Genomic DNA, 72089 nt, shown 5'->3' on the forward strand with positions numbered 1-72089 from the left:
CGTTAATGATTCTAATAAAACTACATCAGAGTCGCGCAGATGTCCTTTTGTCCTTCTTCTGACATTTGTGGCAACCAAACTTATCTAGTGCTTTAGAACATCTAGCTTGTTGTGATTGTCACCTTGTTGGTTGAACACGTCTCCTTGCCTAACGTTCTATCGCCAAGCTCTACTTCTTTTTGCCTAGTATCCTGCGATAAGATATATAAAATGCGATAAAATAGGGATAAAGTTCTTTTGTAGTTTGCAATACACAAGTTAATCAATTATTCTACTTTTTTCGCGCTTTCTTCCAATTTTATTTGATAAGGCTTCATTCTTTTACATAAAAGGTTACTATAACTTGTATTTCTACAAGTTATCAGTAGGAAGTTAAATGATCGTATGGAAAGTTAGTCGATAGTGTGTAAAAAGAAAACGTTCGTTTGAAGTTAGAAAGCTAAATGATCGTATAAGAGTGTAAATGATCGTATAGAAAGGTAGGCAATTGCGTAAGAAGGTAAATGATCGTGTAGAAAGCTAAATGTTCATGTAAGAGGTTGAACAATCGTATAGAAAGCTAAACGATCATGTAGAAGGTTGTATGGCAAACAATCGTGATAACATTTCTTGCACAACCAAACTTAGTTATAATTATTTCCTAGGCATCTTATTCCCATGCATTATATTCCCAAGCATAATTTATTCCTATCAATGTTATTCTCATTTCTATTCTTTCAATCCAAACAACCCCTAAGAGTGGTGGCCACTTTGTCTAGTTCTTTGACCTACTTTTCTTTTCCTTCCATCTTATTCATAATTTTTGTACTGAGGTTTTAGTATAAATTTTTTTTCAAACGTTTGCTTTAGCAATTGGAAATTCCATCGAATATTATTAGTATGAAAAGTAACTTGATAGTCCACTTGCTATTACATTATCTTATCATTCTTTTTCTATGTTTGTTAGGGCTATATTAACTATTCTTTTCTATAAGCCAAAGTTGTCAAATATTAACTACCACTACAGAGGATATATTGTTGGTTAAATTGTCAATAAGGCCTATGTTGTTTTATTAATAAAGTTAGAATTTAGTTTTATTAAGTGAAAGAGATGTTCTTTTCTTCTGATTGTTTGATCAATCTCCTTTTAATAATCTCAACAAGACTTTTCCAACTAATTTACCTTATTTCTCACTAGATTTTCAATTATGGATAAATCATGGATGCACAACAGTAGATTATCCAAAGATTATGAGTTGTGTGTGGTAAGCTTCCCAGGTTGTTCATAACCTTGGTTGGGTCAAAATATTGTTGTACCCCCAAGACTACATCTTGTTCCTTAAGTTCCACTGATCCACCATTGAATAATTGGTTTAAGATCCAACCTATAAACTGAATCCCTCTCGGGCCAATGAAAAGGTGGGGCCCTTGTTCAAGATTTGGATTCAGTCTTTAAATGAACAAACTATCTACTAACCCTAAAGCAGGTAGGAGTGAATTTCGTCTTGCATCTTATGTCCATAGTCAACGGTGTTATAACTTAAAAGTGATTATTTCATGGTTTCAGCCTTGTGTAAACTATTTACATAGGATTTCCTCAATGAACGATTCGGGATCACATCGTTTGTACTAACTACAGACCGTTTGGGCTAATACTCAAACTTGATCCATGTTTATGTCTCTACATAAAATTCAAACTTACATTAGATAGCTTCAAGACTTTAGTTTATTGGATTCAAGATTATAGTATTCTATTTTCACTAATAAGTCCTCAATAACCATGTTATTGAATAGAATATAATTTTAAACTACAAACTATGTTTTAGGACATAAATTTTAACAACACGATTGGGTAGTTCGTTTTAAACAATGGAAAAAGGGTTTCAAATCTAAATGATCGCGTTGACCATGCTAACGATCGTGTTGACTTGATAAGCAATTGTGCAGATCATATCCACACAATTATGTTGATCATGCTAAATGAAGGTGTTGACTCAGTAAGCGATCGTTTAGATCATGCAAAGTGATACTTAAACGATCTTCATATTCTTGAATGTGTGGAAGATGAAGTTCAATATTTATTTATTTTAAAATGATCTTGAATATTCTTGAGATTTAAACAAAAGAATAAATCATTTAAAAATAGAAGAAAGAAGATCTTGAAGAAGAGCTGAAAAAGTTTGGAAGAGAAGATGAATAAATTGCAAAGAAGAAGAAGATAGAGTAGTGAGGAATCGTCCGCAATATCAAGAGCAAATCTAAAATTTACGAAAATATTTTATCGATTTCATGGACTTTTTTATTTTGTTACACAGGTCGGAAATATTGTATTTTGTTGAATTTATGAAAATTAACTTATATTTAAACTTATTCGAGTTCAATTAGAGGTTGTATAAAGGGTTCTAATGACTTCAATCTTTCTATTTTTTATTTTTTTAAAAAAAATATAACAGATGAGTAAAAAATATTAACGAATGTGTAAAGTCGATGCTTAAAGCTGTCAATAAAAACATATAATAACAAACAATAATATACTTTTGTTTACATTTCAAAAACGTGAATAAACAAGGAGAATTGTAAAAAATGGGAAATTTGACAAAATATTTATAAAATATAACAAAATTTAATGATAGACATTGATAGACATTGATATGCTTCTATTAGTCATGTTGATTGAAAATAATAGAAGCCTATCAATATCTATAATTGATAGAATCAAAAAATTTGCTATATGGTTTAAATATTTTTGTTTACTTTACTATATTAAAAATGTCCCAATAAACAAAGTATTGTTGATGATTTTAAAAAATAGTTGACGATAAAAATCGATTCATTTCACGTTCACATTTAAAAAGTATTAACAAATATATTTTTATTGATGGGTTTTTTCATATAGTTCACAAGACAAAAATATACCAACATACTATTTGTTGATGGTCACGCTTTCTTGGTAGAAATTTTATGGACGTCTTTTTGCCCATCAACTTAGGTCTTCTTCTTTTTTTTTTTTTTTACATTTTTTTGGCCATCAATAAATGTCAAGTTGTAGTTATTTTTAATTTGAGTCCAAAAGTTTTATTTCCAAATCGATTGAATTTGAAATAAAAAAAACAATAAAACAGACTATATTTAGTTTTAATCCCATTCGAAGTTTTTCATTAAATTTTCACATCATTATCAGGAAATTAACAAAAATGGGATACATTTTAGGGTGTTAGCGATTACTTTTTAAAAAGAAGAGTTTTAGGACAAATTTGATGTGAAATGGCATAACTACCTTCATAAAAAAAACCCTAAATTCATGCTTCTCATTCTTTCCCTCCAATTTCATGCTCTTATTCTTCCCTCCCCACTATTTTTCTTTGGCAGGTGGTAAACGAATGGCTTGGAGTCTTGGACGTCAACTCAACGAACGAACTGATTGTGATCGACAGTCGTAAACACGAGCAACTTCATTATCCGCATGATCCCATCTTCTATTTGACGTTCTCTCTATCTCTTTTGTTTTGCCACAACATCTTCGAACAAAAGGTGAAGTGAATCAGACAAAGGTTGCACAATGTCGTAAGGGAGTTCCAACAGTGTGGCAAGACGACTTTTGTTTGGTTACTGAACTTCTTAGTAGGTGATAAGTTTTTAGTTGGTGCAAAATTCTTGTTTATTGATTTTTGTCCATTATTGTATAGATCTAGATTTTGTGTGAAAATTTGTGAGAATCAATTCTTTCAATTTAACCATTCCATCATTGTTTAAATCTAGAAGCATTTTTTTGTAAACAAAAGTTCTTTAAGAGTTAGATTATCTCATTTAGATATTTCTATCATTTGCCGAATTACTGAATGGAAACTATACACGCTTAGCACAAAATAAATATTGATTGCTTACAACAGTAAATTGCAATCTTAATGGTGATTTTCAATTCATTTGCATAATTTTCTTCCATTAGAAACTTTAAATCTTGTGTTTAATTGATTGAGGTTGACATTCTTTGAGAATTTGTTGCCATGACTTGCTTGATCATTTCTTTTTTGCCTTTGATTATGGCTGATTTGGGTGTTGTTGTTTCTGCTTTTTTACTGCTCTTTGTTGACTGATTTGATTGTTGTTGTTGAGGTACTCTATCTAATTTATTCAACAATAAATTAATTGTCTTGTAATTTGAAGGCCTATTGATTTTCACATTGGAAATCTCACAATAATTTAAGGATGACTTATGTTCAAATATTTGTTTGTTATATAATGAAGTATGAAAAAAATATAGTGATTTTTTGTTCAACTCTAAACTAATTATATTCTCGTTTTAGGAGAGATAAAGTGATTTTACACAAACATACCCTTCCTCACGCATACTTAGCAACAACGATGAAAAGTGCTTCCATCAAATGATGGTGACATGCTCGGATGGTGGATAGCAGCAACAATGGAGACTTGGATGGTAGTGGGAAACATTTTTCTTTACAAATTAGAAAATTTTCTCAAACTTCAACCATTGTAGCGAATTGTTCTTTGTTGATATTTTTGGAAATTGCTCTTTATGTAAAACTATTCTTTCATTTCTACTATTTTTTTTCTCCAGTGTTTTAAGTTTTTTAATTAAATTTTCTAATTTTTAAATTGATCTTGGTTGCCAAATTTTGGTACGAGTATACTAAGAAAGAAAAGTTGTTATACATCTTTTACAATAAAATGTTTATTGATTTTTGTTGTCTTTTAAAGTATTATTTACTGAGTTTTGGTTGCTTGCGAGATAAAATTTTGCAACTAAAAACTTGTTACAACACATTTCAAACCACTATAAAATATTTCTAAAACACCTAAAACACACACTAAATTTACCTTGGGTTATATACTTCAGTTTTTGCCGCCAGCTTTTGCCTCTCTCTCATGCATCGTCAAGTAATGGTGAGGTTGTTGATTTTTGAAACGCATAGTGAAAGTTTGGAATGTGTGACATAAAACATAAGTACCTAAAAAGCTTCCTAAACATGCAGAAAAGCACTCCAAAGGCCTTAAATGAGGGTGGAAATTTGATTTTGGAAGCCATGGTGAAAGTTTCAAATGTGCAAGATGTGAGAGATAAATTTAAATATAAGTATTTAAAAGGCTTTATAAACATGCATAAAAGCACTTCAAAGAACTTAAGAGAGGTAGAAAGTTGATTTAAAAATGCATAGTGAAATTTTAGAATGTGCGAGATGTGTGCAAGATAAAACATAATTACCTAAAAGGCTTCTTAAACATGAGTAAAAGCATTCCAAATGACTAAAGAGAGGTAAAATTTTGATATTGAAACACATGGTGAAAGTTTGTAATGTGCGAGATGAAAAATAAGTATCTAAAAGGCTTTCTAAAACATCATAAAATTAGCATAAATTACCTAAAACAAGTGTAAAATTGATTTGGAGTTGATATTTCAAGTTTTGAAATTGCGAGATAAAAAGCATTATCTAAAAAATTTCATAAAACATGAGTAAAATCACAGTAGACATTTGTAACTTAATCGGACAAAAAATACCAATAATATATATTAAAAGTAAAACACAAGAATCTGGAAAAAAAATGTATTTTTGACACACAACCCACAAGACTTAAACCTTAGTTGTAGGGGGAATCACATATCCATTCATACATCCCACCAACCAATTCGACAAACAAAAAATTGTAAAATAATTACGAATAATATTGTATATAACGTATTTAAATCAATTGAGGCTTCTGGTGAAATTGTTGGTACACAATCCATAAGAACCAGCTTTAGTTCCGGTGAATTGTTATTCTAGTCCAAGTCGCCCAATAATGAATCTTATTGTTGCTACCCAAGTCACTACCACTTCATCTGATGGATTGCCTCTACTCGTTGGTTACGAGTTTTTGCCACATCCAAACGGTCTATAGTGTATGAATAAGGTTGGGTGTCTTATTCCGAGAACACTATGGATGTGGCTCACTCTGTAGTTAGTACAAACGATGTGATGCTGAATTATTCATGTAGAGACATAGGATCGTCACTTTTAAGTTATAACACCGTTGACTATTCATGTAGAGACATAGGATCGTCACTTTTAAGTTATAACACCCTTGACTATATAAATTGACTATTTCGTTTATGATGACCTAGGTAACTTAATCTTAATCCTCAACTAACTATGAACTTCTGTTCAAATGGTATTATCATTTGATCTGCATAAGTGTGGACAGCAACGACGCTGGCTCTATAAACCTCCCAGTTCAAGGATAAGATTGGGTGGATGGCTAAGGACATAGAGTGTAAGACGAAATTCACTCCTGCCCGCATAGGGTTAGTAGATAGGTTATTCCTTTAAGGGCTGAATCCAAGTCTTAAACAAGGGGTCTCACCCTCTCATTTGGTCGAGAGGGATTCGATTTATAGGTTGAATCTTAAACTAAGTGTTCAATAATACATCGGTGGGACTTAAGAGACAAGATGTAGTCTTGGGATAAAACAGTATTTTAACCAAGCCGAGGTTACAAACAACCTGTGAAGGATTAACTTACTGATCATGGTTATATCAGATGGACACAAATATATCTATAATAAGGGGAGTGCAACTATGAGACTTTAGAGGAATGACCCGTTAGTTAACGAATGTTGATTAGCTCATTCTAAAAGGGTTTAGCCAGTTAATCTCGAATCTTTGGAGCCCATGATCTACAGGTCTATTAGGTTCCCCTACTAGCTCATATGGAATTAATTTAGAATAATATGTTGGAATAATTCGAATTGTTCAAATTAGATATAGAGAGAGAAATCGACGAATATATGAGATATAGGTGTCGGTTATAAAGCTTTATGTTTAAATGTTATTTAAATATTAAACGTTGACTTTTGACGTTGAAAAGTGAAACTTTGACCAGTTTTATACTCAAATGTGATTTAAATTTTGAAAAAATGAATGTGGATTCATGCTTAAGAGGCCAAAATCAGTCAAGACGGATAAAATGGTAAAGAGTTAAAATGTTGACTTTGACTTAATTGGTCAAATGACCATATTGCCCTTGGATTAAAGTTAGTGGGAAAATCCAACATTTTGTTGGATAATTCCACTAACACTTAGTGGGACAAATGTTTACATAAAATGTAAACACATAGCCCTTTAAAATTAAAAGGAGAATAAGGTGTTGTTTTTTGGTGAAGTTTTTTCCTGCATTTTGCATGTAATGGTTATATAAAAGTATGTCTTGAAAATTCTTTTGAGACATTCGATAATTTTTAGAAATTATTCAAATGTTCTCACATCTCTTACTTTACCAAATTGTTGGTTCCTTGCTCCTTTTTCCACCTCTCTCTCATATTTTTTTCACTTAACGGGTCCCACAACCCGATTCTAAGTCCGAAGAATAGCGGGTCAGCACTAGTAGTGGTTCCAGTCCGTGTTTGTGAGGAGATATCGAGGATGGGAAGGCTTCAAAGATATGTATTTCTCTTAACCCTAATTTGTAGAATTAAGCATGTTAATCACTAAATAGTTTAGTTGCATTTAGAGTAAATTTCGATATGTACTTCGCTACATATGTCTCGATTTTTCATCATGTGGTATCAGAGCATGCTAAATTTACTCATTTTCATATGGTGGGTATGAATATTTGATAAATTATGATTTGAACTAAAATGGATATATTATGGTTTTGGCCCTATATTAGGTTTAAATTTGTAATAATTATAGTAATTAGCTTGGTTTGCGACTTATTTTATTGCAAAGGGTCGTCTATTTCTTTATTAGAATCATTAGAGTTGAAATGAGGCTATAATTGCTTCAACCGAGAAGAGAAAAGTTAAAAATTTGAAGAAATTGGAAGACAGGCCTGAAATAAAGCATTAAACCCGATTTTTTATATGAAACCTGGCTGGCGACCCGTCATGTGTCCCTTACGGGGGTTATGTACTTGCTCGACAACCTCTTTACACTCCAACCTCTACCTAGTTCTCGTGCAAGCTAGGCCTAAGCCTCGCGCAGTCCAACTTCCATTTTCAACCAGTTTGCGCTAGCGCGCCCACTACGACCTAACTTTGATTTGGTTCATGATCTGATTTTCTCCAGCGCTACCTCGCGTCCGACTCCTTGCTCCTCCTGATCTGGCCCAGCCCAGACTGCTGTTGACCCACACGCAGCCTAATGGTTTTTATTGGTTTGGGTCGGTTCAAGGGTTTTTGGGTCGGTTCAGTGTAGTTTTAATGGTTTTTCAGGCGATTCGAGTTGTTCGAGAGCGGTTTATGTACTCCACCAAATTATTATTGTATTAATTTAGTTTTTAGCTTAATTTATGAGCCAAAACCAGTCCATTTTAGGGTGTTTTAATTAATTATACATTTGATGTATGTTTTAGTTAATGTTAAATTGTATGTGCATATAGCATGACATATAGATTTAAAATCCCACCATATGTTAACATGTTCATGCATTGAAAGTATGTTATAATGGTTATAATGTATGGTGTACACGTTAATTAATTAATATGGAAATGAATTAATATGATTAATTAATTGTTTAACTAATTAAGTTAATTTTGATTAAATATGATTTAATAAAATTAATAAAATTAATAAAATTAATTAACTAATGAATTATTGATTTATTTAATTTAATTAAATATGATTTAATTAATTAAATAAATAAACTATACTGGTTAATTTGTTTATATGATGGTTATACATTGTTAGATGTATGTTATAGGTTTGTCTAAAGAAGTGTTATAAAATGAATTAGACATTTAAAATCTATAACAAAGATCAGTTGCATGCTCACCTAGATTAAACATATCAACCAAATTTCATAGAATTAGGAAAAAATCTTGTAAAACTTGTTACAAGGGGCTCACCTTATTCGATCTTGTCAACAAGTCAAATAAGATAACAAAGTTGGAGGTTCTTAAGTTGACAGTTTATGGAACACCTGCTACCTGGAAATCGTAATCAGTTCATGAGCCTAGTTAACCTAGTTTTATGAGCATGTGTGAGAGATTTGAGGTAATAGAACTGATTATCACCTAGACATCACATGTTAAAATCTGATGTAATGGTTATGCTAGATGTTTCACCTAAACTTAGGATATGTTTAAGTTAGCCTAAATATGATCCTATTTTTTCTAAGTACCGTTTAAAACCATCTTAGAAGAATTCAGCTAGAGAAAGCAGCGTACTTTTAGCCTCAGCGTCCCTAAAAGTTCAAACCGTGAGGTCTATGCAGGACTTTGATTCGTGCATAGGAGCAAACTCCCTTCGAAGAGTATTTGCATGGAACAATATCAAGGTGAATAGGAGAATAGTTCATAGTAATTGGGTGAGGCCACTAGAACAAATCTGGCCTTTAATGTCGGTTGGAAAAAATGAAAAAAGAGCTTTAATGTCGTTTTTGAAAATGCGGATGTTTAATGTCGGTTTTAAGCCGACATTAAAGCTGGAGCTTTAATGTCGGTTTAAAACCGACATTAAACATCCTTGTGTTGAAAAGCGACATTAAAGCTCCTTTTTAATTTTAATTTTAAATTTTTATTTTATAAAAAATGACTCTCTCTCTCTTACTTTACTCTTTCTCAATCACCCACACGATTTCATCCTTCCAATTTCTTCTTCACACTCCTCATTCTCATCTAACAATCTTCCCTTTCTTCTCCGAAGAGTCGCTGGCACCACCACCACCATCGTCCCTCGTGCCCAGCTCGTGCCCGCCACCACCGCCGTCACTCCTCACATTCTTCAAACACTGATGTTGCTTTGGGGTTTTTTGCTTTGGGGTTGTCGACGAAAAGAATGGTAAGTTTGAATTGGGAATTTTGAACTTCTGTTCTTTATTATATTTCTATGTCCTCATCATTTTGAACTTCTGTTCTTTATTATATTCACAACTGTGATTGTACTACTTCTCAGGTTTGTTTTTGCACAAATCCAGTTTGGCTTGTGAAAACAAGAATGCAGCTTCAGAGTCCTCTTCATCAAGCTCAACCTTATTCTGGGCTATATGGTCTGCCTTCTATCTTTCATTAAATTAATAATAATGTGTTCTTTGGTTTGTTTACGAAGTACTGGCCTTTCATCGTTTTCTGGATATTCTCTAATCATTGGATCTTGTCCCTCAGGTTTTGCAAACGTTCATTGCTCCGTGAGTCACTTGATGATTCATTGATAGACAAAATACCTGGTCGGCAAACTGATCGGAAGACACTTCTTGGGGAATTGAATTGGATTTTCACAGCTGTCACTGATACAATTGCATGGAATGTTCATCCACATGGTAGCTTTCAGATTTACTCAACAAATGCCGTCCTTTTTCTTTCTCATCATAGCTAATATGTTTTCTTGGTGCAGATCTATTTCAAAGGTTGTTCAGACAGGATTTGTTAGTTGCCAGTCTGTTCAGAAATTTTTTGCTTGCTGAGTGGATTATGCGGTCTGCAAATTGTTCTCCAATTTCACATCCAATGTTACCTCCAACCCATCAGCATCACATGTGGTAGAGTTTGAGAAACGTTGATTATTAGGTCTGTTAATGTTCAATTGGTTCATTGACTGACCCATCTGTGGTTCTGCTTCTTTCAGGGATGCATGGGACATGGCTGCCGAAATTTGTCTTTCTCAACTTCCAGCATTGGTTGAAGACCCCAACTTGGAGTTTCAGGTCAGTTTTTCTTCACATGTGTTTTTATTGTATCAAAGGTCAGATCTTGGTATGTGAAAGTGTCTTTACCATAAAGGCAACGAGCCTAATTTTATTTACAAGTGAAAGTTATAGAGGGATATCCATTATATTTTATATTACATGCAAGGTCAGGCTCTCTAATTGAACTCACAAAATGCTACCCCTATGTTAGTTAATTATATAGGAGGGCCTGTAGATGCTAAATGATACATCAATATTATTACCTAACATGAATTCAAAATGAAACATGACAATTTGCTAATTCAAACATTTCCCTCTGATGTTCTGCCTTTCTGTGGAATACTTTATTATTTCTTTCTAAGTGCTCTTCGGTATTTATTTGTTAGCATTTAGAAATCATTTTAAGCTCCTTAGATATTAACCTTAAAAGGGTGGTCATGTAGCAACTTAAGTAAATTTCCATCCAAAATGAAACCCACAAGAATTTCAATATTTTCCTGGGCATTTTGCTTCCTTTCTTAGACCAACATGGTTATTTTCTGTCAGCCTTAATTAATAACTCTTGGAGCCCATCAATTTTAATGCTACAGCCTTGTTGACCAAATCTCCCTTCCACTACCTTAATCAAAGTTTAGAAAAGCCGATAAACTAAGCCAGTTAAGTATTCTTAAATGGGATAAAGAAATGGATCCAAAATAGGACTGGTGTTTTCAACACCCAAGGGGTATTATATAAAATTATTGTCACATTTTTTAAATATTTGTCATCAATTCCAAAAGTTTATTGTTTAAAGTTATCCTTCAAATATTTAATTAAAAATTTGTTTTTTGTAATGTTCTAGCCAAGTCCATTTTTCACCGAGCAGCTGACAGCTTTTGAGGTATGGCTTGATCATGGATCCAAAAACAAGAAACCTCCAGAATCGACATGTGTAATATTCTTTCTCATGTTAGCTTTTTCGGGGACACTAATGCCGCCATCATTATTGTGTGGAGAGATGTTTGTAGAGCCAAATCATTGTTTTTCCCGCCCCTTTTCTTTTCTTTCCATTTTGCTCTTGCTTTACTTATTTAGATCCATTCTCAATGTATGCTATGTCTATTGATTTCATCCGTCTCCATAGAGTAACCTCGTTTTCCATAGGGTGAACGTTTTTCTTTCTTTTTAATTTTTTGTGTATAATTACAGCAGAGTGACCTTTGTCATAGGTTTTACTCAGCCAAGGACATCGATTCAGGGCGCTGGTTCTTCTTGGTAGATTTCTTGATATGGGACCTTGGGCTGTTGATCTGGTAGCCTTACATGAGACTTTGCAAATTATGACTGTGCCATTTATTCCTTCTTCTTTTTCATATTTTCCATCTCAGTGGCAATTGCTGTTGGTGGCTGATAGAATAAATTCATTTGTTAGGCCTTGTCCGTTGGAATATTCCCGTATGTTCTAAAGCTTCTGCAGACAACAACGCCGGAGCTGCGACAAATTATGGTTTTTATATGGACAATGATTCTGGCCTTAGATAAGGTATATAATATAATTAGGTTATTCTTTTGCAACTGTGGCTTTGAACAATGACTGGTTTTTGATGGGAGAACTTGCTTTGTTTTCCAAGTTAGTTTTATTGATTTGTCTTGGAGCTCCTTGGTCAAGGAGTTTTGAGCTTATTTTCGTTTTTGGGTGCCATACTGCAAGCATATTTGCAATTGCGGTTGTTTTTTTTTTTAGGGTACTCTAATCGTAGCTTCCATCTGTGATTTTGTATGTAGTTTTTCGACTCTTTCCTTTGAATGTGTCATGAAGAGAGTTTTGTTTCCTGTGAATGGTCTCTATTTTCTTTTTTATTTTATTGGTTCTCATATCTAAGCTTGTTATGTTTTTGTTTTAGGTTTAGGTTTTGAGATTATTAGCTCTAGTGTTGGATGCCTTATCTTATGAACTAAATGATTGGTATAATGATACAGTCTCTGTATATATTTAAAGAGCTCTTACGTTCATCCCTTTGCAGTCTGCTTCTCATGTCCATGGGGGTCTTCTTGCAGCTGGTTTCTTTGATGGTTCTGTCAAGCTTTATGATGCTCGCATTCCTGAATTGTAAGCATATGTACCTTTTCTCCCTCTTGATGCTTTTATTTGAATAAAGCTCTTGGTTAAGCTTCTCATGACCCGCTTTGCAGATTACTTATTAGTTATCTCCCCCCCCCCCCCCCCGCCCCCAATTTTTTTAGAGACAATAAAGAACTCCGAGGACTTCTGGTTTTTTACCATTCACCGGGAAACTGAAATAGAAAATATAAGAAATCTTATGAAATCAAATGGTTTGTTCTGATAATTTTACTTGTTTTGCATTTCTTGCATATTTGCCTTCAACCCTTCTCTGAACTTGTAGGCTTGTCTGCACAATGCGCCCACATGTGCAAAAAGTAGAAAAGGTTGTGGGGATTGGCTTTCAACCCGGACTTGATTCGTCGAAGGTGATAAAACTTCTTGGCTGTGATCAATGTATTTTCAGTATCCTATTAAAATGTATTTGTTAATTCTGCTTATCGTTTTCTTCTTCAGATTGTCAGTGCCTCTCAGGCTGGTGATATTCAATTTCTGGATATCAGAAATCAGAGGGATCGGTATCTAACCATCGATGCTCACAGAGGTTCACTTACAGCACTAGCCGTTCATAGACATGCTCCTATCTTAGCTAGCGGTTCAGCCAAACAGTTAATTAAGGTCTTCAGCCTAGATGGCGATCAACTAGGCACCATTAGATACCATCAACAAGCGTGTTTTCATTGTTGGTGGAATCAGACTTGAATAATATGGGATTTATGTGCTTTAAGATATGAATGGGATTTATTGTTGCTTTAAGATATGAATGGGATTTATGTGCAAGTGCTAATAGCATTTTCATTGTTGGTGGAATCAGACTTGAATAATATGGTTTCCTACGTAATGTGACTTGTAGTTTCAAGTTTGTAGTTAATTTCACTTGTTGGATTCAATGTTGGTTTATAAAAAATGGACAATAATACAACAATTAAATAAATATAAATTTCTAAAAATGGACAAAAACAAGCCTTTGATGTCGGTTTTAAACTGACATTATTGGCCTCTTTAATGTTGGTTTTAAACCGACATTAAAGCCAAACCGACATTAAAGGGCTTCAATAACACTATCAAAGATGTCGGTTGAAAACCGACATTAAAGGCCTTTAATGTCGTTTTTAAACCGACATTAAAGAGGCCTTTAATGTCGTTTTTAAACCGACATTAAAGCCCAACCGACATTAAAGGCCTTTAATAACGCTCGCAAAGATGTCGGTTGCCAAGTGACATTAAAGGCCTTTAATGTCGGTTTTAAACCGACATTAAAGGCCAAAATTCTTGTAGTGGGCATATGTGACAACACATTCTATGGTCTCTTCCTTTGGGTCGCATCGTGAGATTTCTATAATGCGCTTGCTTATCTCCCCTGGAGCGACGTTCCCTTCGGAGGGCTGTATTATAGGATTTGGAACACCACGAACTCCTTATATGGATAGGGTCCCTTTGATTGGTTTTCATATTGACTTTCCACTTTCGAGAGCATAAGATTCCTATCTCTAAGATCTGAAAATGGAGGGTTACACTTACAAGAGTTACTAAGTTGTTAGTATATTCTCGACCGAAATAGTGGTAACTAAGTGCTAAGCAAATGTGAGATATTAAATAGTTAATATTTGGTCAAGATTATCTTGGTTCAAAGGAGAAGTAATCGACTACTCTTCGATAGAGGTTATTCTAAACCTTTGAAATATTGTTGCAAAACATAATAATGATGGGTACATTATTAATATTTGCTAAACTAATCGGTTCTTAAAGGATTATAGTTTTTCACTAAATTGAATATGTTTTATTTTTCAGCATGAATAGTTCAATAGTAGAACTCTTAAGGTGATAAATATATGACTTGGAAATCAAACTTAAATACAATACTAGTCGTAGTAGGTTTGTCTTAACTGAGGAACTTCCTCAAGCCCCTACCTCAAATGCTAACCAAAATGTTCGGGTAACATATGATCTATAAGTTAAGGCCTATGAAAAGGCTTGTGTCTATATTCTTGCCAACATTAACAGTGGTGGATCTAGGAAATATATTGACAGGGGGCTAAAAGAAAAGTATGAAAATAAACTACATAGGTAGGATTTGAACTTGAAGTAACCATTAAACTAATGATAAATATTAATAATTAAATAGTTTCTTTATATATATTATATAAAGACAATAAAGTTTGGGGGGGCTCGAGCCCCCCTCGGCCTAAGCTAAATCCGCCGGTGTCAACATATATGATGTTTTCGCAAAAAAAAACATGAATCCATAGCCACGACTAAAGAGATTATGGATTCATAGAGGGAAATGTTTGGTCAGCCTCCATTGTCCCTCAAACCCGAAGCTATTAAGCACATTTACACCAAGCGAATAAAGGAAGTGACTTTTGTTAGAGAACATGTCCTGGACATGGTGATGCACTTCAATATCGTTGAAGTAAATGGGAGATCTGAAGTTGTTTAGATAGATATTTCATACTTAAAAATATTTTTTATGCTTTTTAATAGTTGAGGAATTTAATATTTATTTCTTGTATTTCAGAACAAATGTACTGAATAGATTTTGAAATGAAGTATTCATTTTTTTTCAGATTTGTTTTGCTATACTTATTGAACAACTTATATAAGTTAAGACTAATTATAGTAGAATTGCATATTATATAAGATATGAAATTTCAACATTTGTTTATGATGGAAAAAACATCATCAGAGAAACATGCAGCAGAAGACAAGGATCATGTTTTACTCTATATGCATTTAAACGATTTAGAAATTAACATGTTGTAACTAAACGATAGACCTAAACGAAGAATATAGAAGGTAAACGATGAGCTTACTTTTGTAGTTCTCAATTTCTTCTTCGTTCCAAAACTTCTTCTCTGCTTGAAGATCACGAGCAAAGGACAACCACTATGTTGACCTACTAATCTCAGGACTAAGAACCGAGTTGTGGGACTCGTTTTTATGAATGATATTTTAGAGAGATAGAAGGACGAAGGTGTATCGTTTAGAGGTTTTTCATGAGATTTTCATGATCATCTTCGCATTCTGTAAATGGAAGTTTATATAGAAAATCACATGCAAAATACATGCAATTTTCTTTTACGTAATCTCAACACCTAATTAATCCATTAACCCTTAATAGAATTAGTGGCTTATAAGTTCATTACAAGCTACCACATTTTCCACTAACATTTAGTAATAAATATATTAGTCAAAGGACAATTTGGTCATTTGACCAATTAATGTCAAAGTCAACTTACTTTTCTTAGTCAAAAGTCAACTTTTTGACTTTTTGCTATTTTATCCATCTTGACTAATTCCAACCTCCCGAGTATGAATCTACATTCATTTTTCTAAAATTCAAATCATATTTGAATATAAATCCGATCAAAGTTTTGTTTTTCAAAGTCAAAAGTCAACATGTTGACTTTTACAACTTTAACCGTTTCAAAACTTTTCAAGCTTCTAAATATGAATCCATATTCATTATTTAAATCATATTTAAACATAAAGCTTAAAGTTTATATTTACCGACTTATATCATATGCACTTGTCGGTTTCTCTCTCTTTACCTAATTCGAACAATTCAAGTTATTCCAACATATTGTTCTTAGTTGAATCCATATGAGCTAGTAGGGGAACCTAATGGAACTATAGATCATGGGTTCCAACAATTCGAGATTAACTGTCTAAACTCTTTTAGACTAAGCTTAATCAACATTCGTTAACTAAAGAGTCATTCCACTAAAGACTCTTAGTTGCACTCCCCTCATTATAGATATATTTATGTCTACCTGATATAACATGATGAGTAAGTTCATCCTTCATAGGTTGTTCGTAATCTTGGTTGGATCAAAATACTGTTTTTCTCCCGAGATTACATCTTGCTCCTTAAGACCCACTAATCCATTATTGAACAATTGGTTAAGGTCCAACCTTTAAACCTGAATCCTTCTCGGACTAATGAGAAGGTGGGGCCCCTTGTTCAATACTTGGATTCAGTCCTTAAGGGAACAACCTATTTACTATCCCAGAAGTGGGTAGGAGTGAATTTCGTCTTGCACCCTATGTCCCTAGCTATCCACTCGGTCTTTCCTTAAAATGGGAGGCTTATTGGACCAGGGATGATGAGCTGCCCTCACCTATGCAGATCTAAGGGTACTACCGAAGGAACAGAAGTTCATAGTTAGATCAGGATTAAGATCAAGTTACCTAGGTCATTAAAATTAAAATAGTCAGTTTATAGTTTATGGCGTTATAACTAAAAGTGACTATTTCGTTGTTCCAGTCTTATGCAAACCATTTACGTTAGATGCTCTCACTCCTATGTCTCTACATGAACGATTCAGGATTACATCGTTTGTACTAACTACGGAGCAGGGCGCATCCATAGTGTTTTTCCATAATAAGGTGTCCAACCTTATTCATACACTATAGACTATTTGGGCTATTAACTCGAACTTAATTCTTGTTTATGTCTCTACATAAAGTTCAAGTGTATTGACAAACGTAGTAAAATAGCTTCAGGACCTTAATTTATTGGTTTTAAGATTATAGCATTCAATAATAAATTTTATTGAATCAAATAACAAAGTACGAGTTTTAGGACATAAATTTCAATAGTTTATGTAGTAAAAAATCTAGATTTATGAAAAATTGATTGTTAGAAAATGGTAGATATCATATATATTGTGAGTGTGCCTTAGTATCACTAGCATCTTTCAAGGTATTCAAATAATGTTTATGTAATTCTAACAGACTTAAATTGCAAGTCATTGCTATGTTACCCCTATAGATAAAGAAATGTTGTATGCGAAAAAATACCATACTTGTATACAAAAGTTCCCATAGAATAAATACACTGTAAGATATCTATGGTTGCGCATATCACATAAAAGCAATATCGTCACTAAATTTGATTACATAAGTCATCAAATTTTGATTATGGAAACCAATAAACATGACTATACAAAGTTGAATTTAGGTACCACCAAACATCACTATCATAACTCGAATTTGTAAAAGATCAATTAACATATCTTTAAAGAGTGAACTTTGAGAGTGCCTAAGTATTCACTAACATCTTCCAAAGTATACAAAATAACGTGTATTAAAACATATTTAAATTGTAAGTCATTTCGAAGGTGCCACTATATAAAGTTTATGTCTATATACTGGTTGGGCTATATACTAAAACATATTAAAACATATTTTTCATACTCTATATACTGGTTGGGTTATATACTAAAACTTGATCTACGTTTATGTCTCTACATAAAGTTTAGGCTTACACTAGATAGGTTCCAGATTTTATTTTATTGGTTTTAAGATTATAATATTTTATTTTCACTAATAAGTCCTCAATAACCACTTTAATATCTTTCATTTTGAACCAGAACATATAGAATTAAAAGACTTAAAAAGATATGTTTAATTTTAAATATTTCATGCAATGTGTAAACGAAATCTCTTACCTCTAGGTAAGCTGGGATGATGAACAAAATTTTAGACAGTGAAGGGCAGTTGTTGACAGGGAAGGGCCGTCACGGAGGACATTTTCAGAGGGGATTTTCGGCAGTGAACGTCGATGGGATTTTCGACGAGAGAACGTTGAACAACAGGAAAGGCCTAAGGTGTTTTGACGACGGTAAAGGCCACTAGTTCACAGTGGTGAAGGTTGAACAACGATGAAGGCTGAATGACATTGAAGGCTGGTGTTTTGATGTTGAACAATTGAGGGTGAAGGCTGAATGGCAGTGACAACTGATGGAGAACGATTGAAATGGTCCACGAGAAACGATTTTTTATGGGAAAATTTTTGAAGGCATCCACGATCGAAGAAGATGAAAAGATTTTCGGAGTGATTTTAGGATTTTGAATTTTTTGGGTTTTCTTTTGGAGCAACTAGGTAAAAGGTTTGATTTGGGATTATTTTGGGAGTTTTAATTATGAGGTAATTCTCGTTTTTTCGGTTATTGTATTTTAGAAGGTGTTATTTGCACTAGTGTAGGGGCGTTTAAGTCCTATTTTTAGAAATTTATTATTTCGTTTTTTAGTTTTTACCATTTTTAAAATTAAAATAAATTTTTGCAAACTTAGAAATTTTGCTTATCTAGTTGGCCCTTATATTTTGAGGAATGGGCTTTAAAGCCCAAATCCAGTTAAATCCAAGCCCAGAAAATACAAGATGTGGGAAATGGGATCCATTTGAAATGTGTTCGTAAAGCTGGATGATATGATGACAAGAGATCCTTCTTGTCTAGGGACGAATTTTCCAACATCCCACACCGTCCTCAGCCTCAGATCTACTTCATTCTATTCTATTTCCTGTTCCTGCACCTCTAAGCTTCGTTAATGGCGAAACTGGAGTCGCTTGACGGGGTAGCCAAAGATAACAATGTGTCTACAAAGAAGCAGAAGAGAAATCATGGGTCTACTTCATTTTTCGTCTTCGTGGACTACCTTTTCCTATTCATCTTTTTTGGGTTCCTCTGCTTCATCCTCTTCAAGATGTTCGGTGTCTGAGATTCCCCAAATACACAGAGTTTCACATTCCATTTTGAAGATTAGGTTTTAATTTTCTTTCTTTCGATTTTACTTTATCATGCCCATGTGATTCTTGATACACGTATGGTGGGGTGGGGGTGCAATTGTTTGTGGGCTACTTATGTTTATGATATTTGGGAGCTCAGCGTTGCATTTTGATTGAAAACCAAACCCCAATACCCATCCTTCTAGTGTTAATTTTCCAACCCTTCAAAACTTTGGGAGGACGAAATTATTTCTTTGACCTGTTTCACTCCAATTCTGTTAACGTTTTTTCCGAATGTTATCTTTTTGGGGTTCCCCAAATGTTGACCTCCAGTGTCTTACCCTGCTGTTCGTTCCCATCAAAGTAGCTGTAAATTTATTGCTGCAATCTTAATTGACTTCTTTACGATTCTTAAATTCAACATGATAGCCAAATGCAGGAAATTCAGTTCCGTTGAAAGTACAGATTTGATTCTTACACTTACAAGGAGGAATGATCTAGATTAGGCTGTATCATTTTCTCTTTGTAAGTGCTTGATTTTCTTTTCTTTCTTGATCTAGTTTGGTTCTCTGAATTCCCTTGTTTCAATTGTACCTGTTTTTTTACACGATTAATTAACATCATCATAAAGATTCACGTTTGGTGAATAATTGCATTAAAGTATTGAATTAGACTTTGTCCCCCTAGTGGTCCGAAAGACTATCAATTTTATCAGGATGTCAATTTTCACGTGTTTCTTGATCTTGATTGTTCTAAATGCACCGGATGGGATAATCATTAAACAAATACCTTGATCTAGTCCATGTTTCATATATATTATGCCATACATTTGCTGAGAAATAGGCATCAACATTGTTTTCTCAACTAGATTGATTCTACTTTTAGCGAAAAAGAACATTTTAAATTTGGAATAAGCTCTTTTTATTAAATGAAGCATTAATTATCATACAACTGCAGGTTCATTACTAGACCTCTGCCCCATTAGGACACTAACTCATCAAAGCCAGCTACTTATTTCTCCCTAGATACTTGTATATTCGTAATTCCGTAAAATCGGACTGGATAGAAGAACCATTCAAGTGGCAGATGAACACTGCCGACTTGTTCTGATGATTATTGCTAGATGAACTCAAGGATAGGATGTTTCTTTAACACCACCAATATTGGCAGGGATTGGCACCTCATATCCAGGATTTGGAATGAAATTATCATCCCCACCTGGAATATATTGACGTTTTGGAGCTGGGTTACTGCCATATGAACTCGAATGCCCTCCTCCATGGCTGCCTTTGTCGTATGGTGACAATGTGATGCGTCCAATGCCAGGAATTAGCACACTGACCCTATCATATCCAATCAGCCATTAAGGCTGTTTCTTATCATCATCACTGCTCGACCTTTCAGGAAAATCACGTGCTGCAACTGCTTCTCCAGTCATTGCGAGGATCACAAGGAAGATAGGGAACAGAGAAGGTGTGATTCTGTGAGCCATTTATCTGATATTGTGAGTAATGCCAGAGAAGTTTTGTTTGGTGATGAAGAAACAAGAAGAATAGAGGTGTTCTTATAGATACGAGGAAGATGAACTGAGAAGGAGAGTGGTAGATGAAGTTTTGGCGGTGAGTTAAAACGAGATAGTTGCTCCATTTATTGGATTTAGAATGGTAGGTTGAAAAATATAACTGGTAAAGTATGAACGGATGGAGAGAACAAATGGAAGAAAGGGTTGGAATCTTTTCATATGAACAATAACTTGAAGTAATGAAACAAGGTGTCTGGCATTCCTTGTAAACACTTAAAACCAGGCTACAAAGAGTTTGGTAACTCCTCAACAGCTATTACGGCTTATAAATGTAATGAGACGTTTCGTCAGAATGTTAAAAACATGAAGCAACTTTCTGTTAATGGATGAAGGATAAGTCCCTGTAAAACAGACAGTTCACTATATCGAAGTGTAATTAAAACAGTATTGAGGATAAACAAAATTGTTCAAAATATAGCAAGCTATACTTCAAAAATGAGTTTTATTTTGAACATTTTAATCTTGAAATTTAATTCTACTTCAATATAATCATTTTTAGCAATGGAAAATGACGCATTTATCCACTATTCCTTACTCTCGTAAGAAATCAAACGAGTAATACTCTCCTCGGTCGGCCAAACAAAGTCAAGCTGTTCTTTTGGATGCTCCTATAAACCAAGTATTACACACGAGTTATGCTCATCAGATTAGTGATAATTTCACCTCAACCCACCTTTGATTGAGCTACTCGTAATGGAAAATAAAAAGAAGTGAAAGATGAGAGAAATAGATGAAGTGATTGTCATTGTTCCTGTGCTCAATTGCAATGCAATTATCGTCAGACAAGGAGGAATTCTCCTAGTTAACCAAGTACAAATCAAGTAAGAGGTAGTCTCGGTAATCTTGGTAGTGATCGATATCAAACACAAGAATTCAATAAGTAGCAAATTTTCCGTAATGATTTATCTTTACGCATTCCAAGGATTTAGTTAAAAAACATATGATGAGATAAGATTGAATGTTTAAAATCGTAAACCATAAACTAAACAAGGTCGACAAGAGATCCGGTGAGGAGCAATATATGATACCAAAGCAAAGAATGAAGATAAGTCTGGTGTAACCAAATAAAGAGGAGGGAGTTTACATGAGTAATCCTTTTTTTAACTTAAAAAGTACATGTTCATGCACATAATCTTAAAGACTCCACTTTTTGGTGATTCGTATTTATACTCTTTCACCGATTTGTTCGTGACTCCGAAACGCCTTTCATCCTCTCATCCTCTCCCCGAAACGATTTGTTCGTGTTCCATTATTTTGCCCTAATCTCCCCGAAACGCCTCTCACCCTCTCTATTTTGCGTTTCGTTGATCGGTTGCGACGAACGCCCGTGACCTCCGAAACGCTTCTCATCCTCTCTATTTTCCGTTTCGTTGATCGGTTGTCACGAACGTGCGTGACCTCCGAAACGCTTCTCATCCTCTCTCCATTTTTTCATACCATTTCTTCCATCGAACAACCCTTGCTGCTCCCCACTCTTGTCGATCGTATAACCAGTTTACTGCACTTTTTTTTAACCGAACGGATATATTGTCATTGATTCTACACTAAATCGAGGAAAGGAACTCGAGTAGGGGCATGGGAGCATGGCAGGGGTTATCGATGTGCACCAAAGGTATGACTTGCCTATGATGAGAATTGTAATGGTGGTTCTGATTTGATTTCTTCATGTTTCTTCTTATTTTCAGTCGATTATGCATTCCTTTGTTCTTCATATTGCCAGTGATGAGTTCAATTATATATTAATGATTCTGATCATTTTTTTTAAATCTTCGTTTGTCAACTTCTTTAACCATCATCCGTCTTTGTTGTTGATGTTCATATGTGATCAATTGTGGATTTCTTTGTTGTTGATCTTCGTGATCAATTGTGTTCTTGATGTTCAAATGTGATCAATTGTGGAACATCCCTCTTTGTTCTTCATATTCGTTTCTAAACTTGTTTAATGATCATGACTCTCTGTTCTTGACATCCCATATGTGATCGAATTTTCTTTTTGCTTCCTCTGTGATCATTTATGTTGGAACTCTGGATTTCTTTTACAACTTGTTAAATTTCAATTGTTCATAACATTTGTTTACTCTAATTGCCACTTTAGCCACTGTTTTCAATACTTTACAATTGAATCATTTTTAATCTAACTATTTAAACCACACTTGTTTGTTTTTACAATTGCCACGTCTGCTATGTTCTTCAAATTTCCCCTACTTATTTGTTTTTTACAAAACAAATCTAGTTGTTGTAGTTTGATTTCTCCCTATGGCCTCTTTTTGTTGTTGTAGTCTGTTTTCTCCTTATGGTTTTTTTCCCTTTGCGCACTGTGTTCTCACACTCCCGACAGTTTTCTGAACATGTTGATCTCTATTTTATGTCTCTCATTGGTTGCTTGTGTTTTACATGTGATGTTATCGAGTCCACCGCACTAAATTCTACCGCAAATGCGTTCTCTTGAACGTCTTTGAGGGAATTTATTAACTATGAGGCAACTTCCTTTCCCATACATTATGTACTAACACATTTATTTTTTGGTACGGTTCCATGGATTTGTAAGCTTTCGTTTCTTTTTAAGGTATGTTTCATATGCGTTTTTTCGTTTATTTTTTACAAAACATAATCTTTACGGCCACGCATATGTAATGAAAATGTCGTTTCTTGTGTAAATCTTCAGGTTGTCGCATTCGTAAACGAATTCATTTATGAAATTGATGTATATGTCGTGTAGTTAATTATTTTTGTAATGAATTCTTTTCTTTCTTTATTATTCATTTATGTTTCTTGTATCAAACGCTTCGCATTATAGGTTATAAATCGTACTTTTCTTAGTATGTTAAGTGATAGTATTCTTTATTCATTTCTTTCCATACTATATTTGCCACTGCCCGTATGTATGAATAGCATATTCATTACTTAGCTACTGTTTTGAAATTAACTACTATCACATGTGCCTATTACGACTAAAAACGTAATAACGTAACAAATTTAAAATTACATCAAACTTAATTAACATTATTATTTAAGAAAAATTGATTGTATATGTAGATGAATAATAATAACACAGTGAGCTATAGATAAGAAAATTGACATTATTATTTCAACAAATATTATTGAGACATTGATGTATGTAACTTGGGTGGTATTAAGTAAATGATAGTTTGGGTTGTATTAAGTAACCTACCAAGGACCAACGTTAAAATATATTATTTTCTTTTTTACAAATAATTTGAGTGATATTAAGTAATGTTAAATGCTAATAAAATTCAAATAAAATTTTGGAACTAACTTTATTTTATGTAATATGTAGTGGGTTAGAAAATTACTACCACCCCTAGTTAATTTACAAACAAATATTTAAAAACATATTTTACAAACTCCCCCATTTACTTTAAACACAAATTCCATTTATAAACATTTTACAAAGTAGCCAAATTAATTTACAAACAAATTTATATTTATAAACATTTTTTACAAACTCCCTTCGTTACTTTAAACATATTTTACAACATGCACTGGTTAATTATAAACATATTTTACAACATGTACTGGTAAATTTATAAACAAATGTTCAAATGCAACATATTGCCAACATTACGCTAATAGCATTTGAATGTAACGCGTTCTTAGGATTCTTTTTGAACAGGTCGTAAATCTAGTATTTGTAATGGACGAACACGAATTTGTGTCGCTTCTTTTTTACAATATTTCTAAATTGCGTACACGTGGAAATAATTTGTTAAAATGCACTAATGAACTTACGAATTTACGAATTAATTTTGGCCGACATAACGTAAGAGAAGAAACAAAATTATTAAATGGGACTCAATATAACTATTTTATAAAACAAATATTTTGTTACTCACATGTACGTAAAAAAATATATTTCAAAACGTATATACAGAAATATGTTTAAGTTATTCTAATTACATAATTGAATATTGATCGTTAAAAAAAATTAAATGATATATTTTTTATTGTTATATTAACATTCTTTATTTAAAAAAAAATCATAAATCCAATTAACGTAATCTTTGCCGCAAACAAGTTTTATAATAATACTACACTCATAACTCTTCCTCCAAACACAATTTATAATAATACAACAATAATAATTCTTCCCCCAAATACATATTATAATAATACAACAATAATAATTCTTCCCCCAAACACATATTATAATAATACTACTATAATAATATTTTTCCCAAACACATATTATTATAACACTACTATAATAATCTCTTTCCCAAATAGATACTATCATAACACTATATTTCATATTTCTTTCCCCAAACACATATTATAATAACACTACCAATAATAGCTCTTCCTCCAAACACATATTATCGTAACACTATAATCCTTTTTCCCACAACTTTTTCTCTCCCAAACACATCCTAAGAGAAAAGAAGCGGAAAATAGAGAACATGTGGCAGAAAAAGAATTGGTTTAAAGGAAAAAGAGAAAAAATTTGATGCAAGGACAAATTGTACTATTCACACCCCAATTTGTCCTAACATAACCGTTCAAAAACCTATAATTTTATTTAAAATCGGTTGTAATTCCACGTAATTGTTCTAGTAGTCACGATTTCGGAATTGATGGGCAAACAAAAGTACATTTGAAAAAAAATAATTAAATGAACCAAATCATGACAAAAAAAAAAAAAAAAAAAAGAAAAGAAAAATTCCGATTCTTTATAAAATAAAAATAAAAAGAATTTTCAATCCCATATTTATTAAAGCGGTGGTGTGTGCCACAAACACACAATCAGCAACCGGAGCCCTCCAAGGCTGAATCAGTGTATTTATTAAAGAAATAAACTACAAGTTTAGGATTTTGGTTTTTGCCGCCTTACTTGTGTTTTCAAGGGAAATTGGAGACGATGGAACCCAAAAAAGTGGGCATAATCGGAGCTGGAATAAGCGGTCTAGCGGCCTGCAAATTTGTTCTATCCAAAGGATTGATTCCGGTTGTGTTGGAGGCCAGAGGTGAGATTGGCGGCGTGTGGACAAAGACGCTGCAGACGACGGTGCTGCAAACCCCAAAAGAGATGTTTCAATTCTCCGATTTCCCTTGGCCGAAATCGGTAACCGAAGAATTTCCGAGGTATGATCAAGTGCTAGATTACCTTAGTTCTTATGCCCAACATTTCGGATTGTTGAAGCACATCAGATTCAACACTAGAGTTGTTAGTATCCAATACGAAGGTTGCTCTGATGAGGAGATTGGAGGTTGGAATCTTTGGGGTGGCTCCGGAGACGCGTTCGGCGAAGGGCGGAAATGGAGGCTCAACGTCGTTGATGCTCGGACTGATGTTCCGGTCGAGGTGATTTTATCAATACCTTTTTCACCGCCTCCACACATATAATTAAAAGCATATCCCTCTCCGTTTGCTTCCCTTCATTCACTCATGCAAAAAAAAAAAAAAAAAAAAAAAAATTAAAATTAAAATTTCAGAAAGAAGAAGATAGAAAAAAGAAAGGCAAATTAATTAGAAAACGGGTTTTTTTAAGACTAACGAAAAGAAAAACAAAAACAAAACACGTTAAGCGTCGTGACGAAAAAGATGACGAACAACCACACCTCTTTTTTCTACTCTCTCATTTTTTACAGTTCCTCTTAAGTTTTTCCCTGAAGGAACAAAACTATTTATCAGCGAGAGCTCATATGCTTCATTATTAAATAAATTTATATTTTGATATACTAAATTAATTAATAGTTTTACCTCATGATTTAGTGGTTAGAAGAGCCAATTGCTTTTTCAATCATAATCATCTGATCAAATTGATCTTATGAACTTTGTCTTTATCATTGCATTTTTCATCTCTCTTTTTTTGAGTTGGATCTAGAATATACTTTTAACTATTATTATATATTTCAGTAATAATATAAGAAGAAGATATTTGAAATTTAAAAAAGAGGAATAGTAATAATAACTTGCTGCATAAAATCTGTGGTGGTAATTGTAAGTTGATCCATTGGGCTAATGTTGTTTGCATGTGCCTTTTGTTTCTTTTCTATTAATTATTGAATCTTTCTTTGAAAGAAGTTCAAATATTAATAAAATATGTAGAGATATGTTCGGTTGTTTTGAAAGAAATAATTTTACCAGAAATTCTAATGGGAACTTTTTTGGTCCAAGAGGGTTTCACAATCTAAGAAAATAAAATTTAAGATATAAATTTTGATTTATTAAACCCAGATTTATGAATTTTTATTAGATTTTTTTTTCTTTTTGTGAAGTTTTATGAACGTATATGCATTTTTTGAAACAAATAAGAAAGTTCACAACTCCATGTTATCTTACTTCTAAATGTTTCACTTGAATTAATTTTTAATTTAGAATATTAAATTTCATGGATGTGCAGTCTCAATCATAGAAGGGTAGTAATTTTAAGTTTGTTTTGCTTAACAAAATTTCTCGTCTCTCCAATAAGAGATATTAGATAAAATGAATCTTAGTGCTAAATCTCTAATTAAAGTTTATAAATTTTACAAACAAAAGACTTATCTTAGTGCTAAAATTTGGTAATCAAACTTAACACTATAAAGGATTATTTTTAATATTGAGATGGTTAAAATCAATTTTTTTTCTTTTTAAGAATGGTGTTTGGAATGAATTAAAATTGATATTAACAAAGTATAAAATCATTTAAAATTGATTTTGGACTAGTATGTTTAGAATATTGTTGGTTATCTAGAGGTAAAATATTAAATTATTGATAAAAACCAATAATTATAGTATTCCTTTAATTTTATTTCAGTGATAGACATTCACCCTACGTAACCTGTTAACCAGCTAGGTATCATAGATATTAAATAATTATTTTCCAAACAGAAAATACAATTAATAACTGAATGAATCAAACCTAAAATTAACTTTTGGAACCCAACCTAATACCTAAAATCAATTATAAACATAAATTTAATTGTTTAAAAATCATTATTCTAACTATTATTTTAAAATGCACTCTTAGTACCATCAACCTCGACAGTTATCTACAGCCGACACAATTAGTGACCACTCCATGACCACCCCATTGGTCATACTCTGATCTTAAATGTAAATTTGGAACTTATTATTTCATTACCTCTAATAGTTGATCATTCAAATCAAATTTTATGTTTTATTTTGATTAAGATATCAATTTCAGTTTGTGCGGTAATAGATTCTTGAAAAATTCCAAACTCTGCGATTTCAATTTGGAAAGTATCACGTGAGAATTGCAATGGTTTTAATTAAGGTTGTAAATTAAGATTTTTGGAAGTCATCAATGTAACAATTCTTATACGTACTTGGACTTCTTCAGGTGCTGAATAATTGATGCATATAAACAATTAGTTGATAACAGTTTATGTGAGTTTAATCGATAAAATTATATGCTTATCCAAATGAAATATTATAGGTAATTTAAATTGTTACACTCAGTAAAGGATGTTATATTTCCTTATAATTTAAAAGGGATAACAAAATTTAGAATTTGAAAATATAGCGGTGAATTTCGTAGAAAAAAAAAAGTCTAGGATGTTCGGGATAAGTAAGATTGTAATAACTACCTTTTGTTAAGATAATTACTATTCAAAAATTCCAAATTAGCTCTAGTATACACTATTTAGAAGCCTCCCTTTTCTATATCCATCCATAGTTTTTACTTATAAATATTCATCCTCTTTTTATTGTTTGTTATAGTATTTGGTATTTATTTATTAAACTAAAATAGTTTAATCTCAAACACATACTATTATAATCTAACTAAAAACAATCTACATCTAAGTCTAAACTATTATAATCTAACTATAATAATCTAGAATTATACCTAAATAATTGCTCTCTTAAAAGTGAAGATTGATCTAATATCTGCCGGCAAAAAGTTTAAAGTATAATTTAAGTTGGTATAAAGCATGAATCATCTATCAGCCAACAAATGTTGGAGTCCCTACTCCCACCTATTGTTGAAGGTATGGAAGTGCCCTTTTGTGGAATTAAAAGCTATACATTTCACAAGTGACACACAATGACATGGCAGGAGTTTGGAGAGTTCGTGGTGGACTTCGTAGTACTTTGTATTGGCAAATTCAGTGATGTTCCAAATATCCCTGAATTCCCTCCAAATGGAGGTCCCGAAGCTTTCAAAGCCGGAAAAGTTCTTCACTCTCTAGAGTTTTCTGCCATGGATTTCGACGATGCTTCAAACCTCATCAAGAACAAGCAGGTCACTGTCGTTGGTTTCCAAAAATCTGGTATTGACCTCGCCATGCAATGCGCCAATGCCAATGGTAATTTTGCCTTTAAAATTTCTCGATTATTATTCCACTTTCTATAATCTCTCATTTTGATCTTCATTTCTCCATTTTATTTGCAGGCCCGAACAAACCTTGCACGGTTCTCTACAGAACCAAGCATTGGAGCATAACTGATTATTATCCGTGGGGGATCGCTCTAGCTTTTCTCTACATGAATCGGTTCTCTGAGCTTCTTATTCACAAGCCTGGCGAGGGTTTCCTTCTCTATCTCCTCGCCCTCCTTCTCTCCCCAATCGTAATTATCACCTCTCTCTCTCAATTTTTTTTTCTTTATTTCTATTTATTTTGAAGTTTCTTGGTTTTGTTTTTCACAGAGGTGGTTATTCTCAAAGATTGTGGAAACCTACATGATGAAGAAGCTAGGATTGGCCAAATACGGAATGGTCCCAACCCAAAGCTTTCTTCAAGATGTTAGCTCTTGTTTATTTGCGATAATGCCCGAAAACTTTTACGACAAAGTGGAGGAAGGAAGCATCATTTTAAAGCAATCACAGAGTTTCAGCTTTTGTGAAGAGGGTATCATGATCGAAGGAGAAACAAAACCGATACGCTCAGATTTGGTCATTTTGGCTACAGGATTCAGAGGTGATCAAAAGCTGAAAGAAATCTTTGCTTCCTCTACATTTCGAGATTACATGACGTTTCATGATTCAGCAGCTCCCATGTATAGGTTAGTGCTTCCTCAACTATTGAATTGCAGTGGAAAATGTCTCAAATTTTTTAGTTTAAAGCTCAAGTTTTGTTTGTAGAAACTAGACTAGATTGTAGAACTATTATCAGAAGAGAACATAAAAAGGTTTGCCTAAAATTCAACTCCATGCGCATAAGTAAATTTGTTATGAAAACAGAGGCCAAGTTGAATCCATCCCCTTGTGATTGTAGTCCAACCTGTAATATCTACAATCAATTGAAGTCGAATTTTATCAGTCAAACAAGGGAAATGGACCGAACTATGTTTAGTGCATTGAAAATGGTGAATTGATCCTTTTAAAATACAAAATTTCCCTTTTATCTTATCATCATTATCATCAATCAGATTTGATTTTGAGAAAGCTTTGTGGTGACTCGTTACACGCTCACAGATGCCAATTCATTACACGCTCACACTCTTAATCGCAGTGTACTTTCCTTCTTCGCCCTCCTGCTATATTGCAATACAATTGGAGGACCAACATTACACTCCTCCAAAATCACCTTATTCTGAGAGTGGAATTTAGGAAATTGTTGTTTGAAGTCATCATAGTTCTCCCAAGTTGCTTCTTGTGGTGGTAGGCCTTTCCAACTGATTAACACCTCCCAATCTCATGTTGAAGGATTCTTCCGGCATCTAGACACTTTTTCTGGTACTACCATCGATTCATGGTTTTCATTCACTAAAGGACTCAATGGTGGATCTTGATAAACACTTTTTGAGTTGGGATACATAGAACATTGGGTGAATGGATGTTGTAGATGGAAATCCCAATTTGTAAGCAACAAAAGGCTTACTCTTTCAAGCACCTTGTAAGGTCCAAAAAATTTTGGTGATAACTTTTCATTTCTTCTCTTCCTCAATGAGATTTGACGATAGGGGCTTAATCTTCATAAATACAAGTTCTCCCGGCCACTTGGAACTCAACATGTCTTCTCTTCATGTATGCATACTTCTTCATCTTTTCTTGGGCAGTTCTAAGGTTTTCCTTCGAAGCTCTCAAAGCCACATCTCTTTCCTTTAACTGTTGGTCACATGTAGAATAAGGCATCTCCATGTCACCATAATATATCAATGGAGGTGGTAACCGTCTATAAATTGCTTGGAATGGGGTTGTCCCAATTGACCTCTAGTATATAGTGTTACCAGTATTCGGCCCAATAGAGTCAATTTACCCTTTCCTTCGGCTTCTTCCCACAAACTTACCTAAAATATACTTTAACTCCTCGGTTCACCATTTCAATTTGAACATGAGATTATAAGTGATATGTCAAGCTTCTACTTAGCGTGGTTCCAACTAGACGAAACATTTCCCTCCAAAAATTGCTAAGGAACACTTTATTTCGATCTGAAACTAAAGACCTTGGGTGTCCATGCAATCTCACTATCTCTTTTAACAAAAAATTCAACAACAAATTTGATAGTATGTGGATGTTTCAAGGCTAAGAAGTGAGCATATATTGACTTAACATGTCTACCACTACTAGAATTACATCGAATACTACACCCTTTGGCAAACCATCAATGAAGTCCATAGTTACATCGCTCCATTTTGCATCTGGTATTTCTAAGGGCATTAGTAACCCAGCTGGTGATAAAGCCAATGACTTATTGCATAGGAAAATTGTAATGTCCCAGGCCTAGGATCAAGATTAGAATTCAGAATTCGGATCCCCAACATTCCTCTACATCCCCGATGACCTAGCAACATCATCCTTACTTGTCTTAAAGGCTTATTAGAGTGAAAGTTTTTCCCACAAACCAACACGAGTTCTTTTAGCATGGTTTGTCCTTACTCACATGCATCCTAGGAAAATTTTCAAGAGATCACCCAATATGGGATTGCTCCAAGCTATGCATGCTTAAATTCATGAGAGCTCCAATGATCGAGCCACTGAAAAAGGAAGGTGTACCTTGTTGGTATAAGTTGTAAGTTTTAATTCTTTTAAGTCTTTATTAACCTTACTGTCATATCCTCAGGATCCCTCTCATTCAGATGTGATACTGGTTCATTCATGTCCCCCTCCTAAATTCAGGGCGTTACACAATACAAGCATTCTTCACAATACTTCTGCACATCACTCTTCATTCCTTCCCAATACAATTCTCCCGTCAACAACACAGAAGCCTTTGATATCACCAGTTTTCCTTACCTTAGCATGCCCTAATCCATAGAGAACCTAGGGACTCCTTCCTCATTCTTTTCTAGTATAACAGTAATCTCCTTCATCCATTCATCTTCTTCAATCTCTTTCTTGATTACAGACACATCTAATAAGGTTGGTGTAGATATATGATTGAGGTGGACAAATGGTGGTACTCTTGATAGAGCATTGGTAGCTTTATTCTCAAGCCCTGGGTAGTAGACCACCTAAAATGTATAGCTTAGCAGCTTGGCAATGCATCTCTGGTGCTGAGGTTGTATCACCCTTAGTTCCTAACAAAAATTTCAATGAGCATTGATCCGTTTTGACCACAAACTTCCTTCCTAACAAATAGGGCCTCCACCTCTGAACTGCTAACACTACGACCATTAATTCCCTTTCATATACTAGTTTTGCTTGATCCCTCATGGTTAATGTATGGCTAAAGAAAGATATTGGTATGTTGGCTTGTGCTTCTATGTTATATCTTGAAGCATCGGTTTCAATCTCAAAGGGCAGATTGAAATCTGATAATGTCAAAGTGGGCAAAGTCATCATCATTGTCTTCAACTTCTTAAAAGCCTTTTGTACTTCATCAGACCATTCATAGGCTCCTGATTTCAACAATTGAGTTAATGGTGCAGCTACATTTCCATAATTTTGTATAAACCTTCTACAATACCCTATAAGGCCTAAGAATCCCCTAACTTCAAGCACGTTGGTTGGGAGTGGCCATTTTTTATTAGCTTTAATCTTTTCTTAATCTACCTCCACACCTTTTGCAGAGATGATACGATCGGGGTATTCTATCCTCGCTCGGGCAGAACTACTTTTTATTTATTGGCATACAACCCATGCTCTCTCATAATTTCTAGGACCAATTCTAGATGTTGTAGGTGCTCGTACAGACTCTTGCTATAGATTAGGATATCATTGGAGAATACCCACAAATCTTCTCAAGTATGGTTTAAAAATGGTGTTCATTAAGGATTGAAATATAGACGGGGCATTAGTTAACCCAACAAGCATAACTAAGAACTTATAGTGACCTTTATAAGTCATAAATGTTGTTTCTCCATGTCTTTTGTACTCATTCAAATCTAATGCTAATCAACCCTTAGATCAATCTTTGAAAACATATTAGCTTCATTCAACTCATCAAACACCTCTTCAATGGCTGGGATAAAGAATTTGTTAGGTATGGCGACATTATTTAAGGCTCGATAGTCTACACAAAATCTCCAACTACCATCCTTCTTTTTTACTAACGAAACTAGGCTTGAATAAGAGTTGTGTTACTTGGACAAATTATCCCTGAGGCAAACATCCCATCAACTAACTTCTCTATTTCTTCTTTTTCCAGATAGGCATATCTTTATGGCTTTACTGTAACTTTCTTAAGGTGTATATAATGTTTAATGTTTCCCTTTTGGGGCAGTTTCTCTAGCCAATCAAACATATCCTTGAATTTTACTAACACTGGTGGAATGGATTTCCTTACTGTGGGTAATTCTTCAACTCCATTTAGCTCGACTAATGACATACCCACTTCCATGGCATCACATTCAATTAAGAAGCCATGATCAAATGACGTCCATGATTTCATCATGCTTTTCAAGCTCACCCAAGCCTTAGTCGAGCTAGGATCTCCGCTTATACTACCTTACGACCATCATGGAGGAAAGTCATGGTGAAATTTCTCCAATCTACCTCAGTTGCCTCAAGTGAGTGTGGCTATGGGATCCCCAATTTCACGTCCACACCTCCTAACTTCAATGGCAGGAAGCTGCCAATTACCTTCCAATCTCCTATTCATAGCTCCAGTTTATTGCAAATTTCCTTCCCTTTAATGGTAGTTCCTAATCCGAGGATTACTCCCGAATTACTCCATAATTCGATGTCTCTACCATTAGTAGATTCAATAAAGGCACCAGCCTTTCAAATATGAAATTATGTGTTGCCCCACAATCTATTAGGACTATCATCGCCTCCTCACAAATCATTCCTTTCACCTTCATCGTGTCTGAGTTGGTTAATCCAGCTACTAAGTTTCAGGATAACTCGGATTTGTTTCCCCTCTCTCTACTTCTAATGCCTTCATCTCAGTTTCTTTTAGGATTATCTCTACTTCCTCCCCATTCTCTTGAACTACCAAAACTTGTAACTCCTTCTGTCCTTTAACTTTGCAATGGTGACTTGTCTAATACTTTTCCTCACAACAAAAAAAAAAGTCCCCTCTCCCTTCGAGCTTGGAATTCAACATCTGATAGCCTTTTCAATGGTCCTTTGCACCAAGGTTATAGCTCGCATTGGAAAAGTTCAAGTTTACTCAACATACTCAAACTTGATTCATGTTTATGTCTGTACATAAAATTCAAATTTACTCAAGCTAGCTTTGGAACCTTAGTTCATTGGATCCAAGATTATAACATTCAATTTCACTAGTAATTTCCCAATAACATTTTTATTGGATAGAACATAATTACAAACTACGAGTTTTATGATATAAATTTCAACACTCATATGTTTCAACAAGTTAAAAAGCCATAAGAAATTAATTTAGAACTCCATGAAACAGAAGAAAATGTCCCATGGCTAAAGAAAACTATATACTAATGACACTTCCTCCATAATCTTGAAATAAAGGGTAAAAGAGTTGGTTTAAGTTGAGAAAAGGGCTTATTGTCAAACGAAGAAATTGAAGAAAATTATTGTGAAGCCACTTAGAAGCTCGACAAGGAATTCCAGGATGAGCGACGAGTCGTCAGGTGATGGCGATAAGAGAAGTTAGCATCAAATGACATCTTGGAAATGGTAGGAGGGAAAAGTTGCATGAGGAAGAGGTTTTCACAGGAAAGGTCTCAAAAATTTGTGAAATTTTTTGAAAATCTAGGGTCTTTTAATGAGAACTCCCAACGCTTAATGAAGTGCATTGGGAGTTAACTTCCAACTCCCTACACCTTATTTAAAAGTGTCGGGAGATACCTCCCAACTCCTAACGGAATAATAATCCGTATGGAGGTATCCTTAGCTCCTGACACCTTCATGGTGTCGAAAATTACCCTCATTTTTTTTCTTTAATTTTAGGTATCTAACTTCTAACACCTAGTAACTTATGTCACCTAGTACATGACATCGGGAGTTGTTGCTTATTTCTGTCGTTGTCCATAATTTTTTGGTAGAGACAATATCTCCTGACACCTAATCTCTCGACGACTCTTTTATCCATTGAGATCATATCCTCTTTTTCTTGTAGTGATTCTTCAATAAAGGAAAAATATCGAATAATATAATTCAGTTGCATATTTTCAAATAAAGAAAATATTTGGTCAAAAATGGATGTTAAGATTTTTTAGACAAGTGTGGAAACCACAAACGTAAAAACATATAAAATCAACGCTTCAAATCTCCCAACACATTTCATTTTGTCCACTAGTTCCTAATATCGAGTAACTTCACCCACTCATGTAGTCTCATGAGACAACAGAATTCTTAGTGTATTAAATAAGATTTAGGTTGTCTCCATGCCTTAAACTCAAATTTCATTTCCTCTAAACTTTTTATTATTTATATATTTTTGGTTGACACCACTAGGTTTTCGAATTAGCCCAAAAGATTCCAATTAATATTTCAACACCCATATTACGTGCGGGCTCAAAACTTTGTAGAAGACCCTCATAATTAAAAATCAATATTAATTAAATGGTAATGACATTTAGGTGTTTGAGCATACGATCTAACTAAAAAAAAGACAAGAACCTCTTGCTCTCAATACGGTGTTAAATCACCCTTGAATCTAAATGATTGCTCGCTATCTTTTTGACAATAAATTTTCTTTAGTTTCTTTCAGAAAGAACTATATTTCGAAATTATATCAATCCAAATTTTTAGGGATTTTGTTGATCCCAAAGTGGTCGTCTTTTTTTCTCTAGATTTTTTTTTTAAAATGATATTTTAATTTCTTCATCAAAAAGTATTCTCAAGATCTTTGACCAAAATCTTTAAAGACTGAATCTACAAATCTTTTTTAAACGATAAATCTTTGAAGATTGCTTTTCCAATTTTCTGTTGAAGTTTGTTAAACTCTACCTATAAATAGAAGTTTTCACTCTCTTTCAAGATTTTTGAAGAAGGAAACTGTAGTAGAATCTTGATTGGGATGTAAGCCTTTACTTTCAACCAAAAAAAAAAAAAAAAACTTCATGAAGACTATATTAGCTCAGCAAGATCGATCCAAGAAGTATGGATATAAGAGATTAGAAGAAGAGTTTGATAATTCGATGTTTCAGTTATCTAGATCAGGGGAGTCTGATATCTTCGAAATGTTCAAATATAAAAGTTGGGGAAGCCTAATATTTAGTAAATGAGAATTATTAAAGAGTATTAATTTAGAAGAAGGGTCATCTAAATTAATATAGTGCTATATATAAAATTTTACAATACTGTACTCATTTCAATTTTGATTAATAATTCTCTTTATGAGAGCTTAAAGCTCTCAAGAAGTAGGTGATATTCAACCAAATTGGATTATCAAAGTTATAGTGTTCATTTTACTTCCTATCTCATTAGTTAAGAATTTAACCAATAATTAAAATAACATCTTAAAATTAGAATAATCTATTCTACTTTTTCACTCCTAATAATTTTCTAAAAAAAAAATATTGTATTTCAATAGTATGTACATATTCCATTGTGTTTACATTAAATTTTCGTGCACTAATATTTATGGATTGCACATTGGTCTTAGTGTTCATTTTTCTTCGTATTCCCTAGTTAACAGTCTAATCTTTAAGTAAAATATCAACTTAAAAGTACTTTTTCACTCCTAATAATTTATTTGAAAAAGTTATTGTATTCCGATAGTATGTACTATATTCCTTGTGTTTACATTAAATTTGCCTATAGTAACCACATTGGTCTTAGTATTTCTCATCATATTTTAAAAGTCATTGTTTTGGTACACAACCAGTAGAGGTAGTACGAAAGCTTTTCTATACTAGCGTGGAATAGGATTTTTTTTCGATTTTATTATTTGAATCTCTAACACTTAGGAAATTAAACCAACAAAAAAATCATAACTTTATTGCAATTTGATGAAAATTTATAACATAGCAATAGTTATTTGAGAATACTTTATCTCTCTCCCAGTTCCTGACATGAATAACCACACCCAAATAATCTATAACTCATGTTCTGATTGACCCTAAACGTTGGCAATACTACCAATCCTTTGCTTCTTCATTTAGTGAAAACAGAAAGGATCTCAAGTTGAATTGTTTTTCAGTTATGTCGTGGGGTCTCATACAGCTACAAACTATGTAAAAGTCCTTCAGGTGTTTGTTGTGATCCTTTTTTGAACTAAAATGGAGTAGTGGTCTCCGAATAGACAATACACAACGGTTGTTGTGTCATGTCAGGCTCAGCTAACTACTTCAGAGTACATTCGAGGCCTTCCTCCATATCTGCCTTGTGTTATAACTGCTCGATCTCCTCTTCTTTATGTTGGTTAATGTCCTCTTCTTTTTGGTGAAGGTATAAAAGCCCTAGCAGCGAAAGAATTTAAACAAAATCATTAACTCAAATCAATTGGGAATTTAAAGATACCATTGTTGGAACAAATGGTTATTGTTCGTGTTTCTTCATGACGGATGTATCATGAATGGATGCATCATTTCATGAAAAACCGATAACTATTTATGTTTCTTCATGAATGGATGCATCATGAGTGGATACATCGTTTCATGAAAAGTAATATAGAAAAAAGAACACGACTTTTCGAATGGCCACGAATAAGTTTATAAATAGGTCATTTTCTATTTGGTTGAAAAAAAAGAGAAATTTTGATTATCATTTGTCTTCTTCCAAAAACTATTTTCTCTCTATTATCCACAATCTTCACGTTCGGTAGATCCACAAAGTTTTGTTCGCTGATCTTTTAGACGGGGTGCTACTCTCAGAAGAAAGGTAATTTGTTCTATCCTGGGAGACAATTACTTTAAAAACTCAAGCACTAGGGTGAGTAAATTTGTCTTAAGGAGACAACGTGAATTCGTTGGGGTCAGATCTATATAGATATATGTTTTCCTGTTTTGTTGTATTGATAATTTTATACAATCTTAAGACAAATTTAGTATATCTTCTTTAGTTCGAATTTCAATCAAAACAGGTATTTTTTTTATTTTTCTTCACAGTGGTCTTGTATGTGTTGATAATGGTTAAATGACTTTCTTCCTCATTCGTAGTGTTTTTTTATTAGAAATTCTTCTAATTTTTTTCATAGTTATTTTCCATCCTTCACACAACAAAACACTTATGTATTTTTTTTTAACGATACATCTCTTTTATATTATTTTCTTTTGTTTAGATTTTGTTTATTTATTTTTAAATATCTTAGTTTGTTTAATTCATAAATACATATCATAGTTTGTTATATATATATATATATATATATATATATATATATATTGTTTAGATTTGTTTCTTTTTAAATTTAAAAATCATAGTAGCATATTAACTTAAGTGTTTTTAATTTGTTTCATTTTTAATTCAAATATCACAGTAACATATTAACTTGAGTGAGTTTTACTTTTTTTTCTTTGCATTAGTTTGTATGTGAGAGATTTGCTTTAATTACTTGTTTAAAATTTTCTTGCTTTGAAAGATATGACTTCAACAAACTTTAATTCAGTTCCTGTAACTGGTGTTGCTCATGAGGAGAAACCTGAAAATTTTGGTGGTGTTGATTTTAAACGTTGGCAACAAAAAATGTTGTTCTATCTCACCACTTTAAATTTGGCAAAGTTTCTCACAGAGGATGCTCCCATTTTATCTGAGGGAGAAACTGACAAATAAAAGCAACTTTGCAATAAATGCATGGAAACATGCAGAATATCTTTGCAAGAATTACATTCTGAATGGATTGGACAACACGCTATACAATGTGTATAGTAGTGTTGATTCAGCAAAAATCTCTGGACTTCATTAGAGAAAAAGTACAAAACTGAAGTTGCTGGTGCAAAGAAATTTATCGTTGGAAAATTTCTGGATTACAAAAGGGTGGATTCCAAAACTGTAATCAGTCAGGTTGAGGAAATTAAGGTAACCCTAGATGATATACATGCTGAGAATATGACTTTGAGTGAGTCTTTTCAGGTAGCATCAATAATTAGAAAATTGCCACCCTCATGGAAGGACTTCAAAGATTATCTCAAGCATAGACGCAAAGAGATAAAGCTTGAGGAACTTGTAGTTCGACTTGGGATTGAACAGAATAATAGAAAGACATAAAAGTGTACTATAGATAGTATAATAGATCCCAAGGCCAACATTGTGGAAAATAGATCACAAAGTAACAAGAAAAGGAAATTTTCTGGTGAAGGTTCAAATAAAAAACCGCGATTCACGAAAAAGTTCAATAGCAAGTGCTTCAACTGCAACAAAATGGGACATCAATCTAAGGATCGTCGTAAGCCAAAGAACTTTCAGAAAAAACATACTCAAGCTCATATCACAGAAGTTGATGAAGTATCAGATGGTGTTGCAGATATTGACCTTTGTACAATCATTTCAGAGTGCAACATAATGGCCAATTCCAAGTAATGGTGGGTAGGCACTGTTGCTACTCGTCATATTTGTGCCAACAAGAATTTGTTCACTTTATATGTGTCAGTCTCTAATTGAGAACAATTATTTATAGGTAACTCCTCTACGTCAAAGGTCGAGGAACAAGGAAAAGTAATTCTTAAGATGACCTCTGGGAAGGAACTCACTCTCAACAATGTGTTTCATGTTCCTGACATTCGCAAGAACTTAATTTCTGGTTCATTAATTAGTATGAATGGCTTTAAGTTGGTCTTTGTATCTGATAGATTTGTACTTTCCAAGAATGAGATGTACATTGGAAAAGGTTATCTGAGTGATGGTCTGTTTAAATTAAATGTACTCAGAGTTGTACACAAAAGTATTAATAATAATAAAGTATCTACTTTTGCTTATATTGTTGAGTCATTTGTTTGGCATGGCAGACTAGGACATGTCAACTTCAATTCTTTGCATAGGCTGATTAATATGAACTTGATTCCAAAATTCACCTTTGATACAAGTCATAGATGTGAAGTATGTGTGGAACCAAAAATGACCAAAACACCTTTTTATTCCACTGAGAGAATGACCAAACCTTTAGAGTTAATTCACAGTGATATTTGTGACTTGGAATTTGTGCAAACTAGAGGTGGGAAAAAGTATTTTATTACTTTTATAGATGATTGCACAAGATATTGTTATGTTTATCTGCTGAAAAGCAAAGATGAGGCAGTTGAAGTGTTTAAGCTTTATAAAGAAGAGGTTGAAAATCAACTTAGCACAAAAATTAAGGCAATAAGAAGTGATCGAGGTGGTGAATATGATCTTCCTTTTGAACAATTTTGTTCAGAACATGGCATTATTCACCAAACTACTACTCCCTACTCACCTCAATCCAATGAAATTGCTGAATGAAAAAACCAAGCACTTAAGGAAATGATGAATGCAATGCTTATAAGTTCAGGTTTACCCCAAAATTTGTGGGGAGAAGCTTTGTTGACAGCTAACTACTTATTAAACAAGATACCTCATAAGAAGTCACAAAATTTTCCTTATAAAAAATGGAAAGGAAGAAAACCTTTATACAAATTCTTAAAAGTGTGGGGGTGCCTAGCAAAGGTTGTAGTGCCTAAACCCAAAATGGTTAAAATAGGACCAAAAATTGTTGATTGCATATTTATTGGTTATGCTATCAATAGTTGTGCATATCGATTCCTAGTTCATCAATCAGATATCTTAGATATACATGTTAATACTATCATGGAATCAAGGAATGCAACATTCTTTGAGAATATTTTTCCACACAAAAGTTTTTGTGAAGCAAGGTTACAAAAACGTTCTTTTGATGCTATAACGAGTGAATCTCAAAATGGATCAAATAATGAGTTAAACAAGGATGAGGACCTTAGAAAAAGTAAAAGGATGAGAATTTCAAAATCATTTGGGCCTGATTTTTTAATTTGTTAGAAAATGAACCTCAAACATTTAAACATGTCATGTCCTCTCCTGAAGCTCCATATTGGAAAGAGGCTGTGAATAGTGAAATTGAGTCCATTATGCATAATCGTACTTGGGAGCTAGTTGATCTTCCATTAGGAAGTAAACCACTTGGTTGTAAATGGATTTTCAAATGAAAGATGAAGACCGTTGGGTCAATAGATAAATATAAGGTAAGACTTGTTGCCAAAGGTTATAAGCAATAAGACGGACTTTACTATTTTGATACATACTCACCAGTTACTAGAATTACTTCCATTCGCATGCTCACAGCAATATCAGCTTTGCATGGATTTGAGATACATCAGATGGATGTTAAAACATCATTTTTAAATGGTGAGTTAGATGAAGAGATCTACAAGCAACAACCTGAAGGGTTTGTTTCCCCCAGTCAAGAAAAGAAAGTTTGTAAATTAATTAGATCTCTTTATGGACTAAAACAAGCACCAAAACAATGGCATGAAAAATTTGACAGAGTAATGATGGCTAATGGATTTAAAATCAATGAATGTGACAAATGTGTATATGTCAAAAGCAATCAGAATGACCATGTCATTGTGTGCCTGTATGTTGATGATATGCTAATTATAGGTAGCAATATCAACATTATTAAGACTACCAAACAAATGTTGGCCAATAAATTTGAGATGAAAGACATGGGTGTCGCAGATGTTATTCTAGGTATTAAAATTTCTAGAACCCCACAAGGATTAATGCTGTCTCAATCACATTATGTTGATACAATATTGAAGAAATATAAAAAACATGACATTGTGAATTCAAAGGCCCCAATTGATGCTAGTCTCCATGTAGGTAAAAATAATGGAGATAATATAGCACAATTAGAATACTCTCGCATCATCGGTAGTTTAATGTACATTATGAGTTGTACACATCCTGATATAGCGTATGTTGTAAGCAAGTTAAGTCGCTATACAAGTAATCTAGGTCAAGATCATTGGGAAGTTATTTTGAGAATTTTAGGATACTTAAAGCATACTAAAAATTATGGATTACACTATACTTGTTATCTTGCTGTACTTAAAGGTTATAGTGATGCTAACTGGATATCAAGCACTAAAGACTCCAAATCCACAAGTGGTTACATTTTTACCCTTGGCAGTGGGGCTGTATCTTGGAAATCTTCCAAACAAACATGTATAGCACGATCTATAATGGAATCTGAATTTATTGCTCTAGACAAGGTTGTGGAAGAAGTAGAATGGCTTCGTAATTTTTTAGAAGATATTCGCAATTGGTCTAAACCGGTGCCTGCAATATGTATACATAGTGATAGCTAGACAGCTATTGGAAGGACACGAAATATTATGTATAATGGTAAGTCTTGACATATAAGACGAAGACATAATACAATCAGGCAACTACTCTCTAGTGGAATTATCACAATTGACCTCGGTCAAAAGATAATATTGCAGATCCACTTACTAAAGGCCTAACTAGAGAGTTGGTTGAAAGTTCATAAAAAAGAATGGGATTAAAGCCAATAATATGAAGTTACTTAGAGAGGCAACCCAACCTAGTTGATTGGAGATCCCAAGATCTAGGTTCAATGGGAAAACTGATCTCTAGATAACAAAATAAGCACTGCATTAACATCTTTTACCCATTCTACGAATAATGAAGTAGTGCTAGTATGAGTTTAGGGTAAGCATCATGCTTTTAATGATTTCTTGAGTGATATTTACTAATAAAAAGAGCATATACGATGTTTTGTACAGGAATCACCTATGTGAGTCTGAAGAGACCCCTTCTAGGAGAATTTTAAGGCGAATTCTCTAAAACACCCATAAGACCAGGCGGTGTTCAAGGCCAAAACGAACACAATCATGAGAACAAACTTTGTTATAATGAGAAGTTGTGTGATATCTATTGTTTTAGTTTACTCTATAACGGTTTACAGTTCAAGGCATCATGTCCATTGATTAACCAAGTAAACTCGATTGATGTTCATTAGGGAAAGTTCAAATTTTATACTACCTATCCTCATGCAAGTTCTCCATTAGAAAATACCGAACACTTATTTTCTTTCATTTGTCAACTTACCATTTATGGGGGGGATTGTTGGAATAAATGGTTATTGTTCGTGTGTTTCTTCATGAACGGATGTATCATGAATGGATGCATCACTTCATGAAAAACCGATAACTATTTATGTTTCTTCATGAATGGATGCATCATGAGTGGATGCATTGCTTCATGAAAATTGATATAGAAAAAAAGACACGACTTTTCGAATGACCACGAATAAGTCTATAAATAAGTCATTTTCTATTTGGTTAAAAAAAGGGAATAATTTTGATTATCATTTGTCTTCTTCCAAAAAATATTTTCTCTCCATTATCCACGATCTTCACGTTCAGTAGATCCACAAAGTTTTGTTCGCTGATCTTCTAGATGGGGTGCTACTCTTAGAAGAAAGGTAATTTGTTCTATCCTGAGAGACAATTACTCTAAAAATTCAAGCTCTAGGGTGAGTAAATTTTTCTTAAGGAGACAACGTGAATTCGTTAGGCTTAGATCTATATACATATATGTTTTCCTGTTTTGTTGTATTGATAATTTTATACAACCATTACATTGGGATAACAGTTATAGAAACAAAGGCTACGCATGTTTTCTATATAGTATAGAAATTGCATAAAAGTGTAAAGGACACGTCAACTATGTATTTGCTAAAACACTACATTTGGGTACCACCACTTGAAGACTTCCCTATTCTTTGAGAATAATTTTTCTTTTGTTGGATTTGTGAGAACTAAAATAGGAGTGGAAAGTTTTCAGAAAGGATTTTTCTAGGGAGTATGAAAGTTTCAGAAGCATCACTCCTCTCTATCGTACCTTTCCTCCCATTTTGTTCAAACTGAAGAAGAGGGAAGTTAAAGAGAATATGGAAAACATGGAAAACCTTCCTTATTAATTTAATAAATATAATTGATAACAATATTAAAATAGATAAATAATTAAAGTATCAAATAATTAATTAAATTAATAATCAATCAAATCATATTTAATTAATATTTCATTTAAATCATATTTAAATGAAACTCTTCCCGACGCTCTATTTTTGGAAGATGTCAAAGGATCTCCCGACGCTATATTTTGTGCGTCTGAAAATCCTCTTCCGACTCATTTTCCCCGACGCAGATTCATTCGTTGGAAAAGGAGTTCCCAACGCTTTTTTATATATCTTCTGACGCCTTTGTGTGTCGGGAGACCTCCATTTTCTTGTAGTGGTACTAAGTTTAAACAATTTTATACCCTTTTACCTAGTTTAAACGATCTCGTAGCAAGACTAAACGATCTGATCTTATACAACGAAGAAAGGAAAAAGAAGATGAGAAATGAAAAAGAAGAAAGATATTATGGAAAAAGAAATGGAGAAATTGGTAAATATTTATATAAATAACCATAATTTTGTAAAATTAATAAGAAGTAATAGTACGAATAAATTAATAATATGAAGAGTTGATGAATAAAAAGCAAAAAAGAAGAAAAAAAAAGTGAAAAATAGTCAACATTATTCAAAGACAAACCTAGAATTTATGAAAATATCATTGACTTTTTTATTTCGTTACACGAACCGCAAATATTTTGATGTTTTGTTATATTTATAAAAATTATCCTATAATTAAAATTAAACTATTAATTAATTTTTAAATTAATTAATTGTTTATATTTAATTTAATCCAAATTTGAATCAAATTCAAATACAAATTTTTGTTTTAACTTATAGTTTTGATGTGTATCTAATTCGCATTAACCTTTAAACTCATTCAAATATTTTATTCCCTTATAAATTAAGTTTGAATCATATATAAATTAAATTTATATAATTAAATATAAAATTATAATATAATGTATCATCATACATTATATCAATTACTAAAATATATTTGAACATTTCAAATTACGACCTATGTATATAAACATCATTACCCTTTACAAGCTAGGAAACAGACCTAATGAACCTATAAATCAGAAGCTACAACGATATGAGATTAATTGACTAAACTCATTAACAACATTAGTCAATATTCGTTAGATGTGTGTACAGTCTACTAAAGATTCACAACTGAATTCTTTTCACTGTGTAGATATATTTTCTATGTCCGCGGATATAAACCAATAAGAGTATGTTAGTCTTTTACAAATGTTTATAACACCAGCTGGGTCAAAATACCGTTTTACCTTTAAGTTACTTCTAGTCCTATACCAGTGCTCTTCTAATGAACAACCTATTTATTATCCAACCAACAAACAGAAACCCCTCTTGTGTCGTAGAGAGAGTAGAGCCCTTTGTTCAAGTTCCAGAGACACCATCTAAGGGAACACTCATCTACTTACCCTATCGGGAATGAGTGAATTCAATCTTGTGTGATTATTTCCCAACTTGCCACTTGGTCTTGTTCACAAAATGATAAGTATATTGAGTCAACAATCTGACCACTCTCACCCGTACAAATCGAAGGACAATCCCTCGCGAACAAGAGTTCATAATCTATGTAGGGTTAAGATTAAGTTACCAAGGTCATCCTAATGAAATAGAAACCTAACTAGGTAACAGAGTTACATTTAATGGTTACTATTTTGTGGTCCAGACTCATGCAAACTCATTACATAAGCTACACTCACTCGTATGTTACCTAAAAGAACGCGTTGGATCATTGTGTTTGTATCAAATACAAAGTAAGTCGTATTCATAGTGTTACCACAATAAGGTACCTAACATTATCCCTACACTATAAACCTTTTAAGTTGTATCTCGAACATTGATCCATGTATGTCTCTACATACTATTCAAGACTCATCAAACAACTTAGAATGTTAGTTTATGTAATTTAGATTATTAAGGCAAAACTAATAATATAATCAATAACACTTTATTGAAATTATTATAACACTTTATATTAATAATGGTCAACTTATTACATTTACTATCTACAAGTTTTAGGACATAAAATCTAACACTTGGTTCATCGGAGTCTTGTGGTCCTTCTCTATCCTTTCTCTCATTTCTTTTTTGATTAGCCGCTCCTCCCTATCTATATCTGCAAAATTTGAAGCCTATAACTTTTAAGGGAACGGATCATACACAAAAGAGAACTCCCACAAACTAACCGAATTCAAGCATTCGCTAGAATGTTGCTAGGTTCCCCGACCACAACGAGACGCCAATTTGATCGTACCATTTTGGTGTTGCTCCCAAAAGACTAACAATAAAAAAATTGTAACCTCTCCAATGAGGACTTTCCTACACTACAACGTAGTATGAATTGCAAAACTGGGCTGTCTCCACGTAGAATCTAAGAATCTTAGCTAACAATAGAAGTTCAATGGTCACAAGAGGGTTTTTGATGTTGTTATGATTGCAAACAAAAGTAAATAACATGAATATAAACAAGGATTTTAAAGTGGTTAAATTTAACGAAGCCTAGCTTATGAATTAGAAATTCAATCATCTACTTGGTTGCTATAAAACACAAAGAAACCGTTTCTTGGCTCCTTTACTTAGATGCCCAAAGCTAAACGCCCCACTGCATTAATCAATTTCTTCATCAGTCTATATGTTCAACTAATAAGATTTAAGCGTCCATATTTTATGCATTAATTAAGCATAGGTAATCTTGTCAAGGCAATTAGCCATTTAGAAAGCCTTTTAACTACTACTTGATTAAGTTCTTGATTTAGGCAAGTCATGCAATGTTATAAGGGAGTTGTTCTAAACAACTTGTGATTAATGAAAAACAAGCATTTCACAACCGTTCTATGAGATTTACACACTAGAGTATGTATTCACAAGCAATCAAAGAAAAGCACAATGGTTGACTAATCTAACATTTTTTCGGAAGCATAGAAGTTGATATTGATCAATAACGAATAAAATATATAGCAACAGCTAGAACTTTGATCAAGTCTCACAACCAATAAAAGATGAGTTTCAATCCTATCTTAAGCAAAAGGTAACTTACCTAGCCTCACAATGTGGCAAGATGAGTCTTCAATCCTATCTTAAGCAAGAAGAAACTTACCAAGCCACTCACAATATGGCAAGATGAGTCAAAAGTAATGACGTTAGGTGTTGAGGGGAGTGAAGAAAATACATAGAGAATAAGGTTGGAGGCTCCAAAATTAGTCTTAAAAACTGACCTAAAATTGGGCGAAATTCGCATTTATATCGATCGGAGCGTAGTTGGTTTGTGGTCATGCACTTGCTTGATGCTATTCCCAAAGTCAGCTGCACACCTTTCCTTAATTTTGATGCAACTCCTTCGTTTGAGTTCCAATTCGAACGATTTCAATTGTGCTAGCTTCATAGACTTCGATTCTATCTTTCTGATGAATAGTACCTACGAAATAACATATCCAAGCATATTTATCTCAAATTAAGCTAAGGAAACTAACACCTTTTATGGTGCTAACAATGGATAAATGGACATGATATCATTAGTATTTCTATTTATATTGCTTTCTACTGTAGATTTTGAGCGTTTTATGGTCATCCAAACACAAAAGTGAATTTTCCTTATCAACTACGGAAGCATAATACACTATGTGATTGTTATATGAGTTTATGTATTGAGTATGGAAAGTGTCACAAATTTATTGCAACAAGTCTTAACATTACTTTTACCAACAATCGAGCTTATAATTGTAGAACCTAGCATATTATGTATAGCATAGAAGTTCCATTTTCTTCCATGAGTAATGAATGAGGAACGGAAATTGAAAAATCACATTTGTCAAGTTAATTCTCACATGTTCAAGAAGCTACGTTTAATAAATTTATTATTCGACCTTCAGTTTTGTTATCTTATAATTCTCCCTATAAAGACACTGATCCCTAGTGACATTTTATATGTTTTAATGCTTTCCCATTTGGCTAGACACACCATTCATCCTAGAATCCCACAGTTAGCTGTGATTGGATATTCGGAAAGCGTTTCAAATTTGTACACCTCGGAGATACGGTGCCGATGGCTGGCAGAATTTCTAGATGGCACATTCAAGCTACCGAGTATCAAGGAGATGGAGAAGGACATAGCCAACTGGGAGAAGTGCCTGAGGCTTTACTCGGGCCCTTTCTACAAGCGAGCTAGCATTGCCGTTTTGCATATTTGGTATAATGATCAACTCTGCAAGGACATGGGTTGGAACCCCAAGAGAAAGAAGGGATTCCTTGCTGACTTGTTTTTACCTTATGGTCCTTCAGACTATGCCACCGCTTGAAAAGTGAGGAAAAAGAAGTGGGGTGAAAAAGAATAATAAGAAAAAAATCTGCCTATTTCCTATCATACCTAATAAAAGTGGCATTGCCGAGCTGTTTTCCTTTTTCTTTCCGCTTACTAATCAGTGTGACTAATTAATAAATGAAACATATGTTAATTTTTTTTCAATTTCTAGTTTTGTCCATGGAATAAAGTTTTTCAAGACACGATTGTATTTTAGTTTCTTTCAGATCGGTAAAATTTTTTAAATAGTATTATGTTGTTTGTGTTCTTAGATGGAAATACGGAAATCGGAGAATATAATATCAAAATAAATAAAATATGTTGTATAAATAAAATAAGATAAATAAAAAATTAGGAAATTAGAAAATAAGATTATCAAGAATTTTTACAAAACTCCATAATGGGAGTTATTTAATCAAATATGGGAGAGTTGTTTAAATTCATTAAAGAACTTTATTTATAGATAAAATGACAAGTAGGTTGACATTAATAATATGTCATATTGAGATACATTGACAACAAATGAGGTAGTTATAAATTTTGTTATGACTGCTTGGTATGTTTTAGACATATTTGTACAATATTTTCGTAAGTCTAACGTTTCAACATAAATAAAATAAAAGATAAATTGTAAATACGTTCTAAATTATGGAACTTTATGTGATAATGGTCTTTTAGACTTAAAAAAAAATTGTTATAATTATTGAACCTCGAGCATTAATAATTATAGAAATTAGAATCATAAATAATGAAAATTGAAATTAAAAATTAAATAATCAATATAATTTATACAATTGCGTGAGTTAGATAAATTTTAAAATCTGAATAAGTTTAAGGGAAATTTTCTTAAATATAACAAACTACTAAAATAATTATGGTTTGTGTAAGGAAATTTATAGAATTAGTCATTTTTGAAATATTTCAAATTTACCTTTACATTTTTCTTCTTCTCTGCGATTTTTTTATCGTCTTTTTCAACTTTTCTGTGTTAGCTGTGATTTCTTTCCATCTTTCTTTTTTTTCTCTTCTTTTTTACGTCGTTTAGATTTGAGTAATCAAATCTGATTTCTTTTTATCGTCTTTGTTGTTTTTCTCTTTTTTTGTTTCACTGCATGTCTTTTTTTTTTTCCTTTGCTGTGTGTGCATCGTATTTCTTATTTTTACTTTGTTTATATTAGGGTAACCAAATCTAAAAGATGATGTATAAAAAATTTTGAAAAAAAATCGTTTAGTTATTTAGATTAGAGTAACCAAATTTAAAATAATTGTGTATAAAGAATCTTAAAAAAATAGTTTAACCAAACCTAAACGAATTTTGAAAAACATAATAGTGTACCCAAATCTAAATGATCGTATAGCCAAATCTAAACAATAATGTAACCGAATCTAAACGATCGTATAACCTAATTAATTATAACCAAACTAAACGATAAAATTGAAAAAAGAAATCTAAACGATCGTATACGAAATAACAACCAAATCTACCAAATATATTACGCGTCTTACCAAATATATTACGTCTATTGTTGACAGGGCATTTTTGGTATTTTTCATGGCAGACCTATAAGTTTTTTTCGTTTTTAGCATTGTTATATACAGTATAAATATTTTGTCACTTTATTATTATTTTTTGAATGATCCCTAAGTTTAAGCATTTAGTTTTAAATTTTGAAGTTTAAGCCTATAATTATAATTATGGTTGTAAAGAAGGAAAAAATAAACATTATAAAGTATATATTAAACTTAGTCCGCGAGTGTCGGCAGCACAGCCAACCAGCCCATCCTCTTTTCCTTTATTCATCGTTGGAGGACATTTCCGCCTTTTAACATTCATCATAGCAATAAAAAGCAAAGAAAAATAAATAAAATAGGGTTTGAAAAGTAGTGGGGGAGGGCTCGGTAGTTCTGTATTCTAATGGACGATACGTGTTTTTAGCCGACAGCTGGATTGAAAACAATGGATGCATTAATGTCATATTTTTAGGAAAATTGTAATGCCTATTTTTTTTTTATTTTCATAAATATAACAAATCAATATTCTGTATAATAAAATAAAAAAATTTATGAAAGTGATCAATTTTTTAAATATTTTAGATTTGTTCTTCTTTTTCATCATCTTTCTTCTCTTCCTCTTCTGCGATTTTTTTTCTTTCGTCTTACTTCTCAATCCTCTTATTTTCTTCGAATTGTTATTTGGTTAAAGATCGTCTATAAATATAAAAGATTCTTTTTTTTTTCAAACTGTTATTTGGTTATTCAAGATCGTGTATACAAAAATAGCTAAATCTAAACGATCGTGTACCAAAGAATCTTAAAAAAAAATAGTTAAATATAAACAATCATATACCAAAAGAATCTTGAAAAAATTGTTTAGTCAAATCTAAACCATCATGTAGCCAAATCTAAAATAATCTTAAAAAAATTATTTATATTTGACTATCAAAATCTAAATGATCAAATCTAAACAATCGTGTACCAAATCTAAACGATCATGTAACCAAATTAAATGATTGTGTACAATGAATCTTGAAAAAAATCGTTTAGATATCAAATCCAAACGATCTTAAAAAAATTGCAAATATGGCAAAATCTATCGGTGATAGACTCTTATGGTTTATCAATGATAGACCAACATTTGCTACATTAATAGATTTTGACAGATTTTGCTATATTTGCAATTTTTTAAAAATGTTGCTATATACTTAATTATTTTGAATATAATTGCTACATTTACAACTATCCGTATTTTCAATTTTGCAAATATGACAGAATTCTCACTTTTTAAAAGATTTTTCATCTTAAATTTGTTCTTATTTTCAAACTACCTTTCGATAATATATAATGTATTTCTTATAACAACCTAACTTTTTAAGCTACACTGAAGTCATTATTTTAAAATAAATAATAATTTTTCATTTACTTGAGAAGGTGAAAAACTAATTATTTATTACATAATTTCAAAGTAAATATTCAGGACTCAAATTTGGCAAAAAAAAAAAAGTAAAAATACTATGAAAAATATTATGAAAACACAATCCTAGTCCAAACTTTATCTAAATTTTAAAGAAAATAAAAATAAATAGACATCAAGTACAAAATAAAGTATCTAACAATCAAATCATGAAAATGTATAAAGAAAAAGTGGAAGCAAAAAACTACAGAGTCCTTATGTGGCATATCACGGCCCTTTCTGTCGCTCGTCAACTTTCCATTTTCTTTATCTTTACCGAAAACGTTAAACATCAGAAAAGAGTAAGTATAAAAACCCAGTAAGGAACCTACTAATGGTCTCGCTAGGTAAACTGTTAACATCTCATTAGAAGGTACCCTCCATTGTAGCAGTCTTGTCATCCCGAAGAAACACACACAATCTAGTGATCCCGTAGGAACACTCATCAGTTTGGTGATTCCGTAGGAGTATACATCAGACTAGGCAGTCTGGTGATCCTATAGGACCACACATGAATCATGACAAGTGGAACGTCTTGTCGAACACAAATAATATAACAATGAAAGGTTGTGATCTCGAGAGACAACGTATAGCAAGTACACATCCTAATAACCAAAACTAACAATCACCAATAGTTCAAAAAACATGTAACAATCAACATAAACATGGCATGAAACATTAGTCATAACAGTTCAATAAGCATATAATCTAAACATGCATAAATTTCACATAAGATCACCCAACAACTACTATAACTCATCTATGTATTTTAGCTATCGTCAAAGCATAATCCATCAACACATGCATGCCCTTAAATATTCAATAGCTAGCATCCAAATTTTTCCAATTTAACTTATCGAACAGTTGAGCTGGTTGAAACCAATTCCACCTTGATGGAAAAGTTCCACCGATTGATCCTTCCAAATTCACCAATAAAACCTTTAAGAAAAACTCCCAATTAGATCCCAAAATAAATGTATTTTTGAACCAAATATTAAATTAGATGGGTATATTCAAAGCCCACATTAAAAACCCAATCAAACACACGAAAATAGTGATCGAAAATGGATGAAAAATAACTCAGCACGCGGAGGGGAAGAGGCTGGTGCGCGAGTGAGGTTGGAAGAAAGGTAGATCGACTAGGCGCTAGGACAGAAAGTGCACAAGATGGCTTTGAGTCAGGCGTCGATTGGGATTGGAACGTAAAATGGAAAAGGCATGGCTTGGAACAAAAACTCTTCGACTCATTGCAGGCCAAGCGGTGTTCAAACAGAGAAGATGGCTAAAATGATGCGTCTTGGCATAAAGAAAGGGGACCAACTCAGCTCAAGAAAGGCATTAAGACAGTGACTCTGCAGCGACTAGGGCAACAAAGAAGAAGATGAAATTATTTTATTTCATGCACTTCACGACACCTATTTATAAAAATAACAACAACAATAATAATATTTAATATTATTATTAGAAAAATGATTGAAAATGACAAAATTACCGAAAATATTTACAAAATATAGCAAAATATCAGATTCTATCAACGATAGATACTAATAAAAGTCTATCAATGTCTAGTCTATTAAATGAACTAATAGACATTGATTGAAGTCTGACGATGTTTATTATTGATAAAATTTAGAAGATTGCTATATTTTGTAAATATTTTGATTGATTACGCTATATTTTAAAATGCCCTTATTATTATTATCTTTTTCTTTTCTTTTTTGAAACAACTAAACTTCCAATCTCTTCTCATTCCTCTGTTAAGCCCAATCAAATCAATCTCTCTCTTCGTTAGTTATATATTCCCACCAATAATTATATTTCAAAAAATATAATTATTTTTACTTTTCTTTCATATTAGTTATATGTATATATATATACATATGATAGAAATCGAGAGATGTGCAGCGGAAAAAGATCGAAAAATATATTGTAATTGCATATAAACAACTTTAGAGATTAGCATGCCTATGAAGTCCTAATTAAACTAAATTAGGGCTAAACGGAACCGTACCTTTGTAGCTTCTTGATTCCTTGATAATCTCCTCACGAACTCAAACTGGGATCACCACTAGCATTTTCCCGTTATTCTCTAAACTTAGAATCGGGTTGTTGGACCCGAAATGTGGAAGAATTATAGAGAGATGTGGAATGGGAGGGAATTAGGTTAAGATTTAGGATAGGAGAAAATAATTTTGCTATTTTGCAAAAATAAAATTACCATTACTGGAACTTATTGGACTAGGTGTCTACATCTCATGTAGCCACTTATACTATATACCACTAATGGCATGTTTAGGGAAAAAGTTATAAAGGGGAGGGGGGGTTATGTAACTCAATCTTCGTTTGAGGAAAGAGTTATCATAACCCTAGTTTTACCACCTAAACTCCCCCCAACCCTTCTTCGACCCCTCCTCAACCCTTCCTCAACTCTTCCTAATTAGTTTTGTTAATTTTAATCTTTTTATTTTAAAAACAAAGCTTATTTTTAGGTTAATTTTCATAAACAAACCACTAAAGTATTTACGGTTCGTGTGACAAAGTCCATAAAGTTAGTCATTTTTTAAATATTCTAGGTTTGCCCCTTCCATCTTTCTTCTTCTCTTTGCTGCGATTTCTTTCTATCATCTTTCTTTTTTTCCTCTTCGTTTTCTTCCGCTGCAATTTCTTTCCATCATCTTTCTTCTTTTCCTCTACTTTTTTTTTCACTACGATTTATTTCCATCGTTTTTCTTCTTTTCCTTTTTTTTTACTACGATTTCTTACCATCGTCTTTCTTCCTTTTCTCTTCTTTTTTTACGTCGTTTAAATTTAAGTAACCAAATCTAAACGATCGTGTACAAGGAATAGCAAAATCTAAAAGATTGTGTACAAAGAATCTTGAAAAAAATTCATTTATATTGGAGTAGCCAAATGTAAATGATCGTGTCAAAAAAAATAAACAATCGTGTAGACAAATATAAACGATAGTGTACCAAAATAATTAAAAAAAAAATCGTTTAGCCAAATCTAAAGGATTATGTACCAAAAAAATCTTGAAAAAATTCGTTCAGCCAAATCTAAATGATCGTGTACCAAATTTTGAAAAAAAAATCGTTTAGATTTGGCTACCCAAATATAAACGATCAAATCTAAAAAATCATGTAACCAAATTTAAATGATCGTGTAACCAAATTAAACGATAGAATTGAAAAAGTAAATCATTTAGATTTGGATAGCCAAATTTAAACGACTAAATCTAAATGATCATGTACCAAACAATAGCCAAATCTAAATGATCGTGTGCCAAATATATTATGTGCATTGTTGATGGCGTAGTTGACGAGACATTTTTTGTATTTTTCATTGTGGGCTTGTGAACTTTTTTCATTTTCGAAATTTTTTTATACAGTGTAAATATTTTGCCACTTTGTTATATTTTTTAAAAGACCCATTGTTTTTATGTTATGAATTTGGTACAATTACATTATTAAAATTTTAATTTATTCCTTAACTCTTGAATTAGGTAATTTATTATGATTACACAATTAAATTTTTAATTTAATTACCTTCAATCAATTCTATGTTCAAATTCATCTATATCTATACTATATATAAAAGAATGAAAGAGGAGAAATTTCTTAGCCCCATGTTACCCTTTTATTATAACTTTCTTTTTGTCTTATTTTAGTGGCAATTTTATTATCACGTAGCTTTAATGTTTATGATCATTTTTACATTCAACAAGGTAGAAGTTACATTTCCTTAATTTTTCATCTTCTTATTATAACTTTTCTCAAAATTTTAAAATTTTCTCTCCAATTAATTATGTCATTTAAATTTATCCAAATTCATTCACATTCCTCTCTATCCTTTAATCTTCTATCTCCTAACTATTCACATTCTCTTATCTCATATGAACTCTTTTGTATCTCTTTCAATCTTTCAAATTCTTTCCTTTTCAAATCTTTGGGTATAAATATCTCATTTTTTTTTCACTCAAGTTCACAAATCACAACAAAATGCTAGGGGTGAAGAAGAAAAGCAAATCAAACAAAATACTAGGGGTGAAGAAGAGAAACAAATCAAACAAAATGCTAGGGGTTAAGAAGAAAAATAGGTCAAATTATGCTTTTTTATTCTCTTATGTTTTTTTTTATTTTCTCTATCTTTTATATAAAAGTATGCTTGTGTATATTCCTTCATTTATATGTTTTTTTTAATACACAACAAAAGTCGGAGAAACTTGAACAACCAACTTCGTGGTTGACATGTCTACGCTCTTTATGTTTAAATCAATATTGAGAATCCTTTTTAATGTAACCATAAGAATCTTGCTCATGTTTTTTCTTCATTTAATTTTTTTTATTAAAGCTATTATAACTTTTGAGATAATATATTATGATATTGCTAAATTTATTATTCAATTTTCACTAATGTGAATATAAAAAGGATATAAATATGAAAATATTGAAATGCATTTTCTAATTTTATAAAGTTAAGTTGAAACTATAAATTTTTTCGTGTATGATTTTCACGTGCATCGCACGCATTGTTTACTAGTATCAATATATTTGTGAAATGAAAATTTTGATATCAATCTCAACCTCATTGTATTTTGTTAATTAGCTTAAATATCTGAGGAATGTCAAATCAATAAAAAAAATGGTAAAATTTTAACAAACTAACATAAATTGATTACAACAATTACCAAACTATAAGAACTATTTGATTAAATTAAAAATTAGTGGGGTTGTAATTTCAACAAATCTATTATTTAGAGATGGTTTGTCTATATTTCCACTTTCATAATTTTATTTTGGTTATTAAATTAAGCTTGTGTAAATTAATGAGTCTTTTAAAAAATATAACAAACAGACAAAATATTTACTATATAGAACAATTTCGAAATCGAAAAAAGCCCACAGTTCCACAATAAAAAATACCAAAAATGTCTCGTTAACCACACCGTCAACAACATGCGTAATATATTGGGTACATGATCGTTTAGATTTGGCTATTATTTGGTACACGATCGTTTAAATTTGATTGTTTAGATTTTGGCTATCCAAATCTAAACAATTTATTTTTTCAATTCTATTGTTTAATTTGGTTACATATTGTTTAATTTGGTTACATATCGTTTAAATTTGGTTACACGATCATTTAGATTTGACCTTTTAGATTTTGGTAGCCAAATTTAAATGATTCTTTTTCTAAAATTTAGTACACGATCGTTTAGTTTAGATTTGTCTGAATGAATTTTTTCAAAATTCTTTAGGTGAATTTTTTCAAAATTCTTTTGGTACATGATTGTTTAGATTTGGCTAAACGATTTTTTTATTTATTTCGGTACACGATTGTTTATATTTGTCTACACGATTGTTTATTTTTTTTACACGATCCTTTACTTTTTTTAGACGATCATTTATATTTGGCTACTCCAATCTAAACGATTTTTTTTTAAAAAAATTTATACACGATTATTTAGATTTTGCTTTTTTTTATACACGATCATTTATGTAACGCCCCGAATTTCGAGGTAAAATTTTAGCACTTTATGTGAATTTTTCGGGATTTTAAAATTTTGTAGATGATGAAATAATAATATAATATTATTTATCTTATTATTATTATTTATTATTATCATTATAATTTAATATTAATACCTTTATTTTTTATTGAATATTATATTCATTATTTGATATTAATATTATTATAATTAATTAATATTAATATTGTATTATTAATTTTATTTTTATTATTTAATATTTTCTTTTATTATTTATATTATTATTATTATTTATATATATTTATTTTGTTTAATATATATATATATATAATAATATTTTTTTAAAAAAACCCTAAAGGCGCCCGACACCCCCCAGCCATTCCATCTTCTTCTTCTTCCTACATCATCCGACGCCGCCGTCTCCATCCTTTCTCCTCCATTCGTGTCTCCACCTCCGTCCGCGCGTCCTCGACTGCCTTCACGAAGCCAACGCCACGCCGTTCTTCTCCTTCTTCTCTTCAGCTTCTTCACCCGACGAACGCAGCCATCACCCGTGTGTTTGCGCCGTCTGCCGTCTGCCGTCCATCTGCAGCCGATGTCTCTCTCTCTATCTTCGTCTCTGCCACCGCTGGCGGCTTCTCTTTCCTCATCTCGTGTTTTCGACGCAGACAGAACACCGAGGGGAGCCGCCTTCTACCGCCGTCGTTGTCGGAAGGAGAAAGGAGTTGAACCCGAGCCGCGAAGTGAAGCCGACCCGAGCCACGAATCCGAGTTGAGCCGAGCCGCAAGCCGAGTTGAGCCGAGCTGCAAGCCAAGTTGAGCCGAGCCGCGAGCCGAGCCGCAAGCCGAGTTGAGCCGAGCCGCGAGCCGAGCCGCAAGCCGAGTTGAGCCGAGCCGCGAGCCGAGCCGCAAGACGAGTTGAGTCGAGCCACGAGCCGAGCCGCAATCCGAGTTGAGCCGAGCCGCAAGCCGAGTTGAGCCGAGCCGCAAGCCGAGTCGAGCCACCTAAGCCATATTTTTCTCCCTCCACTTCAGGTCACGGCGAGTCTTCAGTAAGGATAGTTTTGGTAAATTACCCAACGTTGCTATAATAGTTTTGAGTTTGAATATTGAAGTAAGACTGGATCCCATCTTTCGTTCCTTGAAGGTAATAGGGGTTTGACACTCAAGTTCACGGTCCCACGGTAAGTTAACTTGGAGATAGCTTTCCTTTCCTCGGGTAAGTCAACGGATGTTGCTTAGGACCATTTAAAATGACTTCTACTAGTATGCTCGTTTAAGACCCTTGTGTTTTCGTTTAGGTGGATCCGTTGCGCGTGGACTCAATCGGGGGCATAACCAAGTATCAGGTAAGGGTTTTCCTACTAGTGGACCTCGGATCGAGGCTGGAAACGTAGTAATCCACAGGGGATTACACGTTAGTAACTGTACTGAATAAATGTACGTGTGTTTGACTTTTAAGTATCGTTGCTATGCTCTTGTCTGATGTAAAGGTAACGTGACCGCTAGTTGTAGCTTGTGTGCCATCGGGTGTAAGGAGTTGTTTACAGATAGACACCGATGCCGGATGTTCGATATATTGTAGTTATGTTAATGGGCTACGTTGTGGATTGGAATGGTATGTCGATGGACCTTAACTTTTACGGTTAGGTACGTGGTAGTCTTTTGTCTGGACTTTGGTCATGGAGTCTGGTCGTGGAAGGACGGTGAGTCCGATTTTGATTGACTAGTTGACTAGATTTAGGGATATTACAATGATGTGTGAAGCGGAAACGCTTATAGCAACTGAGGATGTAGTTGTTTAAACCTATACTGTCTGACTGGCGAAGCCTATGGCGAAATAATAATATGAATGTTGTTGGGGTATGACTGTTGTAGACGGTTTAGTATGGACTGAGGGGTAACGGTTAGGTTCATCTATGAGGTAGTGTACCTTACGGATATGTGCATCCTTCGGGAGCACTAGACTGATATGTGCATCCTTCGGGAGCACTAGACTGATACGTGCATCCTTCGGGAGCACTAGACTGATATGTACATCCCTCGGGATCACTAGACTGATAGGTGTATCTTTCGGGATCACTAGACTGATACGTGCATCCTTCGGGATCTCGAGACTGATATGTGCGTTCTACGGAATCACTAGACTGTTATGTAGGGTACCCCTGAATAGGAAGTTAGCTGTTGTTCCCTAACGGGCCCAGTAGTGGGTCCCTTACTGAGTATATTTTATACTCACCCTTTTTCTTCTTTAACTTTGCAGGTAAGGGGACAGCGAGGGGCAGACCGACGAGGGACAAGAAGGATGCGTGAAGGCCATATGGACGCGTCTGGTTTTCTTTATGCTTCCGCTGATGTTTTTTTTTTGTTAGAATATTTGGTTTTGTGATTTGAGTTTGATGACTTGAGTATTGTATTTGAAATTCCTGTGACTGTGATTTAAAATAGGGCCCGAAACTGCTTTTGTAATATTTTAACGTTTTTAATGAATCATAACCGGACTGTTATGATCTTTTTTATGTTTTGTGGTCGAGTCTTAGTATTGAGTAGTGACCTCGGCTTAGTCCGGAAAGTGGGGTCGTTACAGTTGGTATCAGAGCCTAGGTTTTAGGTTCTGTAGACTGACTTATGATGTGAGTCTGTGTTTTGTGTCCTTATGGCTAAAACGATCCTTGCCACTCGTCAGGTACGCTTTCATGAAATTATATTTATAACTCTATATGCATTACCTTACCTAAATTAAACTACGAAGTTAATTATCACTTATGACTAAAGGGATCATTGGTGGTTGTTAGGGGAAATGCCGCCAAGGAGGGATGCACGTAGGGGTGGCCGAGGAGGCCGAGGAAGGGGAGCAGGACGTGTTCAACCTGAGGTGCAGCCTGTAGCCCAAGCCACTTACCCGGCTGCGCCAGTTACTCATGCGGACCTAGTTGCCATGGAGCAGAGGTTCAGGGATTTGATTATGCAGATGCGGGAGCAGCAACAGCCTGCCCCGCCAGCTCCAGCGCCAGCTCCTGCTCCAGCTCCAGCTCCAGTACCAGTTGCACCCCAGGTTGTGCCGGATCAGTTGTCAGCAGAGGCCAAGCACCTGAGGGATTTCAGGAAGTATAACCCCACGACATTCGATGGGTCTTTGAAGGACCCCACCAGGGCTCAGCTGTGGTTATCGTCTTTGAAAACCATATTCCGGTACATGAAGTGCCCTGAGGATCAGAAAGTTCAGTGTGCTGTTTTCATGTTGACAGACAGAGGTACTGCATGGTGGGAGACTACAGAGAGAATGCTAGGTGGTGATGTGAGTCAGATCACGTGGCAACAGTTCAAGGAGAGTTTCTATGCAAAATTCTACTCTGCTAGTTTGAGAGATGCCAAGCGGCAGGAGTTCCTGAACTTAGAGCAGGGTGACATGACAGTGGAGCAGTATGATGAGGAGTTTGACATGTTATCCCGCTTCGCTCCCGAGATGATAGCGACCGAGGCGGCCAGAGCTCATAAATTTGTTAGAGGCCTCCGACTGGACATTCAGGGTTTGGTTCGAGCTTTCCGACCCACTACACATGCCGATGCACTGCGCCTGGCAGTGGATCTCAGTTTACAGGAGAGGGCTAACTCGTCGAAGGTCGCAGGTAGAGGTTCGACCTCGGGACAGAAAAGGAAGGCTGAGCAGCAGCCTATTCCAGTGCCGCAGCGGAACTTCAGACCAGGTGGTGAGTTTCGCCGCTTCCAGCAGAAACCTCTTGAGGCAGGGGAAGCTGCCAGGGGGAAGCCATTGTGTGCCACTTGTGGGAAGCACCATCTGGGCCTTTGTTTATTTGGAACCAAGACTTGCTTTAAGTGTAGGCAAGAGGGGCATACAGCTGACAGATGCCCGATGAGACTTACGGGGAATGCGCAGAATCAGGGAGCAGGTGCTCCACATCAGGGTAAAGTATTTGCTACCAACAAGGCTGAGGCTGAGAGGGCAGGTGCGATGGTGACAGGTACGCTTCAAGTATTGGGGCATTACGCCTTAGTTTTGTTTGATTCGGGTTCGTCACGTTCTTTTATCTCTTCCACATTTGTGTTGCATGCCCGCTTAGAGGTAGAGCCCTTACACCATGTTCTATCAGTATCTACTCCTTCCGGGGAGTGTATGTTGTCGAAGGAAAAGGTGAAAGCATGCCAGATTGAGATAGCAGGCCTGTGATTGAAGTAACGCTGTTAGTCCTGGACATGCTCGACTTTGATGTAATCCTGGGTATGGATTGGTTGGCCGCTAACCATGCCAGCATAGATTGTTCCTGTAAGGAGGTAGCGTTTAACCCTCCCTCGATGGCCAGTTTTAAATTTAAGGGAGAAGGGTCAAGGTCGTTGCCTCAGGTAATCTCAGCCATCAGGGCCAGTAAACTGCTCAGTCAGGGTACTTGGGGTATCTTAGCGAGCGTAGTGGATACTAGAGAGGTCGATGTATCGCTGTCATCAGAACCAGTGGTGAGGGACTATCCGGATGTCTTTCCTGAAGAACTTCCAGGGTTACCTCCTCACAGAGAGGTTGAGTTTGCCATAGAGTTGGAGCCGGGCACGATTCCTATATCTAGAGCCCCATACAGAATGGTCCCAATAGAGTTGAAAGAACTAAAAGTGCAGTTACAGGAATTGCTCGATAAGGGATTCATTCGATCGAGTGTGTCACCTTGGGGTGCGCCAGTTTTATTTGTTAAGAAGAAGGATGGATCGATGCGTCTATGCATTGACTATAGGGAGTTGAACAAGGTAACCGTTAAGAACAAATATCCCTTTCCCAGGATCGACGATCTGTTTGACCAGTTACAGGGAGCTACAGTGTTCTCTAAGATTGATCTTCGGTTGGGATATCATCAGTTGAGGATTAAGGATGGTGATGTACCGAAGACAGCATTTCATTCCAGATACGGACACTATGAGTTCATTGTGATGTCTTTTGGTTTGACGAATGCTCCGGCAGTGTTCATGGACTTGATGAACAGAGTGTTTAGGGAGTTCCTAGATACTTTTATGATTGTGTTTATTGATGATATCTTGATATACTCCAAGACGAAGGCCGAGCATGAGGAGCATTTACGTATGGTTTTGCAAACACTTAGGGATAATAAGTTGTATGCAAAGTTCTCAAAATGCGAGTTTTGGCTGAAGCAGGTGTCCTTCCTAGGCCATGTGGTTTCTAAGGCTGGAGTCTCTGTGGATCCAGCTAAGATAGAGGCAGTCACCGGTTGGACCCGACCTTCCACAGTCAGTGAGGTTCGTAGCTTTCTGGGTTTAGCAGGTTATTATCGACGGTTTGTGGAGAACTTTTCTCGTATAGCTACTCCTCTTACTCAGTTGACCAGGAAGGGAGCTCCTTTTGTTTGGAGCAAGGCATGTGAGGACAGTTTCCAGAACCTTTAACAGAAGCTAGTTACCGCACCGGTTCTTACTGTACCTGATGGTTCTGGCAGTTTTGTGATTTATAGTGATGCTTTCAAGAAAGGTTTGGGTTGTGTATTGATGCAGCAAGGTAAGTTAGTAGCTTATGCTTCGCGTCAGTTAAAGAGTCATGAGCAGAATTACCCTACACACGATTTAGAGTTGGCAGCAGTGGTTTTTGCATTGAAAATATAGAGGCATTACTTGTATGGTGAGAAGATACAGATCTTCACGGATCATAAGAGCTTGAAATACTTCTTTACTCAGAAGGAATTCAATATGAGACAGCGAAGATGGCTTGAGTTAGTGAAGGATTACGACTGTGAGATACTGTATCATCCAGGTAAGGCAAATGTGGTAGCTGATGCTCTTAGTAGAAAGGTATCACATTCAGCAGCAATTATTACCCGACAGGCCCCATTGCATCGAGATCTTGAGCGGGCTGAGATTGCATGTCAGTGGGGGCAGTCACTATGCAGTTAGCCCAGTTGACGGTACAACCGACGTTGAGGCAAAGGATCATTGATGCTCAGCGTAACGATCCTTATTTGGTTGAGAAGCGTGGCCTAGCAGAGGCAGGGCAAGCAGTTGAGTTCTCCATATCCTCTGATGGTGGACTTTTGTTTGAGAGACGCCTCTGTGTGCCATCAGATAGTGCGGTTAAAACAAAATTATTATCTGAGGCTCACAGTTCCCCATTTTCCATGCACCCAGGTAGTACGAAGATGTATCAGGACCTGAAGCGGGTTTATTGGTGGCGTAACATGAAGAGGGAGGTAGCAGAATTTGTTAGTAGATGCTTGGTATGTCAGCAGGTTAAGGCACCAAGGCAGAAACCAGCGGGTTTATTACAACCCTTGAGCATACCGGAATGGAAGTGGGAAAACGTATCCATGGATTTCATTACAGGACTGCCGAGAACTCTGAGGGGTTTTACAGTGATTTGGGTTGTGGTGGACAGACTTACCAAATCAGCGCACTTCGTTCCGGGTAAATCCACCTATACTGCTAGTAAGTGGGCACAGCTGTACATGTATGAGATAGTGAGATTACATGGAGTGCCAGTGTCGATTGTTTCTGATAGAGATGCCCGTTTCACTTCCAAATTCTGGAAGGGTTTGCAGACTGCTATGGAAATGAAAATACGAGTAACAAAATACATCAGCGGAAGCATAAAGAAAACCAGACACGTCCATATGGCCTTCACGCATCTTTCTTGCCCCTCGTTGGTCTGCCCCTCGTTGTACCCTTACCTGAAAAGTTAAAAAAAAAGGGTGAGTATAAAACATACCCAGTAAGGGACCCACTACTGGGCCCATTAGGGAACAACAGTTAACTTCCTATTCAGGGGTACACTACGTAAACAGTCTAGTGATTTCGTAAAACGCACACATCAGTCTCGTGATCCCGAAGGATGCACGTAACAGTCTAATGACCCCGAAGGATACACCTATCAGTCTAGTGATCCGGAAGGATACACGTATTAGTCTAGTGTTCCCGAAGGATACGCCTATCAGTCTAGTGATCCCGAAGGATGCACGTATCAGTCTAGTGTTCCCGAAGGATACACATATCAGTAAGGTACACTACCCCATAGATGAAGCTAACCGTTACCCCTCAGCCCATACTAAACCGTCTACGACAGTCACACTCCGACAACATTCATATTGCAATCTCGTCATAGACTTCGTCAGTCAGATAGTATAGGTTTAAACAACCATAGCCTCAATTGCTACATGCGTATCCAATTCACACATCATTGTGATATTCTTTAGATCCAGTCAACCAGTTAAATCAGAATCGGACTCACAGTCCTTCGACGACATAACTCCATAAACAATATCCAGACAATAGACTACCACAAACCTAACCTTAAGACTTTTAAGTCCATCGACATACAATTCCAGTTCGCAACATAGCCCATTAACATAACTACTGTACACAGAACATCCGGGCATCGGTGTCTATCCGTAAACAACTCATTACACATGATGGCACACAAGCTACCACTAGCGATCACGTTATCCTTAATCAGACAAGAGCATAAAGCGATATTTAATAGTCAAACATGCGTCAATTCATTCAGTACAGTTACTAACGTATAATCCCCTGTGGATTACTACGTTTCCAGCCTCGACCCGAGGTCCAGTAATAGGAAATCCCTTACCTAAAACTTGGTTATGTCCCTTAATCGAGTCCACACTCAACGAATCCACCTAACGAAAACACAAGGGTTTTAAACGACGATACTAGTAAAAGTTATTTTTAAACGGTTCTAAGCAACATCCGTTGACTTACCCGAGAAAAGGAAATCTATTTCCAAATAAGCCTGCCACGAAACCCGAGAATTTGAGCGTCAACTCTCTAATACCTTCAAGGAATGAAAAGTAAGACCAAGTCTTACTCCAATATTCAAACTCGAAACGGTTATAACAACATTGGGTAAATTACCAAAATAATCCTTACCGAAGACTCACCGTGACCCGAAGTGGAAAGAGAAAAAAAATGGCTTAGGTGGCTCGGCTCGGCTCACCCTCGGCTCGCGGCTTACAGCTCACGGCTCAACTCAGCTTGACTCGGCTCGCGGCTCAGATCAACTCGGCTTGACTCGGCTCGTGGCTTGGCTCAGTCTTCGACTCGTGGCTCGGGTCGGGTCAGCTTGAAATCGGGGCAACCACGAGCGACGGATCTTCGGGCGTTCGACGACAGTGATGTTTCGCGGCTTGGAGGAGTTTGACGACGGGCTCTGCTTCATCGCGGCGGAGGGCGGTGGGGCGTCGGCAGACACGGTTGGACGAAGGACGCACGGCGGCGTCCGGTTGCGTGAGACCGAGAGGGAGATCGGAAATGGAAGGGGCCACGACAAACGAACGTGGGAGTTGTGAAACCGCCGACGACGAAGACGGGTACCACCACAGAGACGAAAACGGAGACGGAGACAGAGATGGAGATAGAGACAGATGAGTGCGCGAACGGAGGAGAAAGATGGAGCAACGGGCGGCGGCGGCTTCGTGAGGAGCTGGAGACGATGAAGAAGAAGAAGAAACGGAGGGGGGGCTTTCGCGCGCGGTTAGGGTTTTCTTTTAAATTTTTTTTATTGAATATATAATAATAATAATAATAATAATAATAATAATAATAATAATAATAATCTAAATTAATAATAATAATATATTATAATAATAATAACAATAATAATAATAATAATTAATAATAATTATAATATAATTTATATTAAATTATTATTATATTAATTTTTACCATAATATATTATATAAAAAAAATCATACCATCCCTTTTCTTTTTTTTTTTTCTTTTCACTTCAAAATCAACCAAAAATAAACACAAAAAAATTTTAAATTTCCAAAAATTTACATAAAATAATAAAAATTACCTCGAAGAATTCGGGGCGTTAGAGTCGAACTCAGGTCAAAATCTACACCAATAAACTCTTTTATTATAATTTGAAATTATATAAAAACAAATTTATTATACAACCAATCTAACAAAAATTTACCTCAAACATATGTGTTTTTCCTTGGATAAAATGTTTAAATAACAATTTACCAAACACGCCAAATAAGCCCTCGTGGTAGACCGGTTTCACGGACATGTGTACACCAACTCAATGATTGAAGAAGCGGCTGAGGAGTGAGTGGCCAAACACAAAGTCAAGAAAAAAGGAGATCGAATTTTTTTTTATCTGATCCGATCTTCAAAGAAAAGTCTCTGATCGAATTGTAAGAAAATGGGGAAGAAGGCGATTTTAATCGGATGCAATTACCCGGGAACTAAGGCAGAACTAAGAGGATGTATCAACGACGTTAAACGGATGCATCAATGTCTGATCGAGCGTTATGGTTTCTCGGAGGATGATATCGAAATCCTGATTGATACCGATGAATCCTATATCCAACCCACGGGCAAGAATATCCGCTCCGCCCTTGCTCGTCTAGTCAAATCCGCCGATCCAGGTGACTTTCTCTTTGTTCACTACAGTGGTCACGGCACCCGTCTCCCTGCCGAGACCGGCGAGGATGACGACACCGGCTACGACGAATGTATTGTTCCCACCGATATGAACCTCATCACTGGTCTGTCTATGTTTTCCCTCTATTTTTATGTTTATTAATTCCCTAAATTTAACGAATCCATCTTAATTATATCCGAGTTTCCGAATTCGGTGCGAATTTACAATCTGATTTGTGAATGCCTTTGCAGATGATGATTTCAGGGAGTTGGTGGATCAGGTTCCGGAAGGATGCCGATTAACAATTGTATCGGATTCGTGTCATAGCGGTGGTCTTATTGACGATGCGGAGGAGCAAATAGGAGAGAGCACCAACACCAAGCAAAAAGAAGAAGGAGGCAGCTCTCACTTCGGTTTCAGGAACTTTCTTCATCAAACCGTTGAAGGTGCTTTAGAATCACGTGGGATTCACGTTCCCTCAGCATTTCAACACCATCGCCATGGTCTTCCCACTACCGAGGACGAATCCCAAGAGAGGGAGCTGGAGCTTTCATATGGAGAGCGAGTCAATGTGAAAAGCAGATCTTTACCTCTATCCACTCTTATAGACATTCTGAAGCAGAAAACAGGGAAAGATGACATTGATGTGGGGAAATTGAGGCCAACCCTTTTTGATATTTTTGGAGAAGATTCAAGCCCCAAAGTGAAGAAGTTTATGAAGGTGATCATGGACAAACTCCAGGGTGGCGAAAATGGACAATCTGGAGGAGGATTCTTGGGAATGGTTGGGAGTTTGGCACAAGAATTTCTCAAACAAAAGCTGGATGAGAAGGATGAAGACTATGTGAAACCTGCTTTGAATACTGAAGTGGGGAGTAAAACAGAAGCATATGCTGGATCATCCAAGCGAGAACTTCCAGATGGTGGAATCCTCATCAGTGGGTGCCAGACAGACCAAACATCTGCTGATGCTACGCCTTCAGGAAATGCTAGTGCTGCATATGGGGCTCTCAGCAATGCAATTCAGACCATACTCAGTGAATGTGATGGACAAATTACCAACCAGGAGCTTGTAATGACGGCTCGGAAAAAGCTGAAAAGCCAAGGTTTCACTCAGAGACCTGGACTCTATTGCAGTGATCATCATGCGAATGCTCCCTTCGTTTGCTGATTTTTTTCGTTGAACTACTTCTTCTGTTCTGTTGTGTGTGTGCTTGGCTTTTCAAATGATTTTGGGTTGCGCTCTACATTGTGTAATAAAAGCTTGAACCTTACATTATCAAGATTTTAACTTTTTTTTTTTCTTTTTCTACTGGAGAAGAGAGTAAATAAACCTTTTTTGAGGACATATAAATAGTCATTTGATACGGTTGTTAGTTATTTTGTTATTTGTAACTGAATAACAGCTTTATAACAACATTAAAATATAAAGCAACATTGAAACTAACCATTGAACTATCCTAATACCCCTTGAGATGGACTTCAAAGGATTGATAATACCCATTCTGGGAAGTAGTGGAATAGGCTTTGTGATTCGAACGGATTGGTAGTAGTTTAATGTGATGATTCAAACAGATTGGTAGTAGTTTAATGTGGTCATGAAGGACTTTTTTTCGAACAAAATGGCAGTCAAGTTCAATATGCATCGAGCATTCATGAAAAAAGGTTTAAAGCAGTGTAGATTGTGACATCCTTATCGTAGTATATGCGAATAGGTAAGGATGAAGGGATATGTAGGTCTTTTATTAGCAGTCTTATCCAAACAAGTTCGCTTGTTACAGCAAGTGCTTGATAATTTTCTTTTGCTGATGAGTGAAAGACAGTAGTCTGTTTCTTTGGTTTCCATGATATTAAAGCTTCTCCCATGAATATGCAGAAATCAATAGTGGATTTTTGGGAGTCAATGCATGATGCCCAATCTGCATCACTGAATGCCTTTAATTGGAATGTAGATGACTTTTTAAGGAAAATTCCTTTGCTTGGGCAACCTTTCAGGTAACATAGAAGTATATTAATTGCTGGTAGATAGGGTTGGCAAGGTTGGGCAATATATTGGCTAAGTTTGTTGATAGCAAAGATGATATCTAGGAGAGATACAGTGAGGTATAGGAGTTTGTCAATTAGGCGTTTGTATGTGACTGGGTTAGGGAGGATATCTCCAACATTAGATTGAAGTTTTAGGGGTGGATCCATGGTTATGAGGGCAGGTTTTGAGGCTAGATAACAAGTTTCTTCAAGTACATGGAGGGTGAATTGTCTTTGGGAAAGAAATATGCCATTGGATGAACGGGCAAGTTCTAATCCAAGAAAGTATTTTATAATGCCAAGGTCTTTAAGTTTGAAACAAGTATGGAGGTATTTCTTTAGGAGGTCAATTTGGGGTGTGGAGGGACCTGTAATTATTATGTCATCCACAGATACCAATAAGGCTAAGAATAAGTCTCCTTTTCATTTGACAGATAATGAATAGTTTGATTTTGATTGTGTGAATCCAAGCTTTATTAAAGCGTTGGAGAATTTGTCAAACCATTGTCTTGAGGCTTGTTTCAAGCCGTATATTGATTTATTGAGCTTGCACACAAGTTTTGTGCGAGATGAGGAAGGAATGGTGTGTTTGTAATTGAAAGGTAAATCCATGTACATAGTTTCAAATAGGTCTCTATTGAGGAATACATTATTGACATCTAATTGTATTAGAGGCCAATTAAGAGAAGTAGCAACTGTTAGAGGAACTTCACAGTGACAAGTTTGGCAACTGGGGAGAAGGTCTCCATGTAATCTAGGTCTTCTTGTGGAGCGTATCCCTTGTCAACTAATCAGGCCTTGTACCGTTCGACTGATTCATCAGCTTTATGTTTGATTTTATAGACCCATGCATTTACATCCAATGGAATGTTTTTCTTTTGGTAGGGGGACCACTGTCTACGTATTATTTTGTTCCATAGCTTGTAATTCATCATTCATGGCTTGTCTACAATGTAGATGAGATCGATTTGGTGGTAGTATTGTGGTTTATATGTGGATGAAATGGTTATGGTGAAGTGTTTGCAAGTTTGGGAAAGTTTCTTATATGAAAGGTAGTTTTGGAGTGGGAATTTGCCGCTAGAGAGTAAGGGTTTGTTCAGTAAGACGCCACAATGAAAATCTTGTAAGTATGATGGGGGTTTAAAGACTTAAGAGGACTTTCTAGTTGCCAAATTGAAAAGAGGGAGCGTGTTGGTGCTTGTATTAGTATTTTCTACACTTTCAACACTTTCAATGTTTGTGTCAGCAAAAGTTGTATCAGTTTCTTCAGTAATGTTTGGTCCATTGTTGATAGGAATGTCATCTTGATGGTTGAGAATAATGGTTTTTTGATCCCTTGCTTCATATATTTGTGGGATATTTGGTTGGGAGGCTACAACATTCCTTGAGAGAACCAAATCTGAAAAAGGGATCAATGATTTTGTTGGTATAAGTAATCATATGAAAGGGAAAAATATGTTCATAAAAGGTGACATCCTTTGAGACGAAAACTCTTTGATGTTGAATATCAATGAGTTTGTATCTTTGTTCTTGGTGGGTAACCAATAAACATTGTTGGAGTGGCACGTGGATGAAATTTTGATTTGTCTGATGTGAGGGTGGATGCAAAACAGAGACATCCAAAGGTTCTGTGAGAGTTGTAATATGCTTGTTGGCCAAAAAGGTGATAGTGGGGGGTTTGCCACTCAATGATTGATGAAAGTAATCTGTTGATTAGGTATGTAGCAGTCAAGACACAGTCTCCCCAGAATTTTATTGGCACACGTGACTGAAAAATAGAGCTCGTGAGGCATTTAATAAGGCTTGTTGCATTCTTTCAACTATGGAATTTAGTTTAGGGCGGGCAACATAGGAGTATTGCAGAATGACTCCTCTGGCATTGAACAATTCAGTAAAGGTTAGTTCTGGAGCATTATTAGATCAAAATTTCTTTACAGTGATGTTAAACTTGTTTTCTATGAGTTTGAAAATTTTTGAGATTATGGATAGTACATCTGACTTTCTTTTAAGGAGATATATCCAGGTATATCTTGAAAAATCATCTACAACAGTTAAAAAAAATATTTATGTTCACCTCGAGTGAGGGATTGGTAGGGGCGTTAGATGTCACAATGTAAAATATCAAAAATTTTGTTTAGCTAAAGAACAAACTAAACAAGGGGTATTGTTTTAAGAAATTTCAACAGATATCACATCTTTCAAGAAGTCTATAGGTTTGTGAGAGGGGTGGCCAAATCTATTGTGCCATGTATGAGATGATATACATGGTATAGAAACAACATTACAATGGTGGGAAGTAGTATGCAAGATAAAGAGTCCTTGCTATTGTTTAGCTTTGCCAATCATCCTCAAAGAGTACTTGTCTTGGATCAAACAAAAATTATCAAGAAACCAAACTTTGTAAAGTTCATAATCAAAACATTGACTAATATGAGATTGAATCAAAATTTAGGGATGAAGAGCACATCTTCAGGTAATAAGTCAGGAGACATATGAATAGTGCCAACAGATTTGACAGATAGTCGTGTGTGGTCTGGGAAAGATATATTAAAGCCAATGACAGGTTTAATAGACGTGAATAGTTCCTGCGAATAGCAAATGTGAGCAGTTTCTCTAGAATCCATTACCCAAGAAGGTAAATCAGATATGTATTTTGGTAGAGAATAACAAGTACCAACTATATGAGATGGAGATGGAGCAGCGGAAGATGAGGTATTAGTGGTCGCTAGTGATTCTGTTTTCACTTTGGCCAAATGGGATTGTAGTATGGTGAGTACTCCTTGGCAATGTTCAACATTCATATTTGAGAATGGATCATTTATTGTAGATGTGGTCATAGGTTTTATCTTGGAGTTACAATTGGTTTTATATCTAGGAGGAAGCCATAGATTCGGTAACATTTTTCAACATTATAACTTGGGATATTGCAGTGGAGCATAGAGGACAGTCTTTCTTCTTTGATGAAGAATTTGAGGGCAGGAGTGTTTTTGATTTTGTGAAGAGTTTTTCACCAACATGGTTGAGTTTTCAGAATTTGCAAAGGGATGGGGAGTAGTGGTTTAGGAGAGTGAGACACGTTGTTAAACTTCTTAGACTACTAGAGATAATGCTTTTTGTAGTGTAGGTTCTGGCTCTACGAGAAGTAATTGAGTGTGGATTTGCGAGAAAGAATCGTTAAGTCCCATGAGGAACACATTACATGTTATGTTTGAACATGGGCTTAGAGATCTTTGACTCCTCCACATGAGCTTTTTCCACATCAGTACTGAGGGTGATAAATGGCAAGTTTGTTTTAGAGAGTCTTAAGTTTGGCAAAGTAGGTTGTGACAGAGAGTTGATCTTGAGTCAGATTTGATAGTTCTCGATGCAACTGGAAAATGTCAGGTCTCTTCTTTCTTTGGTATCTCTGTTGGAGATCTAACCATATTTCTCAGGTTGAATCCGTAAAACAAATATTGGCAGCAATTTCTTTTGAAACAAAGTTTAAAATCTAGGCGGTGACAATGTTGTTGCAGATGATCTAGGAACTTCATAGAGCATCGGTAGGGCAAGGTAGGGTTTAGTCAATGAAGCAGACTTTGTATTTGATGGTAAGGCCAAGGATGAATGCTCGATTCCAGGAGGTGTAATTTGATTCAGTTAGGAGATTAAAAACCAAGATTAGGTTTGTGCTACCAAATTGATGAAGATAGTATGGGTTTTCATACATTGCGATGACGGAAGAAGGTGTTGGAGTGGGGTTGGTGGTCGAAGATGAGCCTTCAGGAGCATTAGATGAACGAGGATGAAGAGTGGGGTTTGTCGTAGCCATGGTGGTGATTGATGTAGGACCTCAACTGATATCATATTAGGGTAGAGAGTAAATAAACATTTTTCTTGATTTACTATTGATGAATGAGGGTATATAAATAGCCATTTGATATAGCAGTTATTTGTATTTGAATAATAGATTTATCACAACATTAAAACTAACATTTGAACT

At 34.6% G+C, this 72089-nt stretch overlaps 3 protein-coding genes and 3 long non-coding RNA genes across 6 annotated transcripts; 5 read left to right on the forward strand and 1 right to left on the reverse strand.

Annotated features, from left to right (window-relative positions):
* The first annotated feature begins 10303 nt into the window (after positions 1-10303).
* LOC127143883 (uncharacterized) lies at positions 10304-11497 on the forward strand. The gene is made up of 3 exons (XR_007815448.1): positions 10304-10448; positions 10535-10613; positions 11437-11497. It is a non-coding gene; the product is annotated as an uncharacterized LOC127143883 (long non-coding RNA).
* Positions 11498-12164: 667 nt separating this feature from the next.
* LOC127143930 (regulatory-associated protein of TOR 1-like) lies at positions 12165-13555 on the forward strand. The gene is made up of 5 exons (XM_051079233.1): positions 12165-12171; positions 12479-12507; positions 12599-12684; positions 12980-13064; positions 13153-13555. The coding sequence occupies exons 1-5, from the start codon at positions 12165-12167 to the stop codon at positions 13396-13398; spliced, it is 453 nt and encodes a 150-aa protein (XP_050935190.1). The 3' UTR covers positions 13399-13555.
* A 5274-nt stretch (positions 13556-18829) lies between these two features.
* On the forward strand, positions 18830-21234 carry LOC103490486 (uncharacterized). Its single transcript, XR_001762790.2, has 2 exons — positions 18830-19245; positions 20165-21234. It is a non-coding gene; the product is annotated as an uncharacterized LOC103490486 (long non-coding RNA).
* Positions 21235-25367: 4133 nt separating this feature from the next.
* Positions 25368-48415, forward strand: LOC103490485 (probable flavin-containing monooxygenase 1). The gene is made up of 5 exons (XM_017045047.2): positions 25368-26109; positions 28811-29060; positions 29147-29322; positions 29402-29757; positions 47906-48415. The coding sequence occupies exons 1-5, from the start codon at positions 25666-25668 to the stop codon at positions 48246-48248; spliced, it is 1569 nt and encodes a 522-aa protein (XP_016900536.2). The 5' UTR covers positions 25368-25665; the 3' UTR covers positions 48249-48415.
* Positions 25457-26652, reverse strand: LOC127143897 (uncharacterized). The gene is made up of 2 exons (XR_007815469.1): positions 26509-26652; positions 25457-26414 (listed from the first exon to the last, which is right to left on the reverse strand). It is a non-coding gene; the product is annotated as an uncharacterized LOC127143897 (long non-coding RNA).
* Positions 48416-65698: 17283 nt separating the features above from the next.
* On the forward strand, positions 65699-67462 carry LOC103490487 (metacaspase-4-like). Its single transcript, XM_008450009.3, has 2 exons — positions 65699-66206; positions 66334-67462. Exons 1-2 carry the CDS (start codon positions 65861-65863, stop codon positions 67251-67253), a joined length of 1266 nt encoding a protein of 421 aa, XP_008448231.2. The 5' UTR covers positions 65699-65860; the 3' UTR covers positions 67254-67462.
* Positions 67463-72089: the final 4627 nt, after the last annotated feature.

The sequence above is a fragment of the Cucumis melo genome, chromosome 11, assembly GCF_025177605.1.
Source record: "Cucumis melo cultivar AY chromosome 11, USDA_Cmelo_AY_1.0, whole genome shotgun sequence".
NCBI classification, from domain to species: Eukaryota; Viridiplantae; Streptophyta; class Magnoliopsida; order Cucurbitales; family Cucurbitaceae; genus Cucumis; species Cucumis melo.

Excerpts from the sequence above, each read along its gene's own strand:
- LOC127143930 (XM_051079233.1), top strand. Across the intron at positions 12,685-12,979 it reads GATGCTCGCATTCCTGAATT|GCTTGTCTGCACAATGCGCC; the intron begins GTAAGCATATGT and ends CTGAACTTGTAG. Across the intron at positions 13,065-13,152 it reads CCGGACTTGATTCGTCGAAG|ATTGTCAGTGCCTCTCAGGC; the intron begins GTGATAAAACTT and ends TTTCTTCTTCAG.
- LOC103490485 (XM_017045047.2), top strand. The coding sequence starts at position 25,666 with ATGGAACCCAAAAAAGTGGGCATAATCGGAGCTGGAATAAGCGGTCTA. Across the intron at positions 26,110-28,810 it reads GGACTGATGTTCCGGTCGAG|GAGTTTGGAGAGTTCGTGGT; the intron begins GTGATTTTATCA and ends ATGACATGGCAG. Across the intron at positions 29,758-47,905 it reads TCAGCAGCTCCCATGTATAG|ACACACCATTCATCCTAGAA; the intron begins GTTAGTGCTTCC and ends CCATTTGGCTAG.
- LOC103490487 (XM_008450009.3), top strand. The coding sequence starts at position 65,861 with ATGGGGAAGAAGGCGATTTTAATCGGATGCAATTACCCGGGAACTAAG. Across the intron at positions 66,207-66,333 it reads CGATATGAACCTCATCACTG|ATGATGATTTCAGGGAGTTG; the intron begins GTCTGTCTATGT and ends ATGCCTTTGCAG.